The following is a 72089-nucleotide window of genomic DNA, read 5'->3' as shown; positions in this document are numbered from 1 at the left end:
AAAAGCATGAGACCCACAGCTCTGAAGCTAGGCTGCCTGTGTAGAACCCCTTAACTTACATACATCTAGCAATAAGTCAATGTGTGTATTCTAATATTTTCTTTAGAAGTGTTCAAAAATATTATTTCTTCATTCTTTTAGCTCTTGAGATGCAATATGCCTACCTTCAAGAAGGAATGGTTAAGAATATGAATTAAACTGGCCTCAGTCAGCCAATCAATGACTCTCTCATCATTGATGTTTCTATCTCTTTCTCCCTCTCCCTTCCTCTCTGAAATCAATGAAAATATATTTTAAAAAAATAAAAATAAACAAACTGGCCTCAGTCATCACGGAAAACACACGAAATGGTACTAATCCTCTTTCTTCCATTATGAAAAAATTATCATTGTGTTTTTACAAATATCCTTTTTACAAATATCAGCTATGCTTCCATTTCTGTATTTTGTCATCGGTGTGATATTTCCCCCCTCCCATCAACAATTTTAGCATCCTTTCAATATGCTAAGCTTCTAGCAAGGCAAATACAAATAAATACAGAAAGCCTTCATTTTGGTAAAGCTCCATTTTGGAAACATTTTAATTATTACTTTAGCTAAATAACAACATCTCCCCTCAACAGCATGGGTCAAATTTCAGTAAGTATGGTATATTAACTGAATAACTGCATAAAGTACAAACTTAGCTAACTCTTTAGTTCACAAATCACTATGTAAATAACTGTATATAACAGACACACATTGTGATCAATAACCAGTCACAACACTTTCTTCAACGAGTGTTGGTGATTGGTCACTGAGCATCTGTTCAGTTTACGCAGAGTACAAAGCATCTAGTTTTATCTCTTTATTCAGTGATATTAAAAAAAATAACTGAAATAAGGCAAATAAAGATGAAATATAGCAAGGAAATGAAAAGTGATAATGTTGGAAGTGAAATCTGAATAGAAAGTAAATGGAGTTAAAAAAGAAATTGTTCTGCATGAAATGCGCAGCCACAAGAACTTAGTGAAGGTGAACTGACTGACATAAATGAGAAAAGTGGCTGTGCTGAAAAGGATAACGATGTCCCAGAGGAAGTAACACTGGCAAAAACTTCACATTCGAGAACTCTCAGAGATGTTTCACAACACTGGACAAAATGTTGAAAGCTGCTCCAAACTTAGGAGTATGCCAATTTGCCACGGCACAGAAAAGCTGCCTGTTCCTTATCTTAAGGACTTAGCTTTCATGTATCTTAAGGTATATGGAAATAAGTAGGCAAACACTGTTCAAACAACACTGTTCAAAAAATACTGATAAGTTTTTTACAAAGAAATATACTCTAATTCTCAATGTTTCTACTATTTTAAAGTATAGTGTATTAAGCAAATATTAGTTTTAGTATTTCCTTCCAGTACCCTAAATATAACCAACAATAATAGAGGTTTTAATGTTTTGATAAAAACTTTTTAAATTTTATTTTTACTTAATCCTCACCAGAGGATATGTATATTGATTTCAGAGAGAGGGGGAGGGAGGGAGGGTGGGGGGGGGGGAGAAAGAGACACAGAGAGAGACAGAGACAGAGGGAGAGAGAGGGAGAGAGGGGCAGGGGTAGAGGCAGAGACAGGACAGACATCAATGTGAGAAACACTGATCGGTTGCCTCCAGAACTCACCCCACCCTGACCGGGACAGAACCTGGAACCTAGGTATGTGCCTTGACTGGGAGCCAAACCTGCAATCTTTTGGTGTACAAGATGATGCTCCAACCAACCGAGCCACACACCAGCCAAAGCGTGATAAAAAACTTTTAAACGTTACAAAATAACTGTAATTTTTTCCACTGATTACTGAAATTGCTTTGGTCAGTTTCAGCTTGTGGGGTCATTTTTATGACGCTGCAGTGTTGTGCAGCTAGGACTGCCTGTAGTGCCCCGCATTAGGTTGAGAACAGAAACAGCAGCTTGTGTTTAGTTTGCCAGTACTAGGAGGAAAAGAGTAAAAATAAATTTAAGTATCATATTAACATAAAATCAATGATAACAAAAAATCATTTAATACTTCAATAGTGCTTTCTTCCTGAATATGTAAGAAAAATATAGATAAATCAAAACCAGAAGATATCAATAATATCTAGTAGTCTATAATCAGAGTAAAGGCACCAGTAAATAGGAAAGTCACACCAAACAATTCAAGAAAAAATCCAAAGAGATCTTTTTCCCACGTACAGAAATAAAGTGACATCTAAAATCTTTCTAAGTGAAAACAGATTTGGAGAATAAGAAATAATAAAACTGAAGAAATTTTTAAAATAACATATTCTGCTATGCTATCTCAAAGGTTATTCAGTTATTCTGGAATATGGAAATGGATGTCTCAGGTTACATTCTTCTCTTTCATGCCTTTAACTCTAAGGTATCATTTTACATTAAACTAAATGTGAATTTTAATTCAACTCAAGTGACAAAGTCATTTCAATCAGTAAAAATTCTAAATGAAATTTGCTCTCTTCAACACAGAGCCTAATTTATAAAATGGTACATCAAATGGACTGTGTGCAGGCAAAAGATAGTCTTGTGAGTGTTCTAAGTATGAAGTGCTCCTAGGTCGAGCTTTTTGGGTTATGCACAGATTCGACAATTAGGTCTTAAAAGTAGTATTAATAGTAAAGACAAGTTTTTCGTTCTTTTCCCCTTAAAATTACTGTAACTACTTCAAAGTAAAACCAGTAAACTGATAGTGTATTTGAAAGAACTTTAATGTGGCAAGAAATCTGAGTTCTAGCGCCCTGGTTTCCACTAGTTGTTTAACTTTAGATTAAGTCTTGTAATCTCTCTAGGCCCCATGTTATTTATCTGCAAATTCAAAGGACAACATTTATGCCACCTAGGGCTGTGTTTAGGTATTTAAAATGCTAAACAATAGCATAATATACACACAATATTAGTTTAAAATAGCAAGAAGCAAAATACTACATAAAATTAACATGTTATACAGAATTTATTTAATGACAAATGAATAACTTTTTACCTTGGTAACTTTTTATACAGGAATCGCTTTAGGTCCTGAAAGAGAGTATTAAAAAATCATATAATAACATGCCTTTTACTAATTCTCTAGATCCTGTCCTATTCACATTTCAGGTACCTTAAGTCATCATTCATAACGTTTCTTGCTTCTATTTCCTTTTTCTTTCTGATTTTGACACTAGTTGTGTGACCTGAAGCAAGTTAACCCTTTTCTCTAAGCCTCAGTTTCATTATTTGCTGAGCAGGTACAATAGCAGACTTAGGTCATACTATTGTTTTTAAAGTTTTTTGAGAAGATACAAGTAAACTGATTAGCATATCTGGAAATGGAAAGCACAAATATATATTAGCTATAAAATTAGATCATACTTTCATATTATTTCATATCCTGTTATTACTGTTGTGCTCACTTGAGAATATATTACGAACATCTTTTCACATCTATATACAGATTTTGTTACATTACTTGAACAATCCTGGGTAAGTTGATTTACTTCTCTGAAATTCAATTTTCTCACATGACTAAACACATGACATTGTATGTCACATGTATAGCATGGAACATAATTAGGACAAAAGAAATAGATGACTATTTTGTCTCATTACGCTCTTTCATCTGGGGTATTTCACTGATAGTCAGGTATCAATTATGAGCTCTGCACAGGTAAATTAGATACCTGTTGTTTTGAACCTCTAACCCCTACAATAACCCAAACCTAAATGTTCATTTTATTTGATGTTATCACCACCAGTTTATCTTTGCTCTCATTTTAAACATACATAAAAAAATCTCAAATTATCACGGTGTCATCTAAAATCCAAATTTCCTCAATCATTTTTGTTCTTGCTACCAACCCCGCTATTCAGGTTTGAAATTAAGAGCAATAGTTAACCCTAACCTCACATTTTTCACTTTTAAATCACTTGTTAAGTCAAATGTTTCTAAACTGATCTCTTCTTTTCAACTGACATTATGGTTTATTTTCATTTTATTATTTATGACTTGCGCTAACTGGTTTCATGTTTCTATCCCACGCAGTTCTACACAGTGCCAAGAGTTGTATTTTCTCCTCTAAAGCCATAGCTGCAGTGATTCTCAACCTTGGCTAGGGATAACATGGGAAGCGTTAATACACACACTAAAGCTTGGGTTGAAGGTGCTCCCCAGATGATTCCCTGTGCAAACAAGGTTGAGAACCAATGTTTGACTGGCTTTCAACTGCATAATGAATTATGTACAAATTCTTTAGACGTTTGAGAGACTACAATATGGCCTATGACTAATTTACAGCCCTGATTCTCACCACTTCCCTCATACATATCCTTAGCCCCAGCTAAACTGGACTATTCACAGCTCCTCCATATATACCTCTTTCCTATCCCGCTAAGTCGGCTTAGACTAGTCATTCTACTAGTAATATTCTGCCTTTCTTTTTAAAAAGTTGCTACTCATCAGCGAAGCAGCAAACCACAATTTAAAAACTCAAATGGTAAATGTTCAGAGCCTCTTATGTCCACAGGATTTGGGGAGTGGGAACAGGCACCTTGGTGTCCTCCACCCCCATTCCAGGCCCCACTCGGGATCCCAGCAAATCAATTCATATTAGCCTCTCACTGCAGAGCCCAGAGAAAATAATTAAGGGAAGGGGCAAAACCAAACAAATTTCTACTTGGGAAGCGCTACCTCTCCCCGCCCAGGAGTCTCCTCCAAACTCTCCACCCTTTCCTTCCTCTTGTGCTGGGGCTGTTAACTCACATCCGCCATGACGAACCCCTTTCTCCAGCAGGTTCAATATCCACGCCTGAAAAAGAAACTCCTGGTGACTCCCCCGCCAAGGCTCCCCCGCTCCCCACCCCCACCCCCACCCGACCAAGCAGGGTGAGCCCGTCGGAGTCCCGCAAGAATCCACGCCTCTAGGACTCGCAGACACCGAAGGGAGTCGGAGTTTCCAGATACCGACTTGGGGAGCCGGTTGCCTTAGCCCACTCCACCTCCCCAGCCCCCGGGAGCTAAACCCAACGGAAAGGGGAAGGGGCGTCCCCTCGGGCCTAGGCCTGAGCAGCTGTCAAAGTGGCCCAGTTACCCGGCTTCCTGGGCGGCCTGGTCCTCCGGGCAGCAGCGTTCGCGGCTGTCTGCTGCCACTTCAGGGACGCTCCAACGACAGGTTCCTCGGAAGCCTCTGTCACATGACTTGCGACCTCCTCAAGCTCCAGGAAGCACTATCTACGCCGGGGAAGCCTCGTGACACAGGATTTCCGGGGAGGTGCTGCGAATCCCGGAGCGCGCGGCGGCGCGACGCCCCCCGCCCCGCCCCCTCCGCCTGGGGCCCTCCGCCGGCTGCTGCCTCCTGCGCCTGCGCCGACTCCGGGCCTTAGGCCGTTGGGACGCCGGCGGTGGAGGATTCGCCCGGGATGGCTGCGTCGAACCCCGCCCTGGGAAAAGCCTGCCAGAAGACATTTTTTTGTATGGAGTGTATGATTTTTCATTATTTTTTCGGGGTCCGGTATCTTAAAACCTTTTCTTTAGTTGAAAAAAGGTGAAGGGGTGGTGTTACAGTCTGATCAGCCAGCACTAGATTGCCCGTTATTACAAGTCCCCAAATCAGTCCCCACTTTCCTAGTCTCTTGGTTTCTCCGTCTGCCACCCTCTGCCCTTTACTCATGGCCTTGCCTAGGTTGAACTGAGGAGCCACGGCCTCCTGGGCTTCTCTGTTATCTGTGCACCTCAACATATGCAGACTTTGGACAACCTTCTTCCACGGGCTCTGGAATTAGAAGACTGTGCCTGTAAGGAATCCCCTTACTACTTTTTTGTTTGGAGTCTTGCCTGTTGGCACATTTAACAAAAACCTGTAGCAGGGAGCAGGAAAATGAGGTTTACGGGAACTTGCTTACAACTGATCTTCAACTCCAGTCCCTAGCAAGAGTACAAAAAGAGTGAACTGTGGCCCAAGACGTGGTGAATTGAATTGGATACTGATTTCCTAGTTATTCCTGAGAAGGTGAAATGATAGACTACAAAGCTCCCAAATGTTGCCAGTGACTCCTGATTATTACAAGTGAACTTAGCAGTTCTATAGCAAGGAGCATCATTGAAAGTCACTTCCTCTTCCTTATTTAAATCCTTTTGATGTCTTAGCATCTGGGACACAGCTCCACTTATTCCCGGCCCTCACCTACTCTATAGTCTCCTAACTCTTAAACGATAGCATTCAAGCTTGTCTTTGGTGTCTCTGCTATGTTTTTCTCTTTCCACAGTATCCTGAGAGTAAGTCCTAAATCTGCATCTTTTATCCGAGTTTAGGTTCATATTTTCAGCTGCTTGCTGGATGATGTATAGATATTTCTACATACATGTCTTACTGTCAGCTCTAACTCAAAAGCTTTAAAAGGTTTCCAATGTGTTTCTCCTCATCTATGTATTGGTTTTGTGATTCTACCCATTAGGTATCATGTTTACACTGTTTTCTTCCTTGTGTCCTTTTTTCTTCCCAATATAGATGTTGTTTGTATCTATATTTTTTTCAATTCTTCATTCAAACCATTCTATTCAGTAAGACTATATCAAAAACCACTTAATAATGACCAGATAAACTTTCCTAAAACAATACACATTACTGCTGCTCAAAAAAATTTTTAGTGATGTAACTTTGCAGGCAATGGCAAAGTTGACAGTAACGTATCATTCTATTTTACTTCTGAACTCATTCTAATGTGAATCCTATACTCCAGCCAAATTGATTACATAACTCTTCCATCAACACGACACTTATTTTTTCACACTGGTTCTGAAGGTTCCTTTCATCTGGAATGATTATGTAGGTAGGGGAGGAAAAGCTTCCTTCTGCCCATTTAGGTTTTGTGGCTAGGCCTAAGAATTAAATTAACTTGACATAGATAACAGGAAAATCATACAAGTTTATATATTTTTACATGTACATGGGAGTCTTTGGAAGGAAAATGAAGATCCAAAGAAGCCATTAGGCCCAAAAGCTTTTATACCTTTTTACAAAAAGGATGACAAGTTTGTGGGATGTGATAAGACAAAGGGGCTTAGTCTAGTGCAATAATTGTGGGACAGTGACTATTATATGGGGGAAAATAATGGGAGGTAAGGGTTATTTTAGTAAGTTTGTTTATACAGGTCCATTTCAGCATTAATCCCCAGTATCTGGTGATAGGAATGTTACCTTCCTATTAGGAAGAAGGCACCGTTCTCATGTGAAATGTTATGACCTGATTTTAGGTAGAAAAGGGAGGTCAGAGAGGCCTTCCTGCATCTACTATTTCTTAGTGCTTTCAGCTCAAAATAGTCAATATGCCAAAATGGCGTACTTTTGGGTGGCATGTTCTGAACCTCTTCACTCTACCTTAGCTATTTAAATCTTGTTTTCCTGTAATACCTTCTCTTTTTAATTTTTTTCTATGTCAGTTGACATACAATATATTAGGCATACAACATAATGATTAGACATTTACTTATGAAGTGATCATCCCAATGAGACCAATTGGGTGTTTTCCACTGCCATGTCTTCCAGATTGCTGATTCCAATCCTCTGCTTAATCTGACCTGTTAATTACCTCTAATGTATTATTCATTTCAGTTGTTGTGTTCTTCACTTCTGACTGGTTCTTTTTTGTTTTCTATCTCCATTTTTTATGTTTTCTATGTCTTTGTTGAAATTCTCAATGAGTGCAACTTTTCTTCCCCTAAGTTCATTTAGCATCCTTATAACCAGTGTTTTGAACTCTGCCTCTGGAGTTTTATCATATTTCATTTGGGACATGTTTCTTTGTCTCCTTATATTGGCTGACTCCGTGTTTTTCTGAATTAGGTGGATCTGCTACCTCTCCCAGTTTTGGCCTTATGTACTATGTACCCTTTGGGACCCAATGGCACAGTCTCTCTGGTCACCTGAGCTGGATACCTCAGGGGTGTCTCTTGTGTGGGTTGTGTGTGCCCTACTGTTTGAGCCTTGATTGCTGTTGTCATGTCATTGTCTGGGATTGAACCCTTAGGTTGACTGGATGTGAGGAATGGTTGTAACTACAGTGGATGAGCTGTTGTTGGAGTCTGACCCCCTCATAGCAGGATTCACTTTAGCAAGACTCTGGTAACAGCTGAGTGTGCCCTCTAGGTGTATAATTTGTGGAGCTGGTTGAGTGGTGCTCTGGTGTGACCTGAAGCTGGCCACTGGTGTATTTATTCTGGGACCTCTTGGGAAAGGTTCTGGTGCAGGCCAAGGTCAGCTGCTGCCTCTGCCCAACGGGTGCTACCTGGTAGCAGTTACAAAGTGATTTGTGGTTGGTTGCTACCTGTGCTGGGCTTGGAGGCACCTGGGAGAGAGTAGGCTGAGGCTGGATGCCACCATTGCCTGGCTTGGGGTTTGTGGAGCTTTGAGAGATTTTCAGAAATTCCCTCGCATAGTCCAAGGTAGGCTCCTTGCATGGAGGATCCACTGGAAGAAGTTTGAGCTGGTGCACCAGTTGGGTGGGTTGAGGTCTCAGAGAATCATCAGGTGGGCCAGATGGTGTTAGCCAAGTTAATGGAGAGCTGAGATTTGGCCTCTTCCTGCACCTACCAGCTCTGTGGTGAGAGGGCTTAAAAAAGGAATGGTGTCTGTCAGCACTGCTATCCCCAGAGAGCTGCCCTGACCCTTGCCCCTCCAGCCCTTGCCCTGAAGCTAGTCAATTCAGCTCGTCACCTTATGTCCCTGGTGCTTTTCAAGCTGCTGCCCCAGCGCTGGAGCTCAGGGCTAGTGAGTTTGCAAGTGAGTGAGTTTGTACTTGGTCACTTCCAAGTCCTGCAGTGGTTAGGTCTCCAGTAGCCCTCTGTATCAGCAGCAATCCCCACTGGTTTTCACAACCAGATATTATGAGGACTTCTCTTCCAGGCACTGGAGCCCTATGCTGAGGATCCTGGTATGGGGCTGGGACACTTTGCTTCTCAGGGTGAGGGACCTCAGTAGCTGAGATATCCCTCCTGTTTCTTAACTGCCCCTACCAGTCTTGAAGTGGCTTCTTTATATCCTTAGTTATAGGAATTCTGCTTTGACTAGTTTTTAGGTCGTTCTCAATGATGATTGTTTTGTAATTTAGTTGTAATTTTGATATGGTCGTGTGAGGACGTGAGCACAGCTTTTATCTACGACTACTTAGTGACTGGAAGTCCACCTGTCACATTCTCTTGAACGCTACTCCATATTACAAAGAATAATTGATATTTTTTTTGTGCATAATTATGTGTCAGTTTTGGTTTGTTTCCCTAATTAGACCATAAGGTCTAGAGGGCTGGGTAATGTTTTACATTTTTTTCTTTTTAAAAAATTTTTACTTTATTTTTTCCATCACCATTTATCCCCTCTATGCCCTTCCACCTCCCCCTGCCCCCTCCTCCTGCAATCATCACACTGTTGTACATGTCCTGAGTTCTTTTTTTCTTTTTTACTCAATCCCTCCACCTCCCCCCCGCCACCAGAGCTGTCTGCATGCTCTCTATGAGTCTGCCTCTATTTTGCTTGATAGTTCAGTTCGTTCATTAAATTCCACATGAGTGAAATCATATGGTACTTGTCTTTCTCTAAGTGAATGGCTTATTTCACTTAGCATGATTCCAGGTCCATCCATGCTGTTGTAAAGGGTAAAATTTTCTTCCTTGTTACTCTTGCCTAACTAAGTATCTTGCACTCCGCAGGCCCTCATTCAACATTTGTAGAATAAAAGTGACTAAAGAAACCATAAATCCTGGCCCTGATTAAAACTTCCTATCCTTCCCTCACCATTCCCCACACCCAAGTTCAGGCACAAAAATACAAACTCAAGCAAAAACTTTTAATTTCTAGAAGTGCTACTTTTCATTTTAACAGAATTCTCCATGTTAATGACCATAATAAAAGGAAGTTGACCTGGGATATATTGCTGATTTTTTTCTTCCTTTTGAGTGGCAAAAAGGGAGACCATAGTTTTCCAAGATCTACAAATACTACTATGTCCTCAACTTTAAAGAACTAATGAGATTTCTAATTTCCAAGGTTTCTCAGAGTTCCCATGTACTCAGATTGATCTGTTTGCATTTACTCATTAATACCATGGCTCTTAGTTTAGGACTAGGGGAAATATTTACTAGCCTAAAAGGTTATCAGCATTGCATACCAGTCCTCCGAAGTGGGGTAGACCAGATGATTCCTGAGTTTCAGGAGGAAACTAGGGGAAATTGTACACATACATGCACCAAATTTTTAATCTTATCATCCAAATTTTCTATTTTATTTTGTACACATATTAGTATATAGTTAATAAACATACACATTGTTAAAGTTCAAACTTTACTGGTTATATCAGAACCTTTGTTTCTGCTTCTTTTTAGCTTAAATTTCTCTTGTATATAGCAAAGATTTCTCATTTTTAAAATTTTTCTTTAAAAAAAAATCAGTCATCTGGCCTGGCCAGGCATGGCTCAGCAGTTGAGCGTTGACCTAGGATCCAGGAGATTGAGGTTTGATTCCCGGTCAGGGCACATGCCCAGGTTGCAGGGGCGTGCAGGAGGCAGCCGATCAATGATGACTCTCCCATCATTGATGTTTTTCTCTCTCTCCCTCTCCCTTCCTCTCTGTGAAATCAATAAAGATATATTAAAAAAAAAATCGTGGATTTTGTTGTGTGAAAATTCTAGTTGGTATTCAAACTCATATGGGGAGAAAAGTCTTGCTGATTCTCCAACATACAAAAATGAAAAGTTGATCACTTAAATTGTCCAAGTTAGATGTCTTATAAATTTTGATTCTGGCTATTTGGGTTTTGGCCCATTGAAAATAAAAGTATAAGGTCATAGGCAATAACTTCCTCTTTCATACTACCACCATCCACTGTCATCACACCCAGAACTTACGCAGTCACCTCAGAAATTACTAATTCCGATTTCTATTTTACGTCCAGTATTCAATCAGGGGGATCACTCATATGTCAACATCTTAAACTCCCCTACCATTTTTAGTGCCTGAGAGAACCCAAAATTTGAATGAGTAAATGAGTAATACTCTCCATGCCTATGCCTAGGCCGCTGGGTTAAACTGGAGAAAATACAACTAAGCAGATTGTAAATCTGTCACCAACATGCGACCCACTAATCTGACTCAGTGAAAATGATTCCTTCAAATTATCTTCATTCTTTCTAAGCCTCTTTTTATCATTCTCCCCTCTCCCCCACTTTAACAAACTATTTCATCAAGAAAACGCAAGCCATAACGTCCCAACACTACACAGCGACCTGCATCTGTACCCGTCCTCTGTATATTCTGTTCTGAAAGAATGCTTGTGTGTCTCTTACTTAGTCTTCCATCTTTGCAATGAATCCTATATCCTCTGGACATATCAGGTACTTAATGCTATTATCCCTCCTCTATCTTCACTCTTTTACTTTCTACTTGCCCCTTCATATCAGAATAAAAAATTAGTAAGTTCTCCCATGTAATAAATTTTAAGGTCTCATGTAATAAATAGTTGAAAAAAAATAAAAGCAGCCTTTAGAAACCATTCTCTTCTAGCTACCACCCTTTTTCTCTACTCCCTTTATAGCCAAATTTTTGAAGTTTTTAATTGCTGCCTCCATTTACCCCAAGTCCAATCAATCAAATAATTCTCTTGGTTCTACCTTCTAAATATCTCTGAAAGTCATTTACTTATCTATATTCCTACTCTGGTCCAAGCCATGATCATCTCTCCTTTGACAATTTCCTATCCCTCCTACATTCACTTTTGCCCTCCAGTAGTCTCCACACAGCAACTTAAATTATTATTTTAAAAACTCAAGCCTCATCATATAACTCCTTCCTTAAAAATCACGAAGCTTTTCTACTGACTTAGGATAAAGTCCAATTATCATCATTATGGTTTATATATGGTTTTATGGACTCTAGCCCCTATCTTATTTTAATTCCCTAACTTACCCTGGCTTCCTTATGCCATAATCATACAAGTTTGTTTTCACTGCTGACTTACACTCTGCCTGAAACATTTCTCTACCATTCACCTCACTCCTACTCTCATCTTCTGGGTTTCAGCTTCAGCTCACTGTGTCAGAGAAATCTTCTCTGGCCCTCCCAAAGTAGGTTAAGTCTTCTGGATACATGCTCTCACTGTGCCATGTAATTTTCTTTGTGGCTTTCATCCTAGTTATAATTAGTTATTTACTTGACATTTATCTTCCTTGCTAAATACAAACTTTGTAAGGATTTTTGTCCTGTTCAGTGATTTAACTCCCAGCACTCAGTACCCTGCCTGGGATATAGCAGGCATTCATATATTTATTGAATAGTTGAAAGAAAGGGCATATTAAGAATATAAAACATGATAAAAACAAATGCTTTAGAGTGAGAACAGACCTTTTATTCATATATTGAGATAAACTGCAGAGACTGAAAGACAAAAAAAATCATAAATCATTCAGCGGAACATTCATTAAAAATAAAATTCATTTTCTTTAACAGAGTTCTCACGCCGAAAATTTTATATAAGTCTGATATAACATTAAATATTTTACAAATCAGACATTTCATTTTTAAATCTAATTGTATAATCTTGAATGCACTATAGACAAATAAATTTAAGATTTCCTTTACCAGTTTCACTTCATTTAATCGAAGGCTTCCATTAAAATTCCATCACACCATGAAAATTACCTGCAGCTTTTAAAGACACATGACTTAAACTTAAATGGAAAGAAAGTCTTATGTAGCAATCCAAAAAACAAAACAAAAATAGGTAAGAAGCATTTCTTAATCCAAATTATAAAATATCATTTATGTGTGAGTTTCTTTCTTTTCATTGGCCTAGTTATCCAACTCAAAACAATTCATTTTGAAATTGATGATTAAAATACTCCACTGTCACTGAAAAATCCCTATCATTTTAGTGGTGCTCTTAAATGGCAAAGGAGAATATCAGATTGGAATGTCCCGATTCCTGTGCTGAAGTGAATGAGACTTGTTCATATTCATGCTGGGTGTCATCTGCTATGCAGTTAGTAGGCAGCTTGGCAACCAGTAATCCTAATTTTCAATAATATACTAAAGTAAGACATTTCAAGAAACACTTCTTACCACCTACATATTTCCAGACTGCTAGATATAGGAAGGTACAATTATATTTGAAGCATGGGCCTTACCATAGAAATCTGTTAAAATATGAAAAATATCAACAGAAAGAATTCACACCAGTGAAATTCTATGGAATGCTTTTCAAAGTTAGAAATAAGAATATCCACTGCTAATGGAAGCCCCGCTCTGTGCAAACATAGTGTGGTATAAAATAATCACACATTTGAGGTATTAGCTGGAAAAAATATTATATACAGCTATACATGGACATATCCACAGACTATTCACAAATCTATTGGCCCCAAAACCAGCAGATAATAAAATTAAATAATCACGTACCAACAGGGAAAAGTTACAGGGAATTTACAAAAAAAATGTGGCTACATAATCCTTAATATAAGGAGTATGTTTTGAATTAATGTTTGAGGGAAAATGTTTCCATTTATATGAAAGTACCTATTTAAATAGTAATAAAACCAAAAAGGAAGCCTGAATTCTAGGACTGTGTTGCCTGCCAGATTATTAAAGGGATATGGAAGAATTCCTTGAAGATCCTCATTCTACCCACTTTTTCTTTGTAATTAAAAATTAGAATTAAAAAAATTTTGGAAGTTATCAGACAGCTCTTTTTCACATGTTTACAGAAAATTTTATGGATTTTAACTAGGTAGTAGTCCAATGTGGCCAATGGATAAGACTTTTTAGCTATTTAGTGAAGATTAAAATTCTGATTTATTCATTTTTGGAAGCTTTTCTTGTCCGATAAGGAAAAAGATTATGAATGCCTTTTTAGTTTGCTTCACTTAGTATGAAGACAGTAATATGGGTAGTACGAAACCCAAGCTTCATATGGGGAAGCTAAATAAATGCACAAATTCTCCTTTTGAACCATTTAGTCCTCTGACATAATACTTACTGAACTGCAAAAATGGCTCATTTGGTCCTCAGGCCAACATCAAGAAATATTTCACTGCCTTAAAGGTGGGAGATTTATTTTTAATGAATATGTAGGAATGCATTGTTAAGTAATATTAACATGTCACATGTATTAAATAACAGCTGCATTTTAAAATACTGGAGATCAACAAAGGGAAATTGAGATGTTAATCATTTTTCTTGGTAACTATTTTACATATTAGTATAACTGAAGATTTAACAGGAAGAAAACAAGCTGAAGGGACTGAAAGACAAAAAAATCATAAATCATTCAGCAGAACATTCATAAAAGTGCAATTAAAGTAAAGGGCTGGAATTTCACATTCCTGTATCTGTGAACACCTGAGCTGACACAAAAGCAGAGTGGCTTAATGCCTTGGCATATATATGCCTTAAGGACCTTCTTCTTTTCTCTACCACATCTTTGAAAATCATAAATAAGCATGTAATGATTATGAAACAATTACTTATTCTACCCACTTTTTCTTTGTAATTAAAAATAAGAATTAAAAAAATTTGGGATGTTATTATCAGATAGCTCTTTTTTCAGCATTTATTTAAGCATTCAAATGCAGTGTTTCCAAAATACATAGTTTTCACTTATTAGATGGATTATAATTTGAAATTTCTCATTGTTGAGAATTACATTCTGAGGTTTCATTAAAATAAATTCTGAAACTTAAAAATGACTAGCACCTGTCTATTTGAGAACTAAGGAATAAAAAAAGTAGAAGGTATTATTTATTTTCCCCCAAGTCCTCCCAAGGACAATGTATTCATGTGTGTGTGTGTATACAAAGGGATAAAAATGTAAAGCATTAATAAATATAATTGCCACCACACTTCTAAAACAGCAGTAAGAAAAACTAGTAAAGTAGTACTTGAGGGCTTTTAGGTAATGATAAAAATGAACAGTACCAGTTTTCAAATGAAATTGCAAAGACATGTAGGTAAAACTAAGATGACAAAATGTTGAGATTTTTAAAAGTAGCAAAAAATATGAAAATCTTACATCTTAAGATAGCTAAAGTCTTCTTATTTTGTAGAATTAACCCCAAGTTCTAACACTTGGATGGGCCTTTACACCAAGATATAGGTAACATTAAGGACTTAATCTTTACTTGCATATTTTATATGTAGCTTGTATTGTCAGGCACTCAATCAGTCATTTCCCACAGTTGCTTGAAAATTTTGTCAAACACATTTCCCTGAACATTTTATGAAATGTAATAGAATGCAGCAATGCAACTGAAATACTGTCCAAAAGCCATGTATGACTTCTTAATACATAATTTCACTTATTTTGATAACTTCATCTGTCTCCTTAAAGCCAGGATTAAGGGGAAAAGAGCCAGTCAGTAAGTCAGTTCACATAAGCATCAACCACAATCTTGTCAATATCCCAATAAATTGGAAAAATAAATGGGTGAAAATTTTCATTTATAAGTTTTCTGATGCAGACGAACTTTCCAAGTTAATTAGAGTGCTGTGACCTTCTTTTTAAAAAATTCATTCTACAGGCGCAAGAAAATATTTAAAATTGCATTTTCTTTTTAAGTACTGCTATTTTTTTTAAAGGTGGAATTTATAAAAGGAAGTTGGAATTTCTAAGCTGTCCAGTTTTCCTAGAACAATATGTTTTTTAGTTTAACCTACTAATTCAAGCAGGTATTTCTATTGATTCATCTGGAAAGGGGATACAAGAGGACATTTTTAAAAGAATGGTCATTTTAAGTTTCAATAGGTGCTATAAATTGACTACATTCAGAAGAAAATCTTTAAACAAAGGAATACTGCCACTTTTACTAACATTCTCACACACAAAGAAACCAACAAAGATGTGTTCATTTTCCATTAACTGAGTATGAAGCAAAATTATTAGAATGTTAAAAACAGATTAGAGATCAGCTAGTTTCATACCCAATATAGGCACTAAAAACTTCAATTTCCATCTGATTTTTCAAATTTATATTATGGATGTAACTACCAGGAGCTTATTCCTACAGGATTAATTGAATTACTCAATGGTGAGTAGATTTTAGCTCAGAATTTTATAAGGATAACTTGCTATAAATCACTATGCTACCTGCTGCTATATTTCTGCTCACTGTTGCATGTGGCCAAACAGATCATGCCCTGATCAAATTAAGTGTGCTCTAATCTACTTATATATTTAAGAGTTGGCAATCAGGTTAAAAGGCACAAAGCAAAGTAGTAATTTTTCCTATTATTTGTAGAAGAATCCATTTACTTTTGGATTCTGCTTCAATGATCACTAAGAAGAAACTGCAAATTTCCACGGGGGTGGAGGGAACATGTAGGTCCTCTTCTTCATAAATTTTAGCAGCTTTCAAAATCATATACAAGGGTTGGCAAAAGTAGGTTTACAGTTGTGAGTACACAAAAGTTTATTCTTATATTATTAATTGTATCATTTGTATTAATTGTACTACAGTTTAATACAATTAATTGTATTAATTGTACTAAAACTGTAAACCTACTTTTGCCTTCCCCTGTATATGAACATTTGGGGGCATTTTAATATTTGGAATTGAAAATGACAAGTGGCAATTTACTATTGAAGACCCTTTTTGTTTTAACACCTATACAGCCATTTCCTCATATTTTCTTTAAAATCTATCAATATAGCATATTTCTATGCATGGCTTAGCAATTTATAAAACTAAATAAATAGCAAATTGATACTCTACACCAAGAGTTCATTTATCTCAATATATATTTTGGAATATAATGGCGATATTAAAATAGCTAATAATGCTACAAGATTTTACACAAAGTTAAATAGCTTTTGTTTTTTCTTTTCTTTTTGAAAAAGTTTCAGTGTTTAAACTCCACACATTTAACATCTGACAAGGAAGATGTAATTTTGTCGTAGAACATTTACTCCATCAATTTAAACTGAAGTGTCTCGTGGAGCTAAACACTAAAAGAATTTAAATAAAAAGGCAATAACCTGTATGTACACAAAATGATCATTCCATAAATATTTACATAACAAGGGAAAAAATGGAGAATCACTAAAACTGGAAACTGCTACAGGTGTGATAATCCTTTCTTGAGACATTTTTAGTTAGTAATCATATAAGCTTTTAAAGTGAAAATAATTACAGAAGCATAACTGAAATATCAATTTTAGTTTTCAGTTCCTTACTATTTAAAGAAGTCAGTAGGTCATAAAGAGTCCAAGATTTCAGGGACCAACTATTCAGTTTAGTGTTTAACAAGTCACTTTCTTTAGCGCTCGTGATAAAACTAAACTCACAGGAAAAAGAAAGAGCGCACTAAAAGGTATGAACAATTTCCAGCTCATCCTCCTTTATAAATACTGGTCAGCCGCTCCAGTTCTTTACAGTTGTCCATGCTCAGGGCATCTGCCTTCCTTCGAAGTCGTTCATCACGGTACACTTTTGCTGCATATTGCATATCTATTTCTGTTAACAAACAAAAATATTTTGCTAAGTAAATAATTTGGATTACCAAGTTGTTTTAACACAAATGATGTTCCATAGAAACCCTTCAATATACTTTTGTTAGCTGACTTAAAAAAAAGAAAGAAATCTAAGTGCTACTCCTAAAAACCACGTGGAAACCTGGCATGTAAAACACAGAGCTGCTCTGGAAAAGAAACAAGGATAGAGTCCTGTCAACCTCTTCCCTCCACCTCCTGTCCCCAGTGGTTTCAGAACTACTGCTCTACAGCATCATGACTCCTTACCCTGAAGAACCAGATGCTATTCAATACTGCTACTGGTGGTTTTTGCTGGGACCTTCTGTTACGGTTTCACATTATTTAATTATTTCCAAGACTTGGAAGTAGAAAGTTTGGAAATCTTGTTCTGAGTTTACTTGAATTTAAAAAATATAAATGTAATAGCCTTACTGAAGGAATACAAATGAGGAAAAAAGCATCCTCTACAATCAGAGTAGTGACATTCAGCAAGTAAGTACTTCTGAGGCTGCCTTCGGCAGGTGGGATGCATCACTAAAGAAAAGTAAATGAACTAGATAATAAACATTCTCCAGGGGAGTTTTCCTTATTATTTCCTGTTAATCTCAGCCATTTCACTGTCTGTTAACACTTCTAAATGGTGGCAGTACTTAGAGAAGATGTAACAAAAAAAGTAAAAAAACTGGTTACTTTCTGGAAAACAGTGACCAAAGTAGAGGACATCAGCCAGGAACACAAACAATATACTCAAAGGTAAGCGTGTTTTCTATTTTTAAATATCTTCAGAAGTGATCTTTATTTAGTCAATCAGGCTTGGATTTAACATCTAAATATGAATCACGCCACCCCCTTTATTTACAAATGAGTCACTTAGAAAATCCACTTACAGCTGGTTCTTCCCAAATGAAGTAGATAAACCAAAGTCCACAGGGCTAGTGGATAGCAGAACCTAGATTCCAATCAAAAGCTCCCACTCCCAGTCTAATATTCTTTCTATTACCTCAAGTTATTACTTGTATTTCATAAAACACCTATTTTACCAATCTAGGCACCAGAGTGTGTCAGAAGTGACTCCAAAACAGAAAAACCCTGGCAAAAGAATATACACTGGCCAATAATCGTTTTGATGATATTAATTTACAACACAAGATAATCTCATTTTACTAAACAAGTGAAACAGTCAATCAATGGATTAACTGCTGTTATACTGAGCCCCTCCTACTTCCACCTTCATTCAAAACCACTGACATACAGATATGCTGAATTTGTTGGATTTTATTTTGAAAATTTCAAACCTACACAAAAGTTCACTGTACTACAATGACCACCCTAAAACTCTTTACCTCGATTGATTAATTCCTCACATCTTCTCAAATTTGCTTTACCTGTCTCTACAATAAAAGCTGTTGTTATTGTTGTGGTTATTACTACTTTGTAGAACCATTTGAGAATAAGTTACAGACATCATGACCTTTCAACCCTAATTACTTTAGCATGTTTTTCTTAAGAACAATTGCATTCCCTTATATAACCACAATACAATTTTCAAATTCATAAATTTAGAAATGATATGATACCATTATCTAATATGTAGCTCATATTCAAATTCAACAATTGTCCTAATGACAATATTATTCATTTATTCAACCAAATATTATGACAATAACACAAATACCATTTAAAGTCTTTGCTATGTGCCAGAGCCTGTTAAAACATGCTGTCTCATTTAAGTACTGAGCTCCGATTATGTGTTAGGCAATTCCAGGTCATTCCTTGAGCAGGAAAATTCGCAGTAAATTCTTAAGACTTTAAGTTTTTAAATGTTAAACATTTGATAAACTTACTCTGTTGTCTTTCTTTCCAGCAATTATCTCGAATATTAGTCACATAATCTTCTTCCACACTCTTTTCTACCTTTTGTAATAACATTCCTTTATATTCATTTTTAAAGTCCTTGTTGACATAATAAATGACGCCCAAGTTTTCTGTCCGCATTTTAATAGTTTGCCCTGATCCACTGTAAAAGAAATGCTTGATCATTATTTTTAATTAAAATTGTACATTCTGATCTGCTACTATAAACCAAGCTAACAAAAATAATTAAAAATAATTAAAAAGTTATTGATAATCATTTATTTACATTATTTCAAACTGCCAACCTCTACTATTCATGTCATAAAAAAGTAATTATATTTTAATATACTATGTTCTTATAAGTTCTCTCAATTTTTAGTTAAAAACCTTATTTGGAAGAAAGTTATTTCTTATTTTTAGACCAATGTTTTTAATATTGTAAAATCACTGGCAGTATGACTTTAAAATTTTCCTATATGTTCACTGTATTACATTAAAGTTTTTTAGAATAGATGCTGCATTAAATTTCTTTTATGTACTGACCTCTTACATATGGAAAAATACTTCATATAACAAATATTTGTTTTTATTTCATCAATATTTAACAAACAGAAGAGTGAAGACATTTCTTCCTTAATAATGCAAACCTATGTAAGATGAATGACAATTCTATTTTTGTCTTTTGAAGTATTTTACACATTACTTAATATATTAAATTGCTATCAAGTTCAAATATAGTACTTCTGTCTTTATCCACAATGGAACATGTAAACTAACAACACAATATAAATTTATCGCTTAATAACTATTCTAAAAATTAGACATTTTAAAATCTGGTATACTTGTAGTAGTAAGATTTGGCACTTAAAGGTTAAAAAACAAAATCCACATGAGGCCTTTTAAAGAAAGCCAGATAAGTAACAATAACAATTCTTTTTTGTAAAACTTCCCTAGCTACTTACGATCTGGGATATAAGGAATAAGGAGGATTTGAGACCATCAGTTGGCTTAGTAACGACACAAGGATCAATACAATAATGGGCATCAGCTGGATAAACACAGAAAAACCTCCCTGTAAAAAAATCATCAAAGAACAACAAATTACAATAATCTGTAGTTGTCAATAATCCAACAGCAGTCATGCATTTTTAGAGGACAAAGGGTGTTTGAGATCAGCTGGTTCAGTGCTTCCAAACCTGCCTGAACATAACAACCTTTTGTGGTTGTTCATAATCCTCATCCAAGGATATTTTTCCACTGATTTTTAGAGAGAGTGGAAGGGATTGGGGCGGGGGAGAGAGAGAAACAACGATGTGAGAGAGACACGTGGACTGGCTGCCTCCTGCACGCTCCCAACTGGGGCCATGGAAGGAACCTGCAACCAGGGGACGAACTTGGTGTGCAGGCCGGCGCTCTAACCACTGAGCCCACCGGTCAGGGCCTGTAGTGATTCTTAATGATCCAGCTTTCCAGGTGCTTCACCTGGTGATCTTGATTTGGAAAACACTGATACAACCTGTTCTTATTTTACAGATGAAAAGTTCTCTCTTTCTCTCACACATAGAGACTCTATCAATATGCAGCAGATTGCATTTTTACTTGGCACGTGAGGGTAGAACATGGAAGCTGATGAGAGGCAGAGTGAGGCCCAGGCCTTTTAATTTCTAGTCTAGTGCTCTTTCCACTTCATGTGATTTAATTGCTGTATGCAATTAGGCATAATTGCATTAGAACAAGGAAAGTTACATCCAATTTAAGTTTTTCAGTATAAATTCTAAATTCTTTAGGATTAATGATAAAAAGTAACCTTCATAATATGCACACTGCAGGTTATCTTCATTAGAATCATAAAATACCAAATTTAAAGGTGTCATGTTGCCCAACCACCCTCCTGCTCCCCTGATATCTCTAATGGATATTCTAGTCTCTATTGAACAACTCTGGTAAGAGGAAACTCATTTTTTTTTTTCCTTTTAGAAAAACTCATGCTATTTTCAGACAACTCTAATTGCTTTTCCTGAGCTGAAATTTGCCATTTAATAATTTCTAATTATATCATAAACATACATCTCCTCTTTCTTCTTCTCTTTCATGTCCACTGTGTCGATGCTGATGTTGATGGCTATAACCAGCTCGCCCATTTGAAAATGAATGTACACTACCTAGGAAATTAAAAGCAAGGTTAAATTAGGGAGAGCAATTATGACCAAAAAAATTATATTTGCTTTTACAAAGAAAATATTTTTTATTTATTTATATTCTTAGTATTTAATTTTTAAAAATTATTAAAACAATGCATATTTGAGTAGTGAATGCTTGTTGCCTTCCCCTCTTGTGAGTGAGGGGTGGATGGAAACAAGAATGATTCTTCCCAGACTTTGCTTCCTTTCAAATAAAGAATTCTTTCTTTATGAAAAGTTGAATATAAGTTCCTCCCTAATATGCATACATAGAGAACTTTAGTTGTGGTTGGTTGCTTTTACAAACCTTGGGTCATTACTCTGAAACCCTGCTTCCTGTATTTATCATTAGTCATAAATACACTTAAAAATAAAAAAATTATTTTTGAAAAAAAAAAAGCTGTAGAATGCACTATGGTAGAAGTAAGCCACAATTTATTCAAATATTCTCCTGATGGGACAGTCAAGTTGTTTGCAAATAAGGTGGCCAACCAGAAATGGCTACAACTGACAAAACAAGCTATGTTATAAAAGCAAAAGAACTGAAAAAACTATCAGAAAATTCACTATTACCTGAAAGATTTCTGATTGTTACTAGCAATTTTTAGTCAGAATTATTATTCTGAATACTTTTTCTGAGAGGTAATTATATATCCTAATATTTCAAAATACAGGTTATATTTTCAGTAATTAACTTGTATTTACACAATCTCTTTTCTTCAAGGATTCTTTAAAAAATGTTCTATCAATGGCCACCATCTTTCTAAGAAATATTCAGACAGGGCCACCAGACCAAATTATATTGCTATGTTTATAAAAATTCTCCTAAGTTTGAATGGGATGTTTAACTTGGAACCTTAAGAAATGTAAAAAAGACTGCAGCTTTAATTTTAAACATCCTAGATGAGCTGCTCTTAAAGAAAATTAACTTCCATACAACAACTCACAGTAAATATGAGCAGAGTTTACTACTTATGGTGTTACTATAAAATCTATTCATTTAGTAGTACCTATATAATATTTTACTTTGATAGTCTAGTTCAAGTAATTATTTCTATCAATATAATTTTTAAAACCCACTTACTTTTTATATAACTACAAATCAGACATTTTAATATTTCAATGGAAAGCACTTCTACATATATCCAAATTAGCAATCTGTAACAGTTATAAAATACCTACAAAGATCTCCAGAGAATCAACGTCAAATAGTCATCCACAGTCATAACAGCACTTAACTAAGACATTGCCCCTGCAATCCCTACTTACACACTTTCTTCAGTTTTATGTAAAATACAGAACATCTGTGCTCCCCATTTCTTTTTATTTTTTAATTAAAATATGTTCTAGGAAAAAGGCAGACTTATAGTAATAGTAATGAATCCAACATTTTTCTTCTACCTTCGTGAAAAATCATCACAGGGTAATATTAAGAAATACTGGGAAGATGTAGATAGATCTCTAAATAGCATATCTGGAGGTGAGAATCTCTAGCTTCATAAAATACAATATTTATAATTGACATTAAAATACCTGAAGGAAATCCACCACCAAAGAATATATTAAACAAGTCTTCTGGAGTAATATCAGCTTCACAACCTCTATGGAAATTAAATCTACCACTGTTTTGTGGATTACACACTTGTTCTTCATTGCCTGTGAGGTCATACTGTTTTCGTTTTTCTGGATTGCTTAAAATAGCATAAGCATTGCCAATTTCTGAAAAAGTAATGAGTAAAAGTTGTTAAGCAAATTTTTTATATTGTAAAAGACTGCCCCATATAAAAACTGTCACGTTAACAAGAATAACAATAAAAAACTACTTGAGGCTAATCAATAACACAGCAAAACAGTAACATTTTCTTTTAAAGGTATTACATGTGCTTGCAATTACACATATTATTACCTCCCAATATAATTTTTTATACTGACAGGCAAGACTTCCTACTGGACATTCCTTCCTATAAAGGAATGTCCATCTTACTTTCTTACTATTGTGCTCCATCCCCTAATATCCTGCTTCTTTACTTCTGAGTGCCCTGATCTAGTCATTCATTAGTGCCATTGAAACCAATAATAATAGCAGTAGCTACCAACTGCCAGGCTCTGAACCCAAAACCTTATTATTCATTATTATACCCACTGTACAGATGAGCCCCCTAAGGCTCAAAAGGGTTAGGAAATTTGTTCAAAGTCATATATATATATATTTTTAGCACAGCAAGTATACTCTACGCAACCTACACCATAAACCTTTTTTTACACATTCCAGTCCCTGAAAAATGTATTCCTCTTAAATCTGTAAACTCCATGAGGGAAGAAATTGTGTCTATGTTTTCACTGCATTATTCCCATGGTTCAGCATAAAGTCTGAATTTGTTTTTGAATGAATCCAGATAATCTCTAGTCTTCCCATCTCACTTTGTTATTTTCATGATATTTATTTATAAAGAATTCTATCTCTCATCTCATACTTCTGTATCTAAAAGAGGCAATGGTATTGGGGTGATCACTTTGTAAGTTATATAAATGTCTAATCACTATGTTGTACACCTGAAACTAATACAATATTTTATATCAAGTATAATCGAAGAATTTTTTAAAATTATTTTTTAAAAAGAGGCAATGGTACATTATCAAAATGTCTTCTTGAGGTAATTTACAAAAGCTGTAATGGTTTCATCTAACAGCAGAAACTACCGTATTCTCATTTTGACATGTCTAATAATCACTTCATAAATATAGCTTATTTCTTAAACTAGATCACATAAGCCTCCTGCAATGTGGGATATTTTAAAAATACTTTTTGAATCCCATGTGGTGGCTGCCATAGATACTATGAAAGCAAATAGATGCTCATTAGGTAGTTGTTTGGGGCTGATCACATATCACACTGAAATTAGTGATATACAGATACTCTGGATTTTCTTCTGGTAGGGCTTCTTAAACCTGGATTTCAGAGACAGGTCTCAGATGATATGTAAACTCTAATGTATGAAAAGTTAGGTGGATGGCACGTTTATTTGAAGAGATGGTCCAAAACTTTCTTCAGATTCTCAAATAAATCAATGACTTAGAAATATAGCCATCATTTATAAAATTGCTCCAATGGGAAACCATAATCAGAGATCCAACCACCACAGTTTTAACCCATACATAAAAAATCCCTATCTATCAATATCTGCCAAATTGTACTTCCAATAATAATAGTTTAAAATTTAACCTCTATTCACTGAATAGATTATTTCAGGTAATTTCATAATGGTTTTACTTTTTAAACTATTAATATATTATGACCCCAATTCTATTTTTTAGGGCTTTGCTTTTTAAAAAAATTCCAAACATTAAGATATTTTATAAGATACTTGTAAAATACTTTCATAATAACTGTATGTAAGACAATTTATTCTATCTACTGTGACTAATTTTCTATTCATTTACTTTGTGCTACACCATAATCAATTTTGTTTTCGGTTCCTTATTATCTACAGAATTAATTCCTAAATTTATTTTGGTGTTCAAAAGACAAGATATATTTCTACCTGTGTCAGTTACTTCATTTTTAAAAATTAAACTTTTTGTTTTGAAATAACTTTAGATTCATATGAAGTTGTAAGAAATAAATAATACAGAGAGATCCTTGTACCTGTTATCTAATTTTTCCCAATGGTAATATCTTGTAAAATTACAGTGCAGTATCGCAAATAGGGTACAGACATTGATACAATCAGTATATAAAACATTTCTATCACCATCCTCATGTTACCATTTTATAACCACACTCACTTCCTTCCCTTACATGCCCTCTTTAACTTCTGACAACCACTAATCTATTCCTTATTTCTATAATTTTGGCATTTCAAGAATGTTACACAGAGAAAAACAAATATCACATGATCTCACTTATATGTGGAATCTAAGGAACAAAATTAACTGACGAACAAGACAGGACCACAGACATGGAAGCATGAAACAGACTGACATATCTCAGAGGGAAGGCGGGAGGGAGGGCAGGAAGAGATTAATCAAAGAACTTATAAGCATGTACGCACAGCCCATGGACACAGACAACAGGCAGGTGAAGACTTGGGGTGGGGTGCGAGATGGGTGGAGGGGGGTAAAGGGGAGAAAATGGGGGACATCTTTAATGCTCTCAACAAAATTTTTAAAAAAGAATGTTACATAAGTGAAATAATAGAGTACATAAAGGAAATAAAATCTTTTGGGATTTGCTTTTCTCAATCAGCGTATTTCTTTGGAGATTGATCCACGTTGCTATACAAAACAATACAGTTCACTGCTTTTTATTTCACAGTATGGATATATCACTGTTTCACCATTCACCCACTGAAAGGCGTCCATCAGAGTTATTTCTCATCTTGGGTATACGTTTAGGTGTAAACATAAATTTTCAATTCTCTGGGATAAATGTCTACAAACACAATTGCTGAGCTGCATGGTATTCTGAATACTTCTTAGGTTTTATGAGAAGCTGCCAAACTGTCTAACAGTGTCATTTTACATCCATCAACAATGTATGAGTGACCCAGCTTCTCTGCAGGTATACCAGTAGTTGCTATCGTCACTATTTTTTATTTTAGACATTCTGATAGGTGTGTAATGATATCTCATTTTGGTTTTACTTTGCATTATTTCTAATGGCTAATTAATGGATGTTAAAATTTTCATATGTTTATTTGCCATTTGCATATCATCTTAAGTAGAATGTCCCTTCATGTCTTTTACCCATTTTCTAACTAGACTATCTTTTTTTTAAAATTTGAGTTTGGGGATTTCTTTATATATTCTAGATGCTAGTGCTTTCGCAGGTATGTACTTGGCCAATATTTTCTCCCTCCCTGTTGCTTGTCTTTTCAACATCTTCAAAGGGTGTTTGCAGAGCAAACTTTTAAAAAGTTTTGATGAAGTCCAACTGATCAACTTTTTCTTATTTATAATCATTGCCTAGCCCAAGATCCTAAAGATTTGCTCCCATGATTTTTTGCTAACAGTTCAAAAAGTGTTGTTCTAAATTTACATTCGCTATTCATTTTGAGTTCATTCTTGGATAAAGCATGAGATTTAGGTCAAGGTTACTTTATTTTTTTGCCTATGAACATTCAATTACTCCAAAACCTTTTGCTGAAAAGACTATTTTTCCTCTATTAAATTGCTTTTGCACCTTTGTAAAATATCTACTGGGAATGTTTGTATAGGTCTATATTTGGGCTCCCCTGATCTAAGTCTATCCCACAGTGTTTTAATAACTGCAGCTATAAAGTAAGCCCTAAAATCAGGCACACTGATTACTCCTCATTCTTTTAATAAATTCTTTTTATTTATTCAGGTTCTCTGCCTTTCCATGTGAGTTTTAGAATAAACTTGCTTTTATTTACAAAAAGTCTTGCTAGGATTCTAATAGGAATTGTGTTAAGTATGTATGTCAATTTGGAGAGACTTGACATCTTTACTATGTTGAGTCTTCCAATCAGTGAATATAGTATCATTATATTTATTTAGATCTCTGATTTCTTTCATTAGTATTGCATAGCTTTCAGCATACAAATCCTATACAAGTTTTGTTAAAAATCAAACTAAAAACTTTTTGTACAGCAAAGGAAACCATCAAAAAAATGAAGAGACAACTTACTAAATGGGAGAACATATTCGCCAATGATACATTTATTAAGGAGTTAATATCCAAAATTTATAAAGAACTCATACTACTCAACACCAAAAACAAAAAAACAAAAGAAAAAGACAATCTAATTTAAAAATGGGCAGAGGACCTGAATAGATACTTCTCCAGAGAGGGCAGAGAGGTGGCCAATGAATATATGAAAAGATGCTCAAGGTCACTAATTGTGAGAGAAATGCAAATTAAAACCACAATGACATATCACCTTACACCTGTCAAAATGGCTATCATCAATAAATCCACAAATGAGAAGTTAGCAAGGCTGTGGAGAAAAGGGAACCTTTGTGCACTGTTGGTGGGAATGCAGATTGGTGCAGCCACTATGGAAAACAGTATGGAGTTTCTTCAAAAAATTAAAAATGGAAGCACCCTATGACTCAGTAATTCCACTTCTGGGGACTTATTGTAAGAAACCCAAAACATTAATTGAAAATAATATGTACACCCTTATGTTCACTACAGTGTTATTTACAATAGCCAAGCTATGGAAGCAACCCAAGCGTCCATCAATAGACAAGTGGATAAAAAAGCTGTAGTACATATATACAATGGAATATTACTCGGCCATAAAAAATGAAATCTTACTATTTGCAGACAGCATGGATGGATCTAGAGGGTATTATGCTCAGTGAAAAAAAAGTCAGAGAAAGACAGATACCATATGATTTCACTTGGAGTAATCAAGTGAAATCAAGAACAAAATAAACGAATAAGATTGAAACAGACTCATAGATACCGAGAGAGAACTGGTGGTTGCCAGAGGGGAAAGGGGTTTTGGGCACTGGGTGAAAGAGGTGAAGGGACTAAGAAGCACAAACTGGTAGTTACAAAATAGTCCAGTGAAAGTAAGTAAAGCATAGGAAATATAGTCAATAAAATTACGATAACAATGTATGGTGCCAGTTGGGGTACCGGAAATATCAAGGGGAACACTATGTAAAGATATGATTGCCTAACGACTAAGCTGTACACCAGAGACCAATACAAAATAAAATTTTTAAAAAATATACACCTAAGTATTTCTTGTGCGTGTGATTGTAAATGGTAATATATTTTTAATTTCAGTGTCTACATGTTCTGCTAGTATATACTATTTTTAAATATAGAATAATTTTTGTATAATTATCTCCTATCTTGAAACACTGCAGAATTCACTTATTAGTTCTCAAATTTCGGGGGGGGGTACATTCCTTGGGATTTTATACATAATCATGTCTTTGCAAACAGGGACAGTATGACCCCTTCCTTTCCAATATGTGTATCTTTTACTTCCTTTTCTCACCTTAATACACTGACTAGAATTTCCAACACTACATTGATTAAGAGTGGTGAAAGGGGACACTCTTACTTTGTTCCCAGTCTTAGGGGAAAAACATTCAGTCTTTCACCTTTAATATATGGTTATCTATACGTTTTCTGTAGTTGCTCTTTTATCAATTTGAGGCAGTTCCCTTCAATTTCTATTTTTTAAATAATAAATAAGTGGTGAAATTTTTCAAATACAAACTGCACTGATTGATAGAATCATGAGATTTTTCTTTTCAGCCTATTAATACAGTGGGTCATGCTGATTGATATGTGAATAGGGAACCAACTTTACATTCTTGGAATAAAGTCCACTTGGTCTTTATAATTCTTTTTATCTATTCTGAATTCTGATATTTTTTACAGGGTATTTGGGCTTATTCCATGAAGAACATTGGTCTGTAGTATTCTTTCTTTATCTTTTTTGTAGTGTCTTTGTGTTTTTGTTTTGTTTTTTTAAATATGTTTTTACTGATTTTAGAAAGAGAGAGAGAGGGAGATAGAAACATCAATGGATGAGAAACATCAACATCAATCAGCTGCCTCCTGCATGCCCCCTTACTGGGGATGGAGCCTGAAACCTGAGCATGTGCCCAAACTGGGAATTGAACCCGGGACCTCTTGGTCAATGCTCAACCACTGAACCACACTAGCTGTCTTTGGTTTTAATACAGGATACTTTGTAAAATAAATTAGAAAGTGTCTGCTTTCCTTCTATTTTTTAGGAAGTGACTGTGTACAGTTGGTTTTAATTCTTCTTGAAAGCTTGGTGGAATTCTCCAGTAAAAGCACTGGAGCCTAGAGATTTCTTTTAGGGACTTTGCTCATTACAAATTTAATTTACTTAACATTTATACGGCTGTTCATATTGTCTACTTCAGATTTATTTGTATCTTTCAAAAATTAGTCCATTTCATCTAAGTGTAAATTTATGTGTGTGGACCTGTTCATAGTATTCTCACTATCCTTTTTATATTTGCAGAGCCTGTATCCTTGCTTCTGATACCACTTCAAATAATGGTAACTTACGTCTTTTCTTTTTTTCCTTCCTTTGTCAATTTATGGATCTTGTCAAAGAACTAGTTCTTTGTTTCACTGATCTTGGCTACTGTCCCGTGTCCCCCCCCCCCCCCCCCCGATTTTACTGATTTCTACCATCACCTTTATTTCCTTCTTTCTTGGTTTAGGTTTATTTTGTTCTTCTTTTTCTAGGTTCATGAGGTAGAAACCTAGATGAATGATTTAAGGCTGTTCCTTTATTCTAATATATGCATTTAGTGTTATAAGTTTCTTCTCAGCATTGCTTTAGCTGGTCCACTCAAATTTTGATATGCTGTACTTTTATTCAGTTTAATGTACTTTTTAAAAAACTTCTCTTGAGACTTCTTTGACCCGATAGATAGATTGATTGATTATTTATTTATTTATTTATTTATTTATTTATTTATATCTTTATTGACTTCAGAGAGAGGAAGGGAGAGGGAGAGAGAGCCTGAAACATCAATGATGAGAGAGTCATTGATCGGCTGCAGCCCGCAACCCGGGCATGTGCCCTGACCGGAAACCGAACCCAGATCTCTTGGATCCTAGGTCGATGCTCAACCGCTGAGCCACGCCCCCGGCTGGGCCCCATAGATTATTTAAAAGTGTGTTGTCCAGTTTCCAAGTGATTGGACATTTTGCAATTATCTTTCTGTTAATGATTTCTACTTTGATTTCATTGTGGTCAGAGAACACACTCTGTATGATTTCAGGCTTTCAACCTAGTGGAGGTTTATTTTATTACCCAGAGTATGCTCTTTCTTGGAGTATGTTTTGTAAGCACTGGAAAAAAATTTATAGTCTGCTGTTCTTGGATTGGATACTCTATAAATGATTATATCTTGTTGGATATTGGTAGTATTTCTTCTATATTCTTGCTGATTTTCTGTCTAGATGTTCTATCAATTACTGAGCGAGAAATGTTCAAGTTTCCAACTATAACTGTCAATTTGTCTATTTCTCCTTCCAGTTCTATCAGTTTTTGATTTACATATTTTGTATCTCTGTTTTTTGGTGTATACACATTTATATTATTATGTCTTCTTGAAGGATTGACCCTTTTATCATAACATAATGCCCCTCTCTGGCAATTATTTTAGTACAAACCTACTTAATCTAATATGAACAGACACTCCTGCTTTCTTTTGATTGTTTTGCATGTTGTATTTTTTCCCATCTCTTTACTTTTAGCCTGTCTACACTGTCGTAAATGAAGTTTCTTGTACATAATACATAGTCATTATTTAACTCATTCTGTCAATGTCTTTTAATTGATATATTCAGATCATTTACATTTTATGTAACTGCTGATAAGTTAGGGCTTATGTCTACCATTTTATTTTTTGTTTTCTGTTCTGCTTTCTTTTTCCTGACTTCCTGTGAGTTATTTGAATTTTTTATTAGAATTCCATTTTAATTTATTTAGAGTTTTATGAGTGTATCTCTGTACAGCTTTTTGGTGGTTGCTCCAGGTATTACATCATATATACATAAGTCATCACAGCCCACTGGTGTCATCACTTTACTAGTTCAAGTATACTGTGGAATCCTTACTTCTCTTTCCTTTATATTTCCCCATTTATAATATAATTGCTTTATATATCTTCTCTGCATACATTTAGAACTATCACACAATGTTAAATTTTTTGCTTCAAATGTCAAACATAATTTAGAAATTCAAGAGAAGCAGCAAAGTACATTATATTTACCCATATTTTTCTTACCATGCTCTTTCTTCCTTCTTGACATATTAAGATTCCTTTTTACTGTTTCCTTTTGTTTAGAGAACTTCCTTTAGCTATTAATTTAGGGTATATCTGCTAATGACAAACTCTCTTATTTTTCCTTCATCTATAAATATCTTGATTTCCCCTTCATTCCTGAAGAATATTGTTGTTGGGTATACAATTGTGGGTTGACAGTTCTTTCAGTATTTGAAAAATGACAATTTCCTCCTGGCCTGCATGATTTCTAATATGAAATCAATGTAATTTGAATTGCTTTTCCCTAGGTAAGATGTCATGTCTCTCTTGTGGCTTTCAAGACTTCCTTTGTTTTTAGTTTTCAGGGTTTGACTATGATGTATTTTGCTGTGGATTTCTTTGGGTTTATCTGTTTGGAATTCATTTAACTTCTCAAATCATATAAGCTTACATGTCTTGCCAAATATGGGAAATATTAACCTTTTCAGCCATGCTCTCTTTCTCTTTTCCTTTCAGGACTCCAATATATGAATGTCAAATCTTTTGTTACAGTCCCACTGGTCACTGAAGCTATGTTCTCTTTCTTTTTCCCCCCATTTATTTTCTCTATTGTTCAGACTAGATAATGCCTACTTTTCTATTTTCCAATTCACTAATTCTTTCCTCTGCCATTCTGCTGTTTATTCCATTCATTGCTAGTTTTTTGTTTTTGTATTTTTAAGCTATAAAATCTCAATACCATATCTTTTGCTTATTTGCTCAGACTTTTTATTTTTTTGCTGAGATTTATTTTTCTAAATTTGTTTCAAGCATAGCTGCACTTGCTCATTGAAGCATTTTGATGATGAATGCTTTAAAATCTTTGTTAGGCAATACTAACTTCTCTGTCATCTCCAAATGGGTATCTACTGATTGAATTTAAATTCAGTTTGAGGTTTTCCTGGTTATTATGACAAGTGATTTCTTTACTGAAATGTGATCATTTGAGGTATTATCTTATGAGACTTTGGACCTTATCTAAAGCTTCTGTTTTTCCTGTCTCCCTCTGACACTATTCTGGTGTGGGAAGAGGGGACGCCACCTTGTTATTCCCATGTGGGAGTAGAAATCCAAGTTTCCCCCCTTGGCCACTGATGACATCTAAAAGAAGGGGTTCCTCATTAATGTTGGGCAGGGACAGGATTTCTCGTTCTCCATCAAGTCTCCACTGATATTACTTTGGCTAGAAAGAACAGGGGTGCCTCATTACTGGTGGCTTCACCATAAGGATATGGCTTTGTTTGCCTCTGGATTCTACATTAGGCCACTTATGACACTACCCCAGTGGGGAGGGAAAGGGCTGCCTTGCTATTACTAGGTAGAATTAGAAGTATCAGCTCCTAAACAATCTTTTTTTTCACCACCCTGGGCGGGATGGGTGGGTGAATCAGAGCATCCCATTATAGCCTGCAAAAGGCGGCAGTCTAGGTTCTCTACTTAGCCTTTGCTGGTGTGGGGGGGAGGGAGCACAGGTTTTTTCCTGTGGTACTTGACTGCAGGAGAATGGCTATTGCTTAGAAGTTTTCTGTCTTGCTAGGTTACTCCTTTCCTGCTCATCTGGTTAGAGACACCAGGCTTTTCTTGGAGATTGTTGTGCTCATTGTTGTTTCTGGGTTGCTTCTCCAGCACCCAGTCTGATTAAAAGGCAAAAGGAAAACCCAACCAACTCACTGCCATGTTGTTCTTTGGGTCCCAAGGTCCCTAGCCAGTCTACCGTCTCGCCACCTTTCAGAGTTTTCTTATGTTTGTTTTGTTTTATATATAATATTTGGTTGTATTTAGTTCGAGGAACAGGGAAAAGTACATCTCCATCTTTTTGAAAATGAAAGTTCTCACTAAATTCTAAATCACTTGTTTCATTCTCATACCCAGGTTTCTGCCACCATCTCTCTTCTCTAACCACAGAAATCATATTCATCTTGAGAAAACTCCTAATTCTCACTTATTATCTGAAGGCTTCCCCAACTACTCTGGCCATAATGCTACTTTATCTTTCTGACTTTTCTTCAGATACCTTTATTCTATGTTTTGGTACTTAATTATATATTCGGTCTTCTGGGAGATCCTGGGTAAATCAGTTAATCTCTCTAAGCCTCAATTTTCTTATTTGTGAAAGGAGGATGACACTGGTCGCCTGAATATTTCATAAGGTATTTAATAAGCATTAAATGAAAAACTATAAAATGCTTGTCAAATGTTAGGTATTATTATTCTAAATGTTCTGTATGAGACTTGACTCCCCTTTATGAATTACAAATTCTTTGAGTAAGAGGATATTTCATAGTCTCTTACTGTATTTATAAGAACTGGCCCAAAGGGTAGAATTGACTTCTTTATATTTAGAGATACATTCTAGATGCTAAGAATATTGAACTACCAGTCCTAACACAGGCAATAGCATCTGATCCCATATTATTTATCAAGCAAACACATATTCAGCTAATCCACATCCTTTATTATATTCATGTATATGTCAAAAAACATAGGTACTATTAAAATAGTTTCTGAAATACTTGTCCTTGAAGACAATGTAAACTGTTTTGAAAACATCCACATCAGAGAGAAGGAAGGTATCCATTTCAGTCTAGCATTTTTTACAAGTATGTTTATATATATTGTGCAAGTCACTCTCAAGATGGAAATAAAATATTCCCTGCTTTGAGAAACTTACAATCCTAACTGAAAGGAACGAACAGCCACATGAACTTTTAAAAGCCCATTTAGTCTACCCTCCTTGACAGCAACCTTTTATTTTTAAAGCGTTACAAAACACACAAATGAAAATATCTGTTATATCTAATTTAATCCCCTAAACCAATTACCTCCTCTTTTTCTAAGAGGAAATTAAAAGCAAGTGGTTCTTGGAAGGTAAATGTCTGCCTGAGAAAGATATCCTCTGCTATTTGGGGGGAGTGACTTGGCACCAGGGTCTAGATGGGTGCCCTCTGAGATCTATTCTTCCAGCCAGCCCCCCTGGATTCTCCTCATACTGCTCTAGTCCACTCTGCCTTCCCACCGCCAGAACCCAAGGAACAAGTTCCAGTTTATCATCTAGCACCTAGTCAGACTCGCCTAGCAACTCAGCTGACTGAAGATGAACAAATTAGGATAGCTCAAAGAATATGCCTTATACAGCATCTGCCTAAAGGAGTTTATGACCCTGGAAGAGATGGATCAGAAAAAAAGATCTGGGAGTGTGTGAGCTGCATGATGGACTTTGTTTATGGGGACTCGATTAGATTTCTGCCATGCATGCACATTTATCACCTGGACTGAATAGACGACTGGCTGATGAGATCCTTCACGTGCCCCTTTTGCATGGAGCTAGTTGATGCAGCACTGCTTTCATCTTATGAGACTAATTGAGCCAGGGTTTCTCATCTGACTTCAAGTGAACCATCATTTTTGGTGGTTTTGATCTTTTGTCACTGAGCCCAAAGAGCCAGGAATTAGGAATTAAACATCATGCATAAAAGTTTCCTTAAAGTTTCCTGAATGGCTGCAGATGTTGGGGAAAAGTACATCCTATTTTAGAAACTCAGGGGGAAAAAATAGGAAAAAAAGCCTTCACCCAGTGTTTAAAATTATGTAACTGTATTTAGATCTTGTTATTGCTCCAGTATATAGGAATTGTGTAAAGTGTTACAGCAGCTGTATATGTTTAAATTATGTGTGTTGAAGATTAGGAAAAAGATAACGGTTGTTTTTCCTAAATGAAATAACTTTCTTCTTCCCTCCACCCAAGTTTTTTTCTGAAGTTGCTGGCATTTAGGTCAAGGTTTTATTAAAAGCTACATTTTATAACACTGGCACACAAAAAAAGTAGTTTTAAGCTTGTTTGGACAGTTCTTTTTTTCCATTGGAAATGGAATTCATTGCCTTAGGTCTTTTTGAATAGTGTATTATTTTCGTTGGGGCTGGCTCTATGCTTAAAAAACAGTTTTTTTTATAAAGTGTTATAAGTGCTATATCTGTTTACAGTTAGGAAATGCAGAATTCAAAGTGATCTCCCAGCTTGTAAGCAAATTGAGATGCACTATCCCTTTCTAAAAAAAAAAATGAGTTAATGTGTCAAGAAGCCAACTCTAGTAAAGTGGGGTTTAAGATTACTCTTTCCTATGTGTTTTATCTAATTATTTTGGTTAGTATGGTGATAACTGAAAGTCAAGGTAAATTTTAAGATTTCTGATTTATTGAGCCTGAATTACTCCACAATACTTATGTAGAAGTGAAAGTGGCACCTTGGTGAAACTGAGAAGTTTCTCAGCGTTAACAATTTTGATTTAATCTTTCTTGTGACCTCCTCCTGTTGTCTGGAACCACAGCAAAAGGATACTGAATCTCTTATTACTGTAGTGCTGAGGTTACTGAAGGTATACAAAACACATCTCGGTCTCTGTTTCTTGGAAAGGCCTGCTAGCTGACTGATAAGTCTAGTATAAGCAAGGAGGATTAAGATATATGTATTTCATGTTTTGCACACAAATGCAGAATTTGTATAATCACATGACTTCATAATTGTGATCTCAAAAGAAGGAATTTCTCCTTTATTTTTTCTTGCAGTTAATGTAAGAACACTGAATCTCTAAGCTTCTTAAGTGCTAGAGGAAGAGATGGTTAAGATGTAGTTGTAATGTTTATCCATTTAGCATGTGTTTATTTTTCCTTTTGTAGTCAAAGGTGACTTATTTGTTCAGCTCAGTGGTATTACAGCTAAAGAAATCACTCATTAGCAAAAGGAGAAGCAGTTTCAACCTAACAAATCAGAAATGTTTCTTATTTTATATTGAGTTGAGTATTTGATTCTAACACTTTTCTACATACAAAACACAAGTATCTTGAAGGTTGTTCATAATTGCATTATAGAGGAATTTAGGATGTCATAAGTACTTCTTAAAGATTTGGCATTTGACTATAGTATCCATATGTTGGTTAATTTTCTTATGAGCCCCATAATGGAAAGACTTAAAGATGAATTTGAGAGAAAAAAATGAAAGGAATTAGATTGTCAGGTTCTATTAAATTGTTATATGTACCTTGCTTAATTTTTGTTCATTAATTTATATCCACTCAATTACATAAAGCAAATTTGGAGGAAACACCTGAAGCTGTGCAATATTTTTAGTGATATTATTGTTCTTATCCTTCTGTTTTCTACTTAAATATGTCTGTGTTATCAAGTATTATAGTCAGACTTTCTTTTTTTCTAGATCGTTAAATTTGGTAAATGAACTTTTTAAAAAAACATTTTCTATGTTGCTGTTAGTCTTTCTTTACACAAGGCTTCTTTCACAGAAGTTTGGTAGTAATATTGAAAGAACCAGTATTGAGCTGAATGCTTTTTTTTAGGTACTCTGTATTCTTTGATTTTGATCTTCACATAACATGTTAAGAACCATCAATTTTGGCTTTTACTAAGTTAAATAAAGTTATAATACAATTAAAAAAAAAAAAAGCAAGTGGTTCCCATGTTCTTCAAAAAGTGTTTTGGTAATTACAGAGCAATCAAGCTATACTTACCTTTTACACAAAAGAAAAAACTATAGTCTTTGCATAAACAGCCTGGTATCCCCAAAACAGAAGTTAAGATCGATTGGTTAAAATCAAAGTAAGATGACCAAGAAGGTAATGAAAAGATCCTCTGTGCTTGAATGAATGAAATCTGTCATTTCTGTATAATGGTACTAGATGTAATATTTTCTAATTAACTGCCTTTACTCACAAAGCATCTGTTTTCTATGTAGTTTTTACTCAATGAAAAATGGGCTCATCAGCCAACTCCCTGTTCCAATCCTCTTTGGGATTAACTGGCATTCTGATTTACAGATAATCTCCTGTGTATTAAATAATATGTCTCTCCTCTAGAGATAAATCACCTTCTAGCATGTTGATAAATATTACGTTTCTAGTTTTATAAAGCAAAGCATTAAAATCTAAAATGTACTAAACCAAAGTACAATCGCCTCTGTTAAACCCCTTCTGAGTGTCTAGCTGGGGTGACATTTATGCTGCTCACCACTTAAAAATGCAACACAGGCTGTAAAAATAATGGTAGATCCACTTGCTGTTATTCCAAAACCAATAATGATAACAAGACTTCAATGCAGAAATGGGAGAAAAAAGCAGTTTAATATCCTCAACATTAATGAAGAATACTGATATCACCTACCAGATCACAAACATGCAAATAACTCTGCTACCATGTTTTTTAAAAATGTTTTAAAAACAAAAAATTTAAGTTAAATAATTTTAATTCATAGTGTGAAATTTTTGCTTTAACTTTTGGGAACATATATGCTAAAGTTAGTGTTTTTGAGTAAAGAAAAATTTCTTGCACTACCAAGACACAACTTTTAATCTAACAAACAGAGAAGGCTCTGTCACAGTGATTATTTTACTTTCACTAGTACCACTTTGGCAGCTGCTTTTATTGGAATATATTAACAATCCCCAAACGTATTTTACTTGGCAACTTCCTTTAAGAAACAAAACTGTTTAGAAACTGTTTTGTATAAAAGACAAATTGAGCCTTCTACCTTTTAGGAACATTTTAAAAATCAGTTATCTCCTTCCTGTTATTCCAAGACCCCCACATTTATTTCACTGTAAGCATTATACTTAGCTTTATATATGCAAAATTCACAAAAACAATCACAAAGTTAAGCATTTTCCTATAAATTAGAAGTTAAGTGAGTAAATTGTATGTAACAAAATATGAAATTACAAAATCAGTTATTTTACGTTTATTTACTAAATTGGCAAAAACCGAAAATGTTGATAAAAAATGAAGACAAATGAAGAGTAGGCAAGAGAAATGAAACTAATTATTAAACAGAAAAAAAGTCACATTAGTTAGAACTACATATAAAAAAATAAAAACTTGGCCAGAGTTAACAGAAATATAAAAACACTGGGCAGATAGCAATTCCAAGTAATTTCCCAAGTCTAATATCTTAATATCTGTAGTATCTTAAAAACTCACAAAATCTACACTTTGCTTTTAGTTCCCTTAGAACCAGATGGTAATAAGCTAGAGGCTCATGCATAATCATCACGCAACTTGTGCATGGTAAACGAGAAAGAATGCTGCTTTCGTGAAGCAAACTGCATTTGTTTGATTCTTGGTACAAGTTAATAGCGAAGTTTTAAAGGATTCTAAAGACCCTTGCTTATGCTGGCTTATATGCACCAGTCCAAAGGCAGAATTTAATATTCTGAAACGCTGTAAGTGGATTCTAAAAAGAGCTTAGTAAAATTGCTTTAAAGGGTTTACTTTACTTTTAAAAGCATCTGTTGCTCCAGGTGCATGGTTTTTGTCTGGATGAAACTTCAAAGCAAGCTTTCTATAAGCTTTTTTCAAATCTTCATCACCAGCATCTTTGGTAACTCCAAGTACTTCATAGTAATTTTTACATTTGTTTATGCTGTGAACAAGAGAGTGTGTTACAATGAAAATTTCAAGGAAGAAGTTCATGTAATAGCTCTAAAGTGTTATTTATTAGAATAGTATAAAGAACTGTCCATGGGCTGTTTCCTCAATATCAAATGATAGCTTATCCCATTAAGGGTCACTGCTTCATTCTGTTTTTCTACCACAGACCACTCCTCCAACCTCTTCCCGGTCTAAGAAGAGCTGACCATGAGAATGTCTTTGGTGCAGTTTATCACAACTACAGAGAAGTAAAGTCAAGTCCATAACAACTGTGGATGAAGAATAGAGCACAGAACTGTAACTAAAATGGGGATAGGAACAACTTTTAAGAGCATAAAGAAATTCAATAATCCTCACACGTATGTTGCAGCTAAATAATAGTATGCATTACATTCAAAGAGTTATGTTGTCCCAGAATGTATACCTAACCAAATACCAAAGTAACAGTTTAGTGCATGTAAAACAATTACAGTACACTATGGTTTAAATGTCAAGGCAAGTCAATTCCGCTCAGCCATGCTAAAAAGAATTCATCGGTGAAAGATAAAATCTCATGATAAAATATATCATGGGACTCAAAAAGTGTGTTACCCCCATTTTCACTGTAATGAGCATAGTCTTAAAGATTACAGTAAGTCCTCACTTGATGTCTTTGTTAGGTTGTATGACTTTAAGCAAAACAATGTATAATGAAACCAATTTTACCATAGGCTAATTGACATAAAGGAGTTAAGTTCCTACAGCATCTCATCAATGCTATAACGAAATGTTAAATGAATCATCATTATTCAAGGACCTACTGTACTTACATAGTTTATAACCCTAAAGACATAACTGATTTAAACCCGGAGTCTCTAAAGTATATTAGGAAAAGAAATACTCTAAATAGAACAGATAACATTAATACTTTTGGATCCCAACATTCTCCTACAACCTAATAATTTTTCTTCACTAAAATCAAGGTATATTTTACACACTTTTGCGGCATACTTTATAACTTCAGATGTGTTCCATGTGTGAGTGAGTGGCTTGATGACAGAAGTAGTAACAGGTAAAAGGATCTGAGGCATAACTGTTCACTGGCAGCTAAAGTATTTCAAACACTGACTCAAAGTTTTCAAAGAAAAGACAGAGGACTGATCTTTTTAAACTACTGAATATATTAATCATCACACTGCTTGGTACATGATAGGTTCTCAGTAAATATTTCTGGAAAAAATGAGCCTAAAGCTCTTCTGTTATAATGAAAGCATTCATCTTTTGGTATATGAAATAGGGAAGAGAAAAAAAAGACGACATTAAATAAGATTATAGAAATTTTTCCACATCACATCCACAAAAATCTGTTACAGTTTTCTTTATAGGAATAATAATTAATTGGATTTTTCTACTTTAGTTACTTAATAAATATTAACACAAGTCAATTTTATTTCATGAATATGACATTTATTTGGTGAATAATATTTACTGACTACCAACTATGTCCCAGATATAGTGTTCAGGGACTTGAGATATACTAGTGAACAAAACAGAGAACGATCCTGCCATGGTAGAGACTCACTCCCCTAAATATGATTAGAAACTATGTAACAGAAAAAAAGGGAAGGGGACATTTACAGAACACCTACTGGGTGTCAGGCACAGGTCCACAAGCCCATGTCCAGGTTGTAATACCCATTAAGCTCTGAAAAATGTTAAGTTATTCTATAACTAATCTGACTGCAAAAACCTGACTTGAACTCTCAGAGGTAAAATTTGACCTGAACTAATGTGAAATCACCACAGTCTTCTTATATGCCATTTAAGTATGAATAGTTGTATGCTTTGTTGCAGAAATGTTACCACTAGGGTCCGAGCTGCTTACCAGTTATGTAATGTATAATGTATGCTCCTTATTACCTTTCCAAAATACGAAGTGTTCAAATTACAAACTACATCTGGTCCACAAAATTTTCACATAGAGAATTGTAGGATCTTATTATGCTGATTATTTTACGCAAATGATCTCATTTACTCCTCATTAGGTAGATATTATTCCTGTTTAACCAATGAGGAAATCAAGGCTTTGAGGGGTTAATTGCCAAAAGTCATATAACCAAGTATAAATGGGAACCAGGACTTATTTCCTCAACAAAAATTTATTGAACATCTATTTTCTGCTAAATACTGTTTCAGATGCTATAGTGGGGATTAAAACTGTCCCAAAACCCCTGCTCACATTAAATTTACATTTGGGACAGGGCCAAGCAATGAACAAATATATAAGTAAAATATAAAGTACATCATATGGTGATAAATATTTAGAGAAAAATAAAGAGGCAAAGGGGAATGGGGAACGGAAGGGGAGTCCCACCTGCTATGGTGATTAGGAAAGACCTCACAAGTAAGCATGCAAACCTCAGTTTGTATGACTTGAAAATCCTGTCAAGAACCAGAATAAAGAAGAAAAGGAGCCTCCTCAGAGTAACCATCTCCTTCCTTGCAATTTGCTTCTCCAATCAGTATTTAAACACACTTTCTTCCCTCTTAGATATTTTCAAATGTTGGTTTTGGTGCCCAGAACATGCATTCTCTGCCTCCCTTCTTGCTTAGTTTCCACCTCTTCTTCAAACCTCAGGTTAGCTCTTTCTCTTCTCAAAACTCAAATTCCTCAACACTAGGTTCAGTGACCCTCTTATAGCCTCTCAAAGCTCTCTGAACTTAGACCTATCCCAGCAATTACCACACTGTACTGCAGCTATCTATTTACTTGTCTGACTATTTCTAGACTCAAGGCCCCTTAAAGGCAGGCACTGTGTTTTGTTCAGCATACGTGTTGAATGGATAGATGGACAGATGGATGACTGATTCAATTTGAGGGCAGAAATGGTGAGAATCCAAGTCATTTTTAGACCAAAGGTGATAAGTACTATAATGAAAATGTAGTTGGCACCAGAACTCAATTTGGAATAGAGAATAGACTATGAAACAAGGAATAGAGCTAAAAATATGACTCACACTACCAGAATGCAGAAAACAAAAGGCAGTAAATCAAACATTGTACTATCCTAAAGTCATTACTATTTGGTTCTAATGCACAAGCTGTTTAATTATGTACCAGATTAACCCTCTAAATTTGTTTTGTTGATCATTTCTGAGCACAAAAGGCTAGGCAATAGAAAAAGGCAGCCCAGGAAAGGGTTGCTGGTAGTGTAGGAAAATCAGGTTGGAATTCACAGTCCTCTAGAAACTGGTCATAAAGATAAAAGAATTACCATGATAAGAAAAAAAAGAAAAACAATTATTTCACTCCTACCTGTAACTAGCTCTGCCATAGCTTCCCTGTACTAAATTTTTTATCATATTTTAGAGGCGATATCTTTGAGAAACCAGCAGAGAAGTATGAAGTCCACACCACCAATGGAAAGCTGAAGGCTACATATTTCAAGTAATACCCCAAATATACTCATTTACCTGATTTTTCATACCGGAATGAGAAAACACCATTCATATATTTAATTCATATTATTTGTTCATCATGCTCCTCCTCACCAACTAAAACGCATTTGTCACACTTTTTACAGTTTGCTCCTCATTGAAAGATTTAAATATTTTTCTCCATCCTCACCAAAGAATTTTAAAAAGAAAGAAGGAAAGAAAGCAAAAAGAAAATAAATTAAAAAGAGGTAACCCATTACCTACCCTGGAAGGAAATACAAAGGCAGAAAGATCTGTCTGGGAGCTCAACATTGAGGAAGTAGGTCTAGTTCAGCCTTCACATCTTCCTTTATGTGCATAAAAGCATAGTGGGCAGGGGAGGTCTTCTTTCAATTCTTTTTTTATATGATATAGCTGATTATTTAAATAGATTCCATGTTTAATTGGTGTTTAAGGAAACACGTGTTTATTCTTGGAGGCAAAGGATTATTTCTTTTTTAAGTTTAGCAAAATAATTTCACTTAAAGAACTATAATTTAAATCAAATCCTAATAAAATCCCCATAATTCAAATGACTTAATAGCTGTACAAAAGTTTTCTGAATTGATAACTATAATCATCTCACACTGATCTTGTAAATTTTAAAATAAAAGATGGGCTTTTAAAAAATGAGATTAAAAGCCTTTTAAATTAGATCCATGACACCTTTTCCTCAATAATTTTTCAATATATTTCAACTTAAAGAAAACAAAGTGCTTAGTTTCACAGAATGTTACTTTTACAAAGTTACACTCTTTTTCTTCTGTCTTACTGTAAGCTAGCTCTTACTTATGCAATGGATAAAGCATTATTGCATGGCTTCTCTCATTGGGCCAAATTGTCACTGAGCAACTTGTCTGCATAATCGTGCTAACCAACAAGATAACATGGCTTTCTTCAGAAAAATCCCGTGTATAAGTAAAACAAAAACAAGAACATACAACATGTAAGTATTTGCTAGTGATCTGTTACCTCACTAAAGTAACACTTAGGAAGGCTAATATAATGAATAAGTGTTCCATGATTGAGCTAACCAACTCTTTAAAGGTGTTAGCTGAAGTATTTTGAATAAGTTAGGGATTCTATTAAAGAATGTTTCAATCATATTTAGTCCACAAAGGGAAAAAAACTAAATTTATTTAATAAAAAAGGTATAATAAAATTATTGACCAGAGAAACAATCTCTAACGTAGGTATACTACTAAGCTAATACTTCTACCAGATAAGAATTCATGGTCTCAAACATAGCTGGCTCCTGAATGCTAACCAGCAATCTTTCCATTCCCTTTGCTTTTCCACTCTGCAAATATTTCATACTTTTACCACTCTTCCTCAAGCCTTCAATCGCATCTCTTCTCTTTTAACACTCAAAGGATAACCTCATCTTCAATTTCACAGAGAATATCAAAGGCAACTGACAGAAACTCCCTTAATATTTTATGTTTCCATCTGGCCAACTCTGACCATATACAAAGTGTATCTACACCCACCATCATCTTTCCTTCTTCCATTCTTAAGATGTCCCCTAAACACTAAAAGAGTTAGCAAAACAAAGCATTGCTCTCCCAACCTCATTTCTGCCACACCTTGAGCTACTCCTCTCTTCCTTTCAAGGCTAGGGTAGAGGAAATCTTAAACAAAAGGTTTTTATAAAACACCAGATTTAGAATATTCCTATTCTCCAAAACTTTCAGCTATGTGTGTGTGTGTGTGTGTGTGTGTGTGTGTATTTTTAAGATATGTCTTTATTAATTTCAGAGAGAGAAAGGAAAAGGGGGAGAGAGAGAGAGATTGAAACATCAATGATGAGAGTCACTGACTGGCTGCCTCCTGCACGCTCCCCACTGGGGATCAAGCCCACAACCCAGGCATGTGCCCTGACTGGGAATCGAACCACAATCTCCTGGATCATGGGTTGATGCTCAACCACTGAGCCAAAACAGTTGGGTTCAACTATATTTTTAAATGATATTTTCAAATATATAGGTATTCTACAGTCTTTCTTTTAAAAAAAGTCACAAATGATTCTAAATAAAAATCACATGTATACAATTAACTTTATTTAGGTCTTTTATTGAGAACATGTTCTCCCCAAAAAAGTAATTTTTACAGGAAAATACTATTTTTTTTTCAAATAGATGTGGTTTCCTGAAGAAAAGAGATGCATTTCACTACAGTTTAGTTAAAGCTTTTTTCTTAAAAGAAATTCAAAAGCAAGTCTCACTTATATTTACTTATCTCACTTATTCAGACATCTCTCACATAATACTATAGTTATAAAAGTGGTTAGCAACATTACTTATATTCTTAAAGTGCTTCACTACCATTCATGCTAATCAAATACCCTTTACCATGGCTTTACCATGATTAGTGATTCTTTTAAATCAAGCTTTAGCATCTAACTATATAGGGAAGAAAGCAAAATATATAAGTAATTGCTATTTTATTTAAATTATTTTAATTTCAAAATATGGTGAGTAAAAAAGAATGAACTAAAAAGCAGCAATGGAGAAAAAAGGGTGAGAAAAGAAATAACAGTGAAAGAAAGGACAAAAAAGAGAAAGACTAATTTGCCTACTCTTTACTTGAGCTAGTTCACTGTATTATAATTCACTCGGTGTGAATTATCCGATTAATCACTGTTCAGAGTCCTTCATCCTTACACTTTAGTTTCCCTAGAGAGCAACATTAATACAACACCAATACAGCTTCCTAAAGTTGTAGCAGGAAACAAAACAGTATTTTCTCTAGTGTTTCATACTCAGAGGTTCATTTGATTTCCAGAAAATTTTTTCTTAATTATAAAATTAGTAAAGTCAAATCTCTAAAACCCAGTTCCTAATTTTTCAACTCTGTCTAATTCTTCTGCTTTAAGTGGAAGTGTATCATGAGGTAAAACTAAAACAATAAGAGAATAGTCTGTAAAAAAAAAAAAAAAAAAAAAAATTTAGGGTGTTGGGAGGGTGGGTGAGAAAGGTAAAAGAAGCAATAATAATGATAATTATAGTAACAATGACGACTCCTAGACACAGACAACAGTACGGTGATTACCAGAGGGAAAGTTGGGAGGGGGGACGTAGAAGAGAGTAAAGGGGGAAATAAATGGTGACGGAAGAAGACTTGACTCTTGGTGGTGAACACACAATATACAGATGATGCATTACAGAATTGTACACCTGAAACCTATGTAATTTTACTGACCAATGTTGTCCCAATAAATTCAACAAAAATTTTTAAAAATTAAAAGAACATTATGGTATTGGCATATCTATATATGTGTATATATATAAAGATAACTTTAATAAAGAATATAAATAGAAAAAACTCCTTCATTAACATAAGTAGGAAATTGACAATGCTGTTACTATTGTCCTCAATTTTTCTCTCATATAAAATTCCCCTGCTTTCATGTATATATATGACAGAATAATTAATTCTCCTATCCTCCTTCAATATTTTATCTAAATACTACACTATGTCAAAAAATTGAAATAATTTTCCTCAAAAATAATGATCTAGAAGTACTAAAAAAAAAGATGGAACCTTCCATAGAGTCAATATTGTACAGTCTTACTCTATAAAGAAGGTAGTTTACAGACTGGTTTTTTTTTTTTTTTTAATCTTCATCCGAGGATATTTTTTCCATTGCTTTTCAGAGAGAGTGGGGGGGGGGGGGGAAGAGGAAGAGAGAGAGGGAGAGAGAAAGAAACATCAATGTGAAAGAGACACATCGATTGGTTGCCTCCTGCATGTGCCCAGACCAGGCCGGGGATCGAGCCTACAAGTGAGGTCAGTGCCCTTGGCCAGAATCAAACTGGGACCCTTCAGTCTGCAGGCCAATGCTTTAACCACTGAGCCAAACTGGCTAGGGCTTTACAGACTAGTTTTACGAAGAATGTAAAACATACCTCGAGTTCAGTTCCTTGATGTCTGTTCTTCTACTGAATATTATAATTCAAACACTTTTTTAGGTGCTATACCATTTAAAAATTACAACAGTAGCAACTGTAGATTAGATATAAATCATATTTATTCCTACCTGAGAACTCCATCTACTTGGTCTTTGGTGTAGCCTTTTCCACCATCACCACTACCAGATGTGCTGTCCTTTGTGCAGTTAGGCTTGCTTTGATCAGAACTACCTGATGGTTTTCGACAATGAGGGCTACTTCCAGCTGTGCTTCCATTTTTCATAATTATTTCCAATAGTGCTGTAGAAAGATACAGAAAGCATACTATGCCTGTTTACATCAAGGTACATATACACATCTTGAGAAGAAAATTATAAAGCTGACAAATTAAGAATCAAGTACTCCATAAAGATTCAACATTGGGTCTTTTGAAAGAGCAAGTACTCCTTATGTACTTAATTGTTTACAGACCACCACTAATCACAACTTAGAAATAGAATATTAAGAAATTTAAAGCTAATAGCTCAAAATTACTATCATTCAATTACTTATGACACACTTTTATTTGTCATATCCTAGTAAAACTGCAGAATACCAAAGAAAAAATAGCCAATAAGATTATCTACAAAGATACAGAAACTGGACTTCCTATTTCTTCCTCAACAGCAACAATGGCAGCTAAAAGAAACTGGAATAGTATCTTCAAGATGCTCAGGGAGAATAACTGTCAACTCAAGTTCTGCACTAATTATCTAGAAAATGCACAAGATTAGAAACATTTTCAAACAAAAACAGAAAATTTACCAGTAAGATTTCTAGAGGATAATGTAATATATATATATATAGGGCAGAAGAAAAATGATTCTAGACAGGCTGTAGAAGGGAATGGTGAGCAAGTACTGTGATAAATGTATGAGTAAATCTAAACATTGAGTCCATAAAAAAGTAATAGTTATGTCTAAAATTTGATTTAAATACTGACGGGGCATAAAAGAGGGAGTAGAAAGAATATATAAATAAGATTGGCCATACATATATATTCATAATGGTTAAGATGGGAGGGTGATAGGAACTGATTACACTATTCCCTCTCCTGTGAGAGCTTAAAACTTCCCATAATAACTGAAAACTATACATTAAAAAAAAATCAACAGGACTAAAAGAAAAAACAACAACAGAGAAACCAACCACAATGTAGAAGATTTTAACACATTTTAACCAATAATGGCATCAGGTAGATTAAAAAAGAAATCACTAAGGATACAAATAATACAAACATCTAATTTATCAAACTTGATCTAAGAGATATAACATTATATCCAACTAGTGAATAGTCATTCTTTACAGGCACACAAGGAATGAAAATTGACTATTTTATAGCTAGACCATAATGTTATCAAGTCTCAAAGAACTAGTATCCTATATACCACAATCTATGAGTGCAGTGCATTTAAGTGAGAAATCAACTACAAAATGTGGCTAGAAAGATCACAAATGGGTTAGAAAAAAAATAGACATTCATGTATCAAAGAAAGCATAACAGAAATAAGAAAATAGAATTGAATAAAAATGAACATGCTACATATCAGAACTTGTGGGTCAACAAACTGTACTGAAATAACTGGATATCCACATGCAAGTGAATGAATTTGGACCTCTGCTTTATAGTATATGCAAAAATTAGTTCAAGTGACAAAAGAAAACGTAGAGAAACTGGACTTCATCAAAATTAAAAACATTTGCCCTTTAAAGAATGTCATCAATAAAGTAAAAAGACAATCCACAGAATGGGAGAAAATATTTACACAATCATATATCTGAAAGATACACACACACACATACACAAATACAAAGAACTCTTACAATTCAATAATTAAACCAAAAACTCAATATAAAAATGTGCAAAGGATCTGAACAGTCTCCAAAACAGATATATAAATGGTCAATAAGCCATGAAAAGTTGCTCAATATCAATAGCCATTAGGCAAGTGAAAATTAAAACTATAATGAGATACCTAACTTCACACACACTTGGATGACTATAATAAAAAATATGGACAATAACAAGTGTTGGCAAAGATGTGGAGAAACTGGAACCCTAATACACTGTTGGTGAGAATATAAAATATGTGGCCACTTTTGAAAAATCATTTGTTGAAAACATATAGTTACCATTTGACCCAACAGTCCCGGGTATATACCCAAAAGAAATGAAAACATACACCTCCACAAAAACTGGCTCACAAATGTTCATAACAGCATTGTTGATAATAGGAAAAAAAAAAAACGGAAAAAATCCAGTTGAATAGATAAATGCCAATATGCCCAGACAATGGAATGTTATTCAACAATGAAAATAAATGAACTGCTGCTATATGCTACAACACGGATGAACCCTGAAAATATGCTAAGTGAAAAAGACAGTCACTAAAGACCATATTATATGATTCCATTTATATAAAATGTATACAATAGGCAAATCTACAGAGACAGAAAGTAGATTAGTTACCTATGGCTAGTGGGAAGGGAAGGATGGAACTGGGGAGAAGTAAAGAGTGACTGCTAATGCGCATGGGGGGTTTTCTTTTGAGGTGAAGAAAATGTTCTAAAAGTGATTGTTGTAATAATGATTGTACAACTCTGAATATACTAAAACCCACTGAATGGTATGGTTTAAGTGAAGTAATTGTGTGGTATATGAATAATATCTCGATAAAGCTTTTATATATATAAATCCTGGCAGTTTCAGTGGCAAATTTGCAAACATATACATATAACAGGGTAGGCAAACATAGGTTTACAGTTGTGAGTATATGAGTTTATTCTTATATTATTATGTATTAATTATTGTATTACTTATTTGTATTACAACTATAAACCTACTTTTGCCTACCCCTGTATATACACATATACATTATATAACTACTTTCTACCATATTTTTTCCCTAGCTAATGCATTCAAGAGGTCACCAAAGACACAAGAAATTCAGTTTTTATAACAATTTACTTGTAGCTGGTACAGAAAGGCTCCAAATTAGACAGCAATCTCTTAGTTATTAACAAGGTAAGAATAAAATATACAGGGTATCCCCCAAAAATGTATACACATTATAAAGGCAGTGTTTATCAAAACATATTTCATTTTCAAAATGTAATAGAAACTACAGCTATCAGCTGTTAAAGTGTGTATACATTTTTGGAGGGACACCCTGTTGTATATAGTCAGTTTTTAACTGCAATTTAGTTCTTATTTAATGCAAACAATGTTAACCTTTAGAACAGTAGACTGCACTGTCTATGGGGTAGTGGTTCACAACTTTTAAATATAAAAAATTTTATAAGAATTCTAGAAGAAGGCTGTGACAGCAACTTAAAATTTAAATCTCTGAAAATTCCCTCATAAAATCAGAGTTAAATAGCAAAATCAAAACCTCCTGCACAATATACCAAAATACAAAAAGGTGGAAATGACCCACCAATAGATCTATGTGGGTATTACAAAGAAGTGGATAGTAAAAGGGCATTTGGCCACCCACAGAACAAAAGATCTCCAAAATTACCGACCGGGACTCTCTATGTAGCACAGCAGCCAAAACTGAAAAAAGTGTATAAAAAGGAATTGGTCTTGCTCACTACAATAGCAAGTGAGTGAAAGGGTTCATAAAAAAACTTTTAAGGACACTCCAGTCACTACAAACTCTCAAAACTAATCAAAGTTCTCTTTCAGAATAAAGCCACACTGAGGAGAAACTACTGGGAACAGGACCCAAACTGAAGAGGACAGGGGCAATAGGAAAAAATAAGAAACTCCAGAAAAAGTGGGAAACTAGATTTCTTATGTAGAAAGGCGAAATATTTTTAACCATTACACAAAAAAATGAAGAAGGGTTTCTGTATATTTAGAATGGCTAACTACACATAAAAATTCATAAAAGAAAATGATAGAAGTAAAATCTGATACAAGGTTATTATAAGAAAAAAGAAAATAGGAATAAATCTCTGAGGACAATGAAAGCACACCACAAAGACTTGCTAACAAAACAGGTAAACACTATAACCTACTACTTCAAACCAGGCTGAAGACTTTAAGAAATTATACATAATATACAGTAATAACATAAATTAGAATTAGCAAAACCTCCAAAAGTACCTATCTAGAGAAATTTAAAAATCAATTCAAAAAAGACTAAGTTAAAAGAAACAAGAAGTTATAAACACAATAGATATTGGGTAAGTGAAAGAGAATATAAAAAAACCAATATTTTTTTAAATGAAAAAGACACAAAATTAGAAAGAAAATGGCAAATGCTGAAGGTAGTTAAAAAAGATCCAACACACATACAACAGGAGTCCTAATGAAGAGAAATAAAACATATAACCATAATTGGAGAAAACGTCTGATATAAAAACAGAAAAATCTGAAGCCATATAATGAATGGGCAAATCACACACCTAAAAATACTGACCCAGATTAATGAACATCAAGCTATATTCTAATAAAATTAACTGGGCCTCTAGGCAAAAACATCAAATGACTTATAAAGGAAAGAAAAATAGACTGTCTTCAGACTACTCATCAATATACTTGCACAAAACAATGGAGTAACATACTTAGATAACCAAAAAGAGAAAACTGAAGCCAAGGATTTTATATTCACCTAACCTCAAGTATTAAGACCATAGATGAACTGTTTTCAACATTCCAGAACTTAGTAAGCATAGTTCCCATAGGCCCTTCCTAGAAATCTATAGACAACAAGCTTCAGGATTCCAAAGTAATTAAATACATAAGGACTGATGGGAAGAATTAAATGTATAGTGGCCTACAGAGATAAGACTAAATGATGATTAAAAGAGTGCATATAGTATATAATATGTTCTGATACTGTAAATAAGTTGAAATATTTTTAAAATGGTGGGCTTACTCTTTTTACTTGAAAAAAAAGTGACTGCCTTTCCCCCTCCCCTCCCCTCCTCTCCCCTTTCCTTTAGCAACGGAGGCCTGGACCAAAAACAACGTTGAGTTTGATAGGGCCTGCACCAATGGGTTCAAGAAGGCAAATAATTATATACAGGGGAAATTGAATAAGTAAACTGAAGACAGCAGGAGCTACATTTCTCACTGTCAGAGAATGGAATTACAAATATGGAAATGGAGAAGGCTAGAATGAACTCTGTGGTGGACTACAAAGGGAGGTGTGCATGTCTCATACAAATATCAAAATTAATACAGATTAACTTAATATAGATTAAATTACTATAGATGTGTGTATTCCTATATACAAACACATCTTACACACAGATATACATACACAGACACACATGTATTCATATACACATATATTTCCTAGCTCTGTCTCCTGATGAGACCTAGGGACAATGACATCCCTGACACAATGAGCTTATCTGGTGTCTATATATGTTTCCCAGTACCATTGTCCACTAAAAAGAATAAGGGCTCTTTAGAGAAACAACTGATTCCCAGAGTAGAAAATAAAAAGTAGGCCTGAAAAAGTTTTTGTGCCATAAAGTAGAAATGCTCAAAGAATAACGAAGACATATCAAAAAGACACAAGGCTCCTACTGACTAAATCTGAGCATCAACATAAGTAATGATAGTAATGGCTTAAATATGAATCCATATAAATAAATAGGTTGAATATTACTTGATAAATTGTAGAAGGAATGATGAAATTAGAAAACCACCATTTGGCAACCATCAGAAATTTACCCAGGAAAGAATCAATGAATGCTATAAGGAGATGGTGAAACTATGTTATGGAACAGAACATTTATATAGTCTCAAAGCATTTCCCCACAAAATATTAATTAATTATAAAGCAGGGGGAAAAAAGTTAAGTTTGGAGTGGAGAAACCTGGCATCACCAACTTAATCAAGTCATCAAAGTTAATCTCACCTGTAAGGACCAAATCAACATAATGTGTCTCCTAATAGGTTACACTAAGAAAACACTTATCAATTCTAAACATCATTTCTATGGTATTTCTGCCAAAAATTTATATGTGGAAATGTCTGGCCCAAATTGAGGAAAACTGAATAAAATAACTGGCCTGCATTAATTAAAAATGTCAAAGTAAAGAAGAAAAGAGAAAAGCTGTATCTGGAGACTAAAACATGCCCATAAATGCAATTTGTGTCCTTTTTTGCTATCAAAGACATAATTGGAAAAATTCGAAGAATTTGAGTGATACATGCATTAATTTCATGAATTTGATGGTTATATTGTGGTTATGTTAACAGAGTGCCTTTGTCTTAGAAAATATACACTGAATTATTTAAGGGTAATGGGGCATCATGTCTACAACTTACTTTTAGTTAATTCAGGAAAAAATATAATAACAAATTGTGGGTGGGGGTGGGGGTTGGGGTTGGGAATATGAGGGAGGGAGAGAAGAAGGGCATGATAAAGTAAATGTAGCAAAATTTTATCTAATAGGAAACCTGAGTAAAACGTACATGGGCAGTATGCACTATTCTGTGACTTTTCTCTAAGTTTGAAATTATTTCAAAATTCAAAAAAATATTAAAATGTAGAGGGAAACAGAGAGTATATGCAAAGATAACTGTTTTCAATAATTATGTTGGTGGGTAGTGTTTGTAATATTACTGAAACTTTTACGTATATGATGTGGCATAAAGCAAATTAATAAGCATGACATATCTATCATTTACCATGGCCTTGAGAAACAATTACTACTATGGAAGGAATTGCTTCTGTACATTGAAAAGGCCCAGAAACAATAAACAATCTAGTATCCACAGCATTCTTAATCCCAGACTGTGATGCTGAAACACCATTTTCCACTAAAAGAAACGATGACTTATTGGAAATATGGTTGATTACAGTTCTAGTACAGGAAATGTACAAGAACTTGAAATAATGCTATACCAAAGAGAAAGGTAACTATTAAAAGACTGCTGGGAGTGTGTCTATAGGACTCAGGAGCTAATCTAAAGGGGATCCCACTGCTTTTGGAGAAAGAAAAGGAACAAATTCCTTTTCCTGAAAACTGATCAAAGCAATCAAGCACTTATCCCGCCCGCCTCTCCTATATGAATCCTATATGAATTGTACCACAGGTGAGGGGGAAGTGTCTCTTTATAAAACATTATTTCAGCTAAGAAATTAAAAAAAATTATTTTTAAAAATTGTGAAGCCAGATATGTAAGTAGTTATGTATGTTTAGTATTTACTGGTGGCCACAAAGTCCCCATGCATGCTAGGTAGAAGTTGTCTGTACATTCCCTTTCATTCTTAGCACACACATGTTCTCCCAGTGTTTTTCTGGACATCTTCCATGTTAATAGCTACATGCTGAATATTACACTAAAGCAGTATACCATATAGTTGTTTTAGATTTTCAACAGTTATTATGATACTGAAATTTTTTCTACAGCTTCCTACATAAGGGTTCTGCTTAACAATGACTGTGTTATACATGTGCTCACACCAAACACTGGTTCCAAAGAGTTAAAATTTGCGTAAGTTCCATTACCTCTGGGTCTCATTATCCAGTGTTGTAATCTTAAAAATGGAATTAGCACGGTTTTGTGTATTAGTAATCACTGGAACCAATGCCTGAGAAGGTAATATGATTCAGTTCAAATACTGCCAGAATTTTGAGCACATTGGATTTTCTTGTTTATTAAATGTCTTAGCAATCACATGAGATTTCATTTACAATCATGTGAAGTGATACAAACATTAGTTGGGCAGATACAGTGATTATGACCAGATTACATTTACCTTTGGTTTTAAACCTATCCAGCCCTATTTTATGCACTCACTTTCCAGATACACTGCTTTGCCTGGGGTTTAATGAAGTCTGCATTTAAGTATATTCCATATTAAGAACCAGTGAAAAGTAAATACAATATTAAAAATGTTTATGTGGATAATCCAGAAGTGAAGAACCAAGGTCTGTTTTTATTTAATAAGTTTCTACCACACACCTGTTATATATAATGCCTATCATTTAGCAGAATCTAAAATAAGAACACATAATTTGAAAAACAGATAGATTTTTCCCCTCCTCCTCACAAACCAGAAATAGCTTTTATTTGTGTTATTACAAAAGTAATGTGGCTAACCAGCCCTGACAGGTGGCTCAGTTGGTTAGAGTATTGTCCAGATATACCAAGGTTGTGGGTTCAATCCCCGGTCAGGGCACATATAAGAATCAACCAATGAATGCATAAATAAATGAAACAACAAATTGATGTTTCCTGTCTTTCTCTCTCTCCTTCCCTCTCTCTCTCTAAAATCAATCAATAAATACAACTTTAAATAAATATAGTTTAAGAAACTAAAATGTAATTTACTTTCTGCTTGCTAACATTATTTTTCCAGAATATTTGTATTTCCTATGTAGTAGCTACTCATGTATATCAATCCTTTCAAACATACACTAAATTCATAGTATGAAAATATTTGAAAGCTGTAAAATTCATTTCACTTAGAAATTCACTACAATAAATACATTGTAAAATAATACTCTCAACTAAAAACAAAAAGCAACAATGTCCTAGATTCATCTGAAGATCAAGTTTTTTTTTCCTCAACAAAAACTCTTGCCAATTTTTTAAAGTGTTTTATCAATCAGACTTCTCACCTGGCAAGAATAAAATATAAAGGGGACAAAAATTCTGTAATTTAGTTTCATATTTTCCCATTCACTGTATAAGAATAATGAAGATTAAAATGCAATGTTTTCTTTTTGCCCATCTTAGTATGAAAACACATCCACAGGAACATTCGATCAAAACTCTTGAGTTACAAGGTTTTGATGGTAGTCTAGATAGGTGAAATTCAGGAATAAAAATGTAGAATTTCATTTTAACTAGTAGCTTCAATTTCCTTCTACACTAAACATTTTACCAGGAGCTTACAAAAATGTTTTAGACCTTTCCCTCCTCTGAATTCATAAATTATTCCAATAAACATCTTCTGAAAACATTCAATGTAAAATACACTTTGCTAAGTATTTGCACATAACTTTATTTCAGCTAATGCTCACATCAACCCTGTGATGTAATCTTCATTTTACACATAACTAAACAAGACTTAGAGAAGCTAAGTAACTTGTCCCTGGTTACAAAGCTGTCAGAGGCAAAGTCTGCATCTGAACTAAGGTTTTCAGACTACACCACAACTGTATGCCATCATTTATTTGGTAATTACATCCTGTTGCCTTATAATACACTGTACTACTTTCACTTTATATTTCTTAATTTTTCCTATGTTCAATGCTTTAAAAGCAACAATTATGCTGTGCTTTAATATCTTATAGAATCTCTTTAGTATATTGATTCAAGTTGCTTGTACAACAGAAGAATGACAGACTACAAGTTTAAAAATTCTCAGGGCCTCACACTTGTAAAATAAAAATGATACCAAAACAATTGAGTGCTTACTGTGAATGCTCTGCATGTATTAACTAACTTAATCTTCACAACAGCCCTATGAAATCAGTATGTTATTGTCCCATTTTGCAGATGAAAAAGCTAAGGGCTAGAGAGGTTCTCTAACTTGCCCAAGATTTAGTTTATAAGTTAGTAGGTGGAGAAGCTACGTTTAAAACGCCCTGGTATTTTGTCTCAAGTGGTTACATGCTTAAAGTTCAAACTGTCCCTCTAGGACTAGATAGTGACTAAAAGAAATCATGTATTCATACAGTGTGGAGAGTAAAAAATTTTTAATTCTGGGCACTGATTTCTTAGCACAGGCAATAAAAGCAAAAATAGACAAATGGGACTACATCAAACTTAAAAACTTCTCTGCATCAAAGGACACAATCAACAGAGGGAAACACAACCTACAGAATGGAAGAAAAAATTGCAAATTATATATCTGATAAGGGGTTAATATCCAGATTATATGAAGAACTACTCCTACAACTAAACAAAAAAGTAACCCAATTAAAAAATGAGCAAAAGGCCCTGGCCAGTTTGGCACAGTGGTTAGAGGGTTCGATTCCTGGTCAAGGGCACATCCTTCTGTTGCAGGCTTGATCCCTGGCCCTAGTCGGGCACACGAAGGAGGCAACCAATCAGTGTGTCTCTCTACATCAATGTTTCTCTCTCTCGCTTCCACTCTCTCTGAAAAGCAATGGGGAAAAATATCCTCAGATGAGGATTTAAAAAAAAATAAAAAATAAATGGAAAAATATCCTCAGGGAAGAATTAAAAAAAAAAAGGGCAAAGGACTTGAACAGACATTTCTCCAAAGATGATATACAAATGGCTGACAGGCATATAAAAAGATGTTCAACACCACTAATCATTAGAGAAACGAAAATCAAAACCACAATGAGATATCACCTCACACTTGTCATGATGGCTATTATAAAAAAAAGCAAAGAGGACATAACAAGTGTTGGTGAAGACGTGAAGAAAATGGAACTCTGACGCACTGTTGGTGAGAATGTAAAATGGTGCAACCACTGTGGAAAACAGTGTAGCGGTTCCCCCCAAAAGTAAAAATAGTACTACTAATAGAATCCAGCAATTCCATTTCTGCGTATATATGCAAAAGAACTAAAAGCAGGATCACAAAGAGGTATCTGCACACCTATGTTCACAGCAGCATTATTTGTAATAGCAAAAATATAAAAACAATCTAGATGTCTACTGACAGATGAATGGATAATGCAAGTGTGGTACATACACGCAATGGAATATTGTGCAGATTTAAAAAAGGAAATCCTGCCCAGCCAGGCATGGCTCAGCAGTTGAGCGTCGACCTAGGATCCAGGAGATCAGGGTTCGATTCCCGGTCAGAGCATATGCCTGGGTTGTGGGCTCCATCGTCAGTCAGAGGTGTGCAGGAGGCAGCCATCAATGACTTTCTCATCACTGATGTTTTTCTTTCTTTCTTTCTCCCTCTCTCTCTCCTTTCCTCTCTCTGAAGTCAATAAAGATATATTTAAAAAAAAAAAAAGGAAATCCTATCACATATCACAGCACAGATGAACTTCAAGGACATCATGTTAAGTGAAATAAGCCAGTTAAAAAAGACAGGTCCTCAAATAATATTGTTTCATTCAACTTCATTTTGTTATAAGGCTGATAAAACACCATAGGAACTTAATTTTTTTAAAAGATTTTTTTGATATTTAAAGAGGAAGAGAGAGGGAGAAACATCAATGTGAGAGTGAAACATCAATGGGGTGCCTCCTGCACATCCCCTACTGAGGATCAAGCTTGGAACCAGGGCATATGCCCTGATGGGGAATGGAAACGGCAACCTTTAGGTGCACTGTACTACATCCAACCAACTGAGCCACACAGGCTACAGGAGGAACTTAATTTCTGTTTATATCAATTAGCCTTCATTATACATCATTTCCCTTAAAGTTGCAGACTCTATGGACTATGGTAAGTGAGAAATTACTGTGTATGATTCCACTTATATAAGGTATCTAAAGTGGTCAAAATTGAAAAGAAAATAGAATGGTGGCTGCCAAGGGGCTGGCGGGTGGGAAAAACGTAAAGTTGTTTAACTGGTATAGTGTTTCAGTTCTGTAAGATGAAAAATTCTGTTGATCTGTTGCGCAACAATGTGAAAATGGTTATCACTACTAAACAGCACACTGAAAAATGGTTAAATTGGTAAATTTTATGTTTTCTGTCACATTGAAAAAAATCATTAACTCTTTTCCTTTCCTGTCCTCTCTGGTATAGTTTTCAATAGTGATGAAAGGATAGAGAAAAACAAAGAATACAAGGGCTTTAACAATATAGAAACAAATTAAGAAAACAATAAAATAAAACAGATAATCCCATATTCTTATTAGCAATAATTTTCTTTTTAACCTGGAAATACCTTATATCTCCAGTGAAACATTATCCTATTGGTAAGGCAATAGAGTGTAGTGGTTAAAGGCCTTTTAGAGCTGGAAAGCTCAAGTAGTATTCTGACTTTGCTACTAATTACTGTGTATAACCTATTAATTGTGTAAGATATTCTCATTCATTCATTCATTCATTATCTTCCCATCCATCAAAAAGACAGTCTGTTATGGCTAAACCTGTTCAAACGAATCCTGTACCTCTACATAGGTTTGCTCTGAGTAAAAATGAAGTAATTCATATAAAACACTAGGCACATGGTCTGGCACTTTGTAAGTGCTCAATAAATGTTGGCTATTATGCTTACTTTAAAGTCTAGGACATGAACAGGGTGAATTCAACTAAAAGAGTCCATTACTCTGTTCCTTAGAGATCTGCCTAATTTATCAATAATTATGGTGTTATCAGATACTATTTAGCAAATCATTACTGACTCTTTATCACTCTTGTCAAATTTGTGCCCCTCTCTTCTAAAGTAACTCCCTCCCAGGGAAGAGCAATGTCATCTCAGGTATTCGAAGACGTTTGCTTTGGGAACAATGTTGTACCCCACAGTCGGTGGAACCTGAGACCGTCCATTAGCGACTCGAGTTCCCAGCTCCGTTCACTTCATTAGGGGCCTAGCCTTATTTGGGGGTTGAGGATGGGGAAGGAGAGGGTGGCACAACCACACAGATATAAAGCCCAGTCGGGTAAGGTTAGGACGGGACCAGACAAATCTCCCAGGGACACTGGACATTCTCCCGGTAGAACGGCAGCCAGACATTTCCGAAAACGGACCCGGGAACCGGCAACTCTCGCCCGTCAGCTGAGAGCCGGCACCTCGCCGGCAGGCTGGCGCAAGGGGAGCCTCGGGCAGCCCGACCCAAGCCTACGGCCAGTGCGGCCCGGGACGGTCGGGCCGGGCGGGGGTGTGTCGGATGCTCCTCCCCGGTGTCCCGTGGAGGGGTCAGGCTGACCCGGGGCCCCGCCGGCGCCCAGACGGGCGATGGTGCGGGCGGGGGAGCGGGCAGGGCGGGCAGGGACCCCGAGGGCCTCACCGCGGGCCGAGGGCAGTGGGTAGAGCTTCTCGGCCTTCTGCAGGAAACGCTGGGCCTTCTCGCGGTCGCCGGCGTTCAGGGCCTCCCGGGCGATCTCGACACACTTCTCCGCCTCATCCCGGTTCCCCTCCATGGCTTGGCCGGCGCCTCCTTCCGTTTCCTCCCCGAGCGCTGCTACGAGGGGCGGAAGCCGCCGCCGAGGAGGCGAGGCCGGCCGGGGCTGGGCGTGCGGAGGGCCGCGGGGAGGAGCGCAGGACGGCGGCGGCCGGGCGGACCGGCGGCTCGCAGCTCCGCCTCCTCACGGCGGCCTCCCCGCCCCCGTGGCCGCTGCGGCGCGAGCCTCCCCTCCTGGCCCCCAGACCCAGGCGGCGGAGCCGACCCGGCGGTCAGCGAGCGGCGCCGAGGGGGCGGGCGGGCGACGCCAGCCCACGGGCTCTGGGGGGCCGAGGGGCCGCCGGGGCTGGGAGCGGCCCCCCGCATCGGCCGCGTGGTGACCCCTGACCTCCCCGCACGGCCCGCGCAGGCCGCAGCCCGCCTTACAGGCGGCTGGGTCGACAAATGGGAGGTGGGGATGCTTGTTTTCAGGAAAATTCCCAGAGATGGAAGGCCCCGCCCCCGCCCCCCCCCAGTGTCGGGAGGACTCGGTCAGGTGACGACCGGTGCTGTCAGTCCCTAAGGCGGCGCTTCTGGCACAGGTGTTGAGGAACACAGCAGGGTTAAAAACCCTCACTGTAGGGCGTTTTATCGAACTTATTTTAGCTACATACAATTTTCCCTGACCCGGATTCCATTAAATTGTCTCTCAGGATACCAATGAGGTTCAAAGCAAACTGTTCGCAATTCTTCTGGCCTTAACCCTAATCCCTTTATGGCCAGAACAAGGCAGGAACCAGCTTTATGGGAACGTATAGAACTACATGGTTTCCTTCCTAATCTTGTTTTCAAAAAATTGCCAGTGAAATGTTGGTCTCCTGGAGGGCGGGGGGCCAGGGGCAGAGGGCAATTTATTGCTTGGGAAAGTCATCATCCAAATTTTAAAAAAATTAAGACAACTTGCCAGAAACCAGTGTCAAAATAACCCATTCAACCCGATCACAAAATAACCATTTTTACAACATTCACTTAAGCTAGTGTCAGCCTTGTTGGAAATACCAAAATTCAGGCAGGACCTCCAAATAAATCCTGATTCTCTTCTGTAAAATGTAATAGTATTCCCCAAAGATGTTACCGTTTAACAAACAATTTAATTCAGACTTCAAAACTGTGTAACACACAGAAAACTCTATTATTTCAAATCTAAACTGAAAGTTCCTTCAGGGGAGGTAGCTAAATACAAGACTTCCTTACCTGCTCTCCCCAAGTCCACCACAGCAATGCATCAGTGTTGCGCTGTTGCATACAGCGAGTTTGGTCAAGACACAAACTGAGATGGACAAATAACCTAAAAAACTTGTCCCATTCCAGTTCCTGCCAAAGTTTTAAAATCTTTAATAGCTAACTACATAATATTTTTAAAGAACTGGTTTGGCCTGCTGTTTGAGTATTAATAGTTTACTTTTGGGAGAAGAAATATGCTTAAGTTACTGCTAAATGAGATACTTATTCAAAAGAAAGGTGCTCCTATTACAATCAAGCAAATTTAAAACACAACTATAGTTTGGGATATGACCTTTATTGAGCTTATCCACCGGAGTGGAAATAATGTCTGTACAAAACCAAATGTTTGTTACTATAACTTCTGCATCACAATTAAAATCCAAACAGTTTTTTAAAAACAGTCAACTCAATCAAAACCCACTACTTCAGAATCAATAGCTTCTTTGAAGCCACAGTAACACTTAAATATGGTTAAGACTCAAATGCAGAAATTTGGTTGGCTGGAAAGCTAATTAAACTCCCAACTTGCTCAAATAGAATTACAAAAAGGCAAAATTGTGTTTTTCACAGAGATACAGTCCACTGGAATCACCAACACTGGACAGCTGTTAGAATATTTAGAGTCCTGAGATAATAAGAAATCCCGGCATCCTTTAGACAGTCTTCTGTTGTCCTTTCTTCCCAATCAGAGATTTGTGGATATGTGGAATGACACCTAGGAGAGGGACAGAGATTAATTCTACTTTTTAATACGCATTTTAAAAAAACACAGTATACTTAAACCAGGACAGTTGTTCAACTTGGAAGATGTCTTTAAATGTGAACCTCAAAGTAAAAACTCATTAAGTTATTCCGTAAATCGTATTTCATGATGCAACCCTACTGCGTGCGTATCAATGAAAATATATTCATGTGTCCTCTTTTAGGTTAAAAATTTCTGATGAGAATTTTTTAAGAAGCAAAGAATTATTTTCTCTAGAGAAATTTAAAGTAAAATTTTAGTATTCACATACCACCACCAGCAATTGTAGCCTTGATGAGAGAGTCCAATTCTTCATCACCACGAATAGCAAGTTGCAAATGACGAGGAGTAATACGCTTTACTTTTAAGTCTTTCGATGCATTTCCTGCCAATTCAAGTACCTAGAAGGCAAAGGCTAATAATCAATTTCCTTCCAACTCTTCTTTAGGCCAAGATCCAGAGCAGAGCAAAACCTTCATGAACGTAAATTAACCAGATGTCTCCCTCCTCCCCCTCCCTTCGCTACCTGTATGTCAAGATAACATAAGCTATGAAGGGGGCACGCAATTTTATTTCCAAGAGCAGCTCAAGCTCAGTAGGATCCCTTAATGATCACCAGCTCCCTCTAGCGTTCCCAGAGGCTTCTCGCCGCGTTTAGGGCTGCGAGTTTTCTTGCATCACTTTCCTCCTTCCCTCTCGCCACCTACCCCCCCCCCCAAACCTTTTCCAGATTACAGGCGTACACCCATTTACCTCTGCGGTGAGGTACTCCAGAATGGCTGCGCTGTACACAGCAGCAGTCGCGCCCACACGTCCGTGACTGGTCGTCCTAGATTTCAGGTGTCGATGAATACGGCCCACCGGAAACTTAATTTTAAGCACAAACAAATGCACAAAGATATGAGTCAAAGATGATAAAATTAAACGCGCGCCAAAGCAAGGGGCAAGGACGCTAGTGCAGCAAAGCGCCCCCGTATCGACACACGTGATCGCCCCCCCTCCCCGATATTTATCGAATCGGCAAAACAAGTCGCGACACCGCATCACCCACGCAAAGACGAAACGCCCATCTACAGCGACGACAAACAAGAAAGGAGGAGGAAAGAAAAACGCCACGATGCACCGAACCACCACTGACCTGCAAGCCGGCTCTCTGCGAGCGGGAAACCGCCTTTGTCTTGGCCTTTCCGGAGTCTTTCCCAGCCTTACCGCCAGCCTACGGCGCGCACACGCCCGCGAGCGAAGGAGGAACGGAGAATATAGGATTACTAGGGCGGCGCGCCCCTCCCCCACCGCAGCGCTGCGCGGGCGCGAGCGCGCCCCGGTGCCCCGCCGGGGTCTCCGGCCCGCCGCGCTCCCCAAGGGCGATCCCGCCTGCACGCCCCCCGCCGCGCGTCGCCGCGGCCGCGCGCCTCGGTCAGCCCGTTCTCCGCCCGCTGGCCCCCAGCGGCGCCGCGCGCGCCACCCAACCGTCGCCGCAAGCCGGGAGGTCGGAGGCGGCTCCGCTCGCCGCCGACAAATCGCCTCCCCCCGCTCTTCCAAATACTGTCTCCGCGAATTCCCAACCGTCGCCACTTCACCCCCATCTCCGTGTGTAACGGGTTTTTCTCCGCCGGCAAAAACCCGCGGAGCCTTCGAGCGCCTCTGCGAAGTTTACCATTTCGAATTCTGCTGAAGCTCAAACAAGCAAGGCAGAGAAAGGAGTAGTCGGGCACCCAGCGAGATCCCACCGCCTACTCCGTCGCACCGCGATTCAAACTGCGCTGTCTCCCGCCTTCCCCGCTCCCTTTATACTGCAGAATGTTCCCTCATCCGGGAACTCGGATTGCTCATCCCACCAATGGCTGCCACCCGCCCTCGGGACGCGTCCTTGAGGCTTTAGCCAATAAGCAAGCGCAGAAAAGGGCGGAGGGGCGGGCGCTTCGCAGCTCGAACCGCTATTGGGGTGTGAGAAGGGAGGGGGCAGGAGGGAGGGATGGGAACCGGGGAGAAGAAGGGCACCGCGGCGGCGGGAGGAAGAAACAGCGAGCTACCCTGCGGGAGCGAGAGCACCCTCCGCTTGTGGTCACGTGTCTGGAGGCGGAGCTGAGAGGCTGAGGGGAGGAGCTCTCAGTAGCGCCCCCTGCCCGCCTAGCCTGGTTCCGGTGACCACGAGGAGTCGCCTCCGGGTCTAACGCGCCCTCCTTCCTGTTTGCTCCTCCCACACCCCCGGGCGCCGCTGGCGGGGACCCGCTGCCAGTCAGCCTTCTTCCCGGGCCCCTTCTCTCCACCTGCTATGCGTCCATTGGGCTCGACAGATGGCGCGAATGTGTCTCGTGAACCACAGTCTCGATAGAGGTTTTGCGTTAATTCACCCAAGGCGGGTCCCCAGCCGCCGCGTCGCGCCCCTGCGCCCCTACTTCCTTTTCAGCGGTATCTCCTACCTCTTCTTTTCTCACCACTTTTGAAACTCCCCACGGGACAATTTACACGGGAACAAACGGTGTAGCAAAGTCACCTCGCTGGATGCAAAAGACCAATTGTGGCCCATGCACAGAGGGCTTGGGGTGAGACGCTATCATTTTCTTGAACCAAATCATAAACGATATTTTCCGGGAGACTACGCATCGGTGGGTTGCACCGATAGCCTGGTGTCTAAAGTTGAGTTAGTGGTACCTTAAAGCTGTTATTTGTCAGTTTTTCTATACTAAACATTTTGCTACATGACCAATGTTACATAAATGTCATTGGGTAACTCCTAACAGAGTCACAGGCAGGTACGTATGGCCCATGTAATCAATTGAAAATGATCAGCTTAAAAACTGGCGCTGTAGCCGGAAGGGCGTGGCTCAGCGGCTGAGCATCACCTGTGATCCAGGAGGTCGAGGTTGGATTCCAGGTCAGGGCACACGCATGGGCTGGGGCTCCATCCCCAGTAGGGGGCGGTAAGGAGGCAGTCCATGCGTAACTCATCACTGATGTTTTTCTCTCTCTCTCTCCCTGTCCCTTCCTCTCTCTGAAATCAATAAAAGAAAATTTAAAAAAAGAGTACTGTACACACAGTACAATCATAATGCCAGTTAGTTAGTCTTCCAACTAATAGGTTAATAGCACCAGCTGCTTGGAGACAGTAAGGATAAAAACCTTTCATATTTGTGGTGTTTAAGAGTGTGTTAGTGTATTACACTTAACATAATATTTCCGACATGAAGAAACTTTATGAAATATGTACTTAAGTACCTTAGATTGGGTTTCAATTTGAAAGTTTGTAATTAGAGAAACTACTTCTGGGAGATAAATTCTAGAAAAGAGATTCCCAACAATTTTGACACAAGCCTTATTATTTCTTCCCCTTGGAACTGAGGAATTCTTATGATATCGCCAAGAGCAAGAGTTGATTAGTTTTCCCCGCTGAATTCATATGATGACAATAAAAAGCTGTGAAACCTAATCTAATAGTTAACCACTAAGGTTAGGGCTCCACTAAGGCTTCCTGATACGAAACTCACAAGCCAACATTAATACCTTTTCTGGTTTAAAGAATACGTGTTCATTACTGTGAGGCCCAACTAAAGGAATTCACTGTTGCCTCCCTGATTCGTGGTTAAGAGAATGAGCTCAGGAGCAGGTAGATGTGAATTCTGCTCTGCTTCCTTTCCATTGTGTCATCTTAGTTAATAAACTTTTGGAGCTTTGAGTTCCTCTTCTTCGAAAAGAGTATAGTAACGCCTGTTTTCACGTGGTTGTTGAAAGATTAAAGGAGAGGTATGCAGCATACACTTCAGCATGTTTCTGTCACATAATAAGCACTCAATGATAATTACTATTATCTTATTATGCATTGGATACTGGGAAGGGATAAAATAAAGTATCTGATTCCTAAATCTTTTTTCCTATCTACTACATTGTCTTCCTTTGACATGAAAGCAACAAGCCTGAAACCTGCCCAAAGTAAACATAACCAAGTCATCCAACATACAAACTAGAATTCAAAATTGGTTTAATACACTGAATAGTTTTCCTTTGAAGAACAGGACAGTATCAGTTTCTACACTTTTCATAGCAGTTGTATGAAGATTTCCTACTCTCTTTGCTGCTCTGAAAAGGTAAGGGGAGAATATGTTAAGGCTCTTGGCTTATCTCTCCTGTATTTGCCTTTATGCTAATACATGTATATAATATATAAAGAGCCAGAGCTATATAATTCCTATTGTTCAGTATCATGCCCAGGTAGCTACTTCATACAGTCATGTACTACTTAACTCCAAGGATGTGCTCTGGGAAATGCTTCTTTGGGGATTTCATCATTGTGCAAACATCTTAAAGTGCCCATGCACAAATGGTTGTATAGCCTACTATCTAGCTAGGCTACACTGTATAGCCTATTGCTCCTAGGCTACAAGCCTGTACAGCATGTTACTGTACAAAACAATAGGAGATTAATCAAACACTAGAGAAAATGATGTAATCAAGAGATGGTGTTAAACACGAGATTTATGAGGCTGTGTGTTGTCGGTATAACACAGTATACTGTTTGACAGCAGAGAGTTTTTTTAATAAGTAAAAAGAGTACACTATAAAATGATAAAATGTATATTAAATACATAAGCCAGTAACATAATTTATTATCATTATTAAATATTATGTACTGTGCGTAATTGATGTATTAGACTTTTATGTGGACTAGCTGAGAGGATTAGGCAAGGAGAAAAATTTAAACAATACTTTAATCATTAAGACCACATTATGGGAGGGGGTGGGAGCCAGGTGGAGGGGCTCAATGGGGGAAAAAGGGGGGGCATTGTATTACTTTCAACAATAAAGATACTTTTATTTTAAAAAGACCTCATTAATAAGGGCTGTTACAAAATAAGTACCTGATTGGCTGCCAAGTTGACTGTTCCTCTAAAGGAGAGAGACAACTGTGGGTTGGAGTGTTTGGGAGAGTTTATGTTTAAGTGGACATGGAAAGAGTTTGTCTAGAATGGCAGGTTAATGTAAGGAAGATGCTGCTGGAAGGTAGGTGTGGTAGAAATCCCTGGTTATAACCCTGTCTATTTTCCCATCTCCCCCAGTAATAGAACTTCCGATTTTTACTGGGACACTTGGTCATCAGAATATAAGTACATTTAGCTATGGAAATAAGTTTTGACTAAAGGGTGGAAACAGCAGTGGTAGGCACTTGCTGACCAGAATGAAGACAGAGTTGGAAAGCCATTGGGGGACACTGGGAATGTAGGTTACACACAAAGGAACAACAAGAAAGAAGGATCAAGTGTCTTTGGTACCAAAGTATCAAACTTACCCTGGATCTCTCTGACCTTTTACACCTATTTTGTTTGAGCCACTTTTATTTTGGATTATCCATCACTTGCAGCTGAACCCAATCTTAACCATCACAGTAAGTCAACACCTAAATACTTGGAGAAAGATAGCAAACTTTACCCTGAGGGACTAAGAAACCAACTAATATTTCTGAGAAGAGGAAAATACAGTGATCCTCAATTTTGGGGTACTAATCTAGCATCAGGTGTGATGCAAATAACAGCAAGGAAATTTTTTGTTAGAAGGCTGGTAAAAATGGTGTATGTCATTTGGGTATAAAGCCTGGGTACACTGGTAATGCTGAAACAAAGAAGGATGTAAAACATCTTGAAGGAAGAATCACTGCTATTTAGTAACTGACTGGGTATGACATTCAAGAAGGCACAGGGGTGGACTTGGGTTAGTGAGAGATTGCATCAAAGAAAATACCCAGGTTTTTTATATTCATGATCTGGGGTATAACGTAGTATCTAGAGAAATAGGAAAACCAAGAGGGTAGATATGGATGGATTGGGGGGCAGAGAGAAAGAGAAAGAGGTAAGTCAGGAAAGTTATGAAATATTTAAGTTGACATTAAAGAAACCCAAGTGGAATTTTCTAGTATGTACATTGGTGATAAGGGCAGGAACTTATGAAAGGAAAACTTTTCAAAGATATATCACAAGGAGTATTCCTAACAAAAAGTTAGGTGATGATATCAGAATAATTAAAGGACAAACTGAGGCATATTAAACATTTTAAGAGTTTCTTTGAACACAAGCTGATTCCAATTGGGCAGCTCCAAACTAGAAGTATTCAGGAGTGCTCTACTGATGGGAGCTTGGGAAAAGACATACACAGAGCGTGTGGAAGCAAAGCAAGGAAATTATTTGATTGGCTATAAGCTTAAAGCCTAGTTGATTGGTGACCACTGGTTACCCTTTGGTTTTGATTTTGTAACCTTAAGTTTTGGTTTTGCTTCCGTAGGCCACCACAGCATTAGAGCCACCCCAGTCGAATGGCCGCCTTGTTTAATAACACCATAGATGAGAATTCTAGGGAAAAGAGTGAATACCACTGAAAGCTAAATAGCAAGCAAAGACAAAGACCCAGAGAAGTAAAAGTGTGGTGTCTCATTAGGCATAACGATTTCATATCAAATGAGAAAACTTCCTGTAATCCTAACTCCTAACAAGGTGATACTGAGATCATTTCCACCTGTGTATTGCCAGCTCTGGGTAAGGAATATTAATCCATTTTTGATCCTTACTACTCTCTTCTATTTATCAAAGATGATGATATTGCTTTAGATTTTGTGACTAAATCTGATTTTATCAACACTCTCGGTCGTTATATAAATCTCTTATGCCCAGTGTCACAGGAGAGCCTGGTGGCTAAATGCTGCAGGTTTGAGATTCCACACAGCCTTCTTAGTATTAGAGGGATTCCAAATGCTACCTTCACCCTGAAGAGGAAAGTGGGGCACCACAAAAAAGACGGGAATCTGAAACCATACAACATATGCTCACACCCCTCCACAGATTCAGTCCCAAGGCAAAAAACATAAGTGTGGCTACCACACCTATTGTTAACAACCTGTGCAGATAGATGTGACTCCCCTGTCATCTTAATTGGATGAGAATGGCTCAGAGAAGAATCTAAAGGCGTTTGCATCCCCTTAGACTTTCCCAGTTTCTTTTTGTGTGCGGTTGCTGTGTGTGCAGGGTGGGTAGTTTGGAATTTTTTGTTAGCACAGAATAACCTAGTGAAAGCCAACAAATACAGCTAACGTTACATCTGAGAGTCATCTTGCTAGGTATTATACTTGCTGTAAGGAGTTTTCCCCGGTTCGTTATGGAATGACTTATTGAGATTTGATATTGTCAGGGCCCAGGCAGAGAATGAAAGCACAATGCTTTTGCTCATAGGAGGCAATGTATGGCTATAAGATAATGAATGAGTCAGTAGGTTTAGGATATTTGAGACATGATATTAAGCAAGATCAATTCTTCAAAAATATCTCAGTGATTCTTTTCTTCTTTTTTAAAATATCTTTATTGATTTCAAAGAGAGGAATGGAGAGGGAGAGAGAGAGACAGAAACATCAGTGATGAGAGAGTTGTCACTGATGGGCTGCCTCCTGCACACCCCCAACTGGGGATTGAGCCTGCAACCCGGGCATGTGCCCTGACCAGGAATTGAACCAAGATCTCCTGGATCCTAGGTCGATGCTCAACCGCTGAGCCACACTGGCTGGGCTCTAATTGAACAACTTTTAAGGCATCAATGCAATGTCATTCTTTCTAGATGGATACTGTTTTCATAGTCTTCTAGTGTCCTTCTGTTTCATGAAATAGTCATTGATTTCTTCAGTAAGATGTCTCTACTGCTCAGAATCTCAGCAGGAAACAGTCTGAGAGGATCTCTTCCTCCATTAATAGATTAGTACAATTCTAGGCAAGAGCTGTCCAGTCATTTATTATATTTCAACACAGGATATAAAAATTTGCATGCAACTTCTTTGTTTAGATTTTTATTTCTTGTTTTAAAATTAAAACTGTACTCGTCTAAATTCTCAAAAATGGAACAAGTCACTTTTCCTCCAAACTAAGCTGACAATTCAGGAATTTTACAAAATCTGTAAGGAGAGGAAAAAGCCTGGCAAATTAGTGTTACTGTATATGATTATAATGTAGAAGTACTTGTTTCACATCACTGATTTTTTAAAAATTAAATTTATTGGGGTGACAGTGGTTATAAGATTATATAGGTTTCAAGTGTACAATTCTATGATACATCATCTGTATATTACATTTTGTGCCCAGCATCCAAAGTCAAATCTTCTGTCACCAAATATTTGGCCCCCTTTACCCTTTACTATCCCACCCCCCCTTCCTTTCCCTCTGGTAACCACCATACTATTGTCTGTGTCTATGAGTTTTTGTTTGTTTTTATTATTTGTTCATTTGTTGTTTTCAGTTTTATATCTCACATATGAGTGACATCATATGGTTCTTAACTTTTTCTATCTGACTTACTTTGCTTAGCATGGTATTTTCAAGGTCCATACATGTTGTTGCAATTTCATCTTTTCTTATGGCTGAGCAGTATTCCATTGTATCTATGCACCACATCTTCTTTATCCAGCCATCTATTGAAGAATACTTTGGTTGTTTCCATGTCTTAGCTACTGTGAATAATGCTGCAATGAACATAGGGGTTCATATGTCTTTGCAAATAAATGTTACCCAGAAGAGGGGTTGCTGGGTCACATGGTAACTCAATTCTCAATTTTTTGAGGAGCCTCCATACTGTTTTCCATAGTGGCTATACCAGTTTACACCAGCAGTGAATGAAGGTTCCTTTTTCTCTACGACTTCTCCAACACTTATTGTCTTGTTGACAATAGCCATTCTAACAGGTGTGAGGTGGTATCTCCTTATAGTTTTGATTTGCGTTTTCCTAATATCTAGCGAAGTTGAGCATTTTCTCATGTATCTGTTGGCCATTTGTATGTCTTCTTGGGAGCAATGTCTGTTCAGCTCCTCCGTCCATTTTCTAATTGGATTGCTTGTTTGTTTGGTGTTGAGTTGTATGAGTTCTTTATTTATTTTGGATATTGTATGAGTTCTTTATATATTTTGGATATTGTCAGAGTCATTGTTTGCAAATATTTTCTCCCATTCAGTTGGTTGCCTTTTAATTTTCTTTCCAGTTTCTTTTGCTATGCAGATGCTTTTGAGTTTGATATTGTCCCATTCATTTATTTTTGTTCTTACTTCCCTTGAAGTCAAATTCATAAAATCTTCTGTAAGACCAAAGTCCATAAGTTTTGTACCTATGTTTTCTTTTATGTAATTTAGTGTTTTGGGTCTTATATTTAGGCCTTTGATCCACTTTCAGTTAATTTTTATATATGGGAAACAAACAGTAGTCTGGTGTCAGTCTTTTGCATGTGGTTTTCCAATTTTCCTAGCACTATTTATTGAAGAGGCTTTCTTTTCTCCATTATATGTTTTGGCTCCTTTCTCAAAAATTATTTGCCCATATACATGTGGATTTATTTTGGGACTCTCGATTCTGTTCCATTGGTCTGTGTGTCTGTCTTTCTGCCAGTACCATGCTGTTTTGATTATTGTCACTTTGTAGTATAATTTGAAGTCAAGGAGTGAATACTTCTGGCTTCAATCTTTTTTCTCAGAATTGTTTCGGCTCTTCAGGGTCCTTCGTGGTTACATACAAATCTGATGATTTTTTTTGCTCTATTTCTTTAAGAAATGTTATTGAAGTGTTGATGGGAATTGCACTAAATCTGTATGTTCTAAGTAAAATACTAGCAAGTCAAGTACAACAATGCATTAAAAAAATAATACATTACTATCAAGTAGGGTTCATTCCAGGGGCACAAGAATGGTTCAACATATGCAAATTGATCAATGTAACACACCACATTAACAAAGTAAAGGATAAAAACTATATGGTCATATTGCTAGATCCAGAAAAAGCATTTGATAAAATGCAACACCCATTCATGATTAAAACACTCTATAAAATGGGTATAGAAGAAAAGTAACTCAACATAATAAAGGACATATATGACAAACCCTCAGCTAATATCATACTCAGTGGTGAAAAACAAAGCTTTTTCTCTAAGATCAGGGACAAGACAAAGATGACCACTCTCACCACTCTTATTCAATATAATACTGGAAGTCCTAGCCAGAGCAATCAGGCAAGAGAAAGAAATAAAAGACACCCAAACTGGGAATAAAGAAGTCAAGTTGTCACTTTTTGCAGATGATGTGACTCTTGATATAGAAAACCCTAAAGACTACACCAAAAAACTATTAGAAACAATAAACAAATACAATGAAGTTCAGGATACAAAAATCAATGTACAAAAGTCCACTGCATTTCTATATACTGACAATGAAATTTCAGAAAAAGAAATGGAAAAAACACTTTTTTTTAGCAACTGCAACAAAAAGAATAAGATACCTAGAAATAAATTTAAAGGATGTGAAGAAACAATACACTGAAAAAACAAAGCATTATTAAAAAAGACACAAAGAAATGGAAAGATATTTTGTGTTCATGGATTGGAGGGATCAACATAGTTATGGGTAATATGTCCATATTACCCAAAGCAATATAAAGATTTAATGCAATCACCATCAAAATCACATCACTGATTTTGTAATGTAGCAAAACTTTACTTATTTGAAAGCACTTGTTCAAATTAATGAATATTATGAATTACAGAGAACTTGAAGATAAATACAATATCTTGAAGAAAAATACATGATATGTATAAATATAAATAAATAAAAAATTTAAAATAGTTTTACACATTATATATACAAAACTCCAAGAGGCTGTTTAACAGTATTGCCAAAAACAAATACTAGATTTGCTTTAAAAAAGAAAAAGAATTTATAATAGCACTAATTGTAATGCTATTATCAAAGCTTAAAAACTTTTAAAATATATATTTAAAAATTTCTATATTTTGTGTTCTCTAAGTTAGTCTATACACATTTTTATGGATAATTAAAACTATAGTTCAGCCTGGCCAGTGTGGCTCAGCGGTTGGGCATTCACCTGTATGATGCAGGAGATCTCTGTGTGATTCCTGGTCAGGGGAC

General features: G+C 36.4%; 3 protein-coding genes across 3 annotated transcripts in view; all 3 read right to left on the bottom strand.

The window, feature by feature from the left end:
- LAMTOR3 (late endosomal/lysosomal adaptor, MAPK and MTOR activator 3) overlaps positions 1 to 5262 on the bottom strand; it is a 14384-nt gene extending 9122 nt beyond the window's left edge. The window contains exons 1-3 of the mRNA XM_016223630.2: positions 5097 to 5262; positions 4769 to 4814; positions 3014 to 3048 (exon numbers count right to left, since the gene is read on the bottom strand). Coding sequence (XP_016079116.1) covers positions 3014 to 3048; positions 4769 to 4777 — 44 coding nt within the window. The 5' untranslated portion in view covers positions 4778 to 4814; positions 5097 to 5262. The remainder of the gene's footprint in view (positions 1 to 3013; positions 3049 to 4768; positions 4815 to 5096) is intronic.
- Positions 5263 to 16544: 11282 nt separating this feature from the next.
- DNAJB14 (DnaJ heat shock protein family (Hsp40) member B14) lies at positions 16545 to 59292 on the bottom strand. Its single transcript, XM_087826456.1, has 8 exons — positions 59043 to 59292; positions 46259 to 46430; positions 38610 to 38755; positions 23079 to 23264; positions 21433 to 21527; positions 20328 to 20437; positions 19356 to 19528; positions 16545 to 17494 (listed from the first exon to the last, which is right to left on the bottom strand). Exons 1-8 carry the CDS (start codon positions 59173 to 59175, stop codon positions 17370 to 17372), a joined length of 1140 nt encoding a protein of 379 aa, XP_087682582.1. The 5' UTR covers positions 59176 to 59292; the 3' UTR covers positions 16545 to 17369.
- Positions 59293 to 60693: 1401 nt separating this feature from the next.
- Positions 60694 to 62927, bottom strand: H2AZ1 (H2A.Z variant histone 1). Its single transcript, XM_016223588.2, has 5 exons — positions 62819 to 62927; positions 62300 to 62377; positions 61915 to 62028; positions 61433 to 61562; positions 60694 to 61134 (listed from the first exon to the last, which is right to left on the bottom strand). Exons 1-5 carry the CDS (start codon positions 62819 to 62821, stop codon positions 61073 to 61075), a joined length of 387 nt encoding a protein of 128 aa, XP_016079074.1. The 5' UTR covers positions 62822 to 62927; the 3' UTR covers positions 60694 to 61072.
- Positions 62928 to 72089: the final 9162 nt, after the last annotated feature.

Source organism: Miniopterus natalensis, chromosome 1 (assembly GCF_054644295.1).
Source record: "Miniopterus natalensis isolate mMinNat1 chromosome 1, mMinNat1.hap1, whole genome shotgun sequence".
NCBI classification, from domain to species: domain Eukaryota; kingdom Metazoa; phylum Chordata; class Mammalia; order Chiroptera; family Miniopteridae; genus Miniopterus; species Miniopterus natalensis.
Note: the sequence above shows the minus strand (reverse complement) of the source record. Positions and strands in the feature narration are given on the sequence as shown.

What these genes read in the sequence shown, in the direction of transcription:
- DNAJB14 (XM_087826456.1), bottom strand. Translation starts at nt 59,175, where the DNA reads ATGGAGGGGAACCGGGATGAGGCGGAGAAGTGTGTCGAGATCGCCCGG. An exon ending in CAAGTAGATGGAGTTCTCAG is followed by an intron (nt 38,756 to 46,258) that starts GTAGGAATAAAT and finishes TCTTGTTCACAG; the next exon opens with CATAAACAAATGTAAAAATT. An exon ending in GAGAAGAAGAAAGAGGAGAT is followed by an intron (nt 20,438 to 21,432) that starts GTATGTTTATGA and finishes ATTTTTTTACAG; the next exon opens with GGAGGTTTTTCTGTGTTTAT.
- H2AZ1 (XM_016223588.2), bottom strand. An exon ending in CGCAGAGAGCCGGCTTGCAG is followed by an intron (nt 62,029 to 62,299) that starts GTCAGTGGTGGT and finishes CTTAAAATTAAG; the next exon opens with TTTCCGGTGGGCCGTATTCA. An exon ending in TGGAGTACCTCACCGCAGAG is followed by an intron (nt 61,563 to 61,914) that starts GTAAATGGGTGT and finishes TTTGCCTTCTAG; the next exon opens with GTACTTGAATTGGCAGGAAA.